This window comes from Peromyscus leucopus, chromosome X (genome assembly GCF_004664715.2).
Source record: "Peromyscus leucopus breed LL Stock chromosome X, UCI_PerLeu_2.1, whole genome shotgun sequence".
In the NCBI taxonomy this organism is placed as follows: Eukaryota; Metazoa; Chordata; class Mammalia; order Rodentia; family Cricetidae; genus Peromyscus; species Peromyscus leucopus.
This window is the reverse complement of record NC_051083.1, coordinates 135280208-135352033: the sequence shown is the minus strand read 5'-3', so window position 1 is coordinate 135352033 and position 71826 is coordinate 135280208. Positions and strand designations below refer to the sequence as shown.

General features: G+C 43.8%; 4 protein-coding genes, 1 long non-coding RNA gene and 1 other non-coding gene across 9 annotated transcripts in view; 3 read left to right on the top strand and 3 right to left on the bottom strand.

Moving 5' to 3' along the window:
• The window catches only part of LOC114687197 (X-linked lymphocyte-regulated protein 3A-like), a 7892-nt gene extending 5164 nt beyond the window's left edge, over window positions 1–2728 (bottom strand). For 2 of the 3 annotated variants that reach the window (XM_037199320.1, XM_037199321.1), the window contains exons 1-4: window positions 2611–2728; window positions 1963–2032; window positions 1284–1318; window positions 1–25 (exon numbers count right to left, since the gene is read on the bottom strand). The exon at window positions 1–25 is cut by the window's left edge and continues 93 nt beyond it. In XM_037199320.1, coding sequence (XP_037055215.1) covers window positions 1–25; window positions 1284–1318; window positions 1963–2032; window positions 2611–2716 — 236 coding nt within the window. In that variant the 5' untranslated portion in view covers window positions 2717–2728. Of the gene's footprint in view, window positions 26–1283; window positions 1319–1962; window positions 2177–2610 lie in introns of those variants that run through there. The other variant, XM_028861907.2, reaches the window with a different exon arrangement.
• Window positions 1–4203, top strand: part of LOC114687195 (40-kDa huntingtin-associated protein) — a 30343-nt gene extending 26140 nt beyond the window's left edge. For both annotated transcript variants that reach the window (XM_037199319.1, XM_037199318.1), the window contains one exon: window positions 1–4203. This exon is cut by the window's left edge and continues 1137 nt beyond it. The gene's annotated coding sequence lies outside the window, so the exon portion shown is untranslated.
• A 20351-nt stretch (window positions 4204–24554) lies between these two features.
• On the top strand, window positions 24555–24694 carry LOC114687210. Its single transcript, XR_003733663.1, has one exon. It is a non-coding gene; the product is annotated as a small nucleolar RNA SNORA70 (small nucleolar RNA).
• Window positions 24695–27381: 2687 nt separating this feature from the next.
• LOC114687196 (histone H2A-Bbd type 2/3-like) lies at window positions 27382–27974 on the top strand. Its single transcript, XM_028861906.2, has one exon. The coding sequence runs from the start codon at window positions 27400–27402 to the stop codon at window positions 27772–27774; it is 375 nt and encodes a 124-aa protein (XP_028717739.1). The 5' UTR covers window positions 27382–27399; the 3' UTR covers window positions 27775–27974.
• A 10941-nt stretch (window positions 27975–38915) lies between these two features.
• LOC114687202 lies at window positions 38916–65079 on the bottom strand. Its single transcript, XR_003733662.2, has 4 exons — window positions 63820–65079; window positions 62161–62353; window positions 47457–47540; window positions 38916–38930 (listed from the first exon to the last, which is right to left on the bottom strand). It is a non-coding gene; the product is annotated as an uncharacterized LOC114687202 (long non-coding RNA).
• A 2086-nt stretch (window positions 65080–67165) lies between these two features.
• On the bottom strand, window positions 67166–70391 carry LOC114687205 (paraneoplastic antigen-like protein 6B). The gene is given in 4 exon segments (XM_028861913.2): window positions 67166–68586; window positions 68589–69248; window positions 69251–69649; window positions 70087–70391. Coding segments are annotated over 3 exon segments (1287 nt in total). The 5' UTR covers window positions 69534–69649; window positions 70087–70391; the 3' UTR covers window positions 67166–68242.
• Between the last annotated feature and the right edge of the window lie 1435 nt (window positions 70392–71826).

Genomic DNA, 71826 nt, shown 5'->3' with positions numbered 1-71826 from the left:
CCTTGAAGAAAGTTCTTAATGGGCTCTGTATTGAAATACAATCTTCTAACAATTACTGTACAGTTCCCTCAACTTTAGTTTTCTACTTGGAAAGACACTTGTTATCAATAGATGGAAACAATCTGTCAATGATAAGATTATTTGCCTCCTTCCTTTCAGTCAAGAATTTGTGGTTATGACCTTGATGTGGAATTGGACAGCTGGGCTTCAGTGTCTATATATTACATACAAAACACAGTGGACCTTACAAAACTTACAAAAAGGGTTTCAAGTCAGTGTGCAATTTCTTTATGAGACGTCATTTATGAGGTATAAATTTAATCAATGTACTCCAGTTCAAGATGTGCTCCAGTTCAAGGACACATTCAGAGGGACTGTTGGGCCGCTTTGTGCAAAACACAAAAGTAGTCCAATTACAAAGCTCTCCAAAGACTCAGAGATTATTGCACAGCGAGATTAAAATACTGTAATTACTGCAGCCACTGTGAAGTTTTTAGACAAATTTGACAAGGTAGACACCCTGAATAATTTAAAGGCGGGGAACCACATTGATTTGTAGAAAAGTGTGTGGTACTGGGGATGGAACCCAGCACCTTAAGCACACTAGGCAAGTGCTCTCCCACTCAGCTACATCCCTATAACCTGATTCCTGAATAGTTTCTAGATATGACGCTCCATCAGAAAACTCTACAGAGCTCCCCGCCAGTTGTCAAGTTTGCAATGTTTTTGTGTTTTTTGGTTTTTTTTTTGTTTTGAACAGTTCATGTGACTAACATCTGACACAGCAATTTAAAGCAGGACTCAGTCTGATCATATAATGGTCACAGGCTACCAGTGCTGACTTCAGCTTTCCACTGCATTTTTTTTTTTTTTTTGCACATTAAACAGTGGGTATCTATTTAAGAGGGGTTGGCCCTCACCAACCTGCCCCCCACACACACAAAGAGCCAGACTAGAATACAAACAAGTGAAGTAAAAATGTGATACTTAAAACAGACATATCACTTGTGTGAATCAAAACCTGGGAGACAGATAATTTCATAGTTTTCAAATATCTCACAGTGAGTAAATAAAAGCATCCACACTGCCGGTGCCATGTTCTCCATATTGACAGTTAACATGAGGTAGAGAGTTGGTAATCTAATAAATACTATTTTGACACTGAGTGCTTGAGAACAAGGTAGTAAGCACACTTCTCTTGTCTGCCAAGTGACAACTCCCTCGCCTTGCACTTCTTTGGGTCAAACAGTTTTCTCAAATTCCTAATATCTCCTAGAACATACCTTCACATTCTTCAAATAAATCCTGTATTTCCTTCCTGCAAAGAAATCACATTTTTTACTTTAATGTATACAAAAGGCCGTTTTGTAGTGTGAGTGGAGGAAGTGGAGTGTGCCACACAGCCTACATACAATTCACATTTCAAGAGCAGGCACTGACTTTTCTAGATTTCTTTGTGTGCAGAGGAAGAGCATGTGTGCACCCATGCCAACCTCAGAGGTAGAAGTGTGGTGTCCTCCTCTCTCCATCTCCACCTTATTCCTGTCAGACAGATGCTATGACAGGACCTGTAGTCTGCTGGAGGCATGAGACTTTCATTTCTTACCACACTGAACATCTGACTGACTACGGGATGAATGCTTTGAGGCCTTTAAGCTCAATGCACCCAGTACATTCATGCGATGCATACACATTACAGGCTGCTGCATTTACTTACTTACTTATTTATTTAATCTCAGTTTATTTTGTTAGGCTGGCAGTCAGCAAGCATCCGCAATCCTCCTCCCTCTGCCACATCATACCCCTCAGTTCTGAGCTTAAAAAGTGTGTGTGGCCATGCATGGTTTTTTCTGTGGGTGGTACAGATCTGAACTCAGGTTCTTGTGTTTGTACATCAAGCACTCTTCCAGCCAGACTTTTCTAAATTTATTTTATGAGTGGGTAAACAATGAAACGTATCACCTGGCCTGTTGCCCTTCTTTTCCAGAGGAAGTAATGTCCTCACTACTGACATCAATGACTCCTTTGTCCACTGTATTAAAAAGGAAGAGGAAAAATAATTTGAAACAAAGTGTGCTGTTCTTATCATCCCCCATGGAAAACAGCTTCATTTTGGGGTTTCTAGATCCCATAGCAATGGTTACACTTTTTAAGGCAGTCATCTGTGCAGTCATGTATGTGCACACCTCTCTCTCTCTCTCTCTCTCTCTCTCTCTCTCTCTCTCTCACACACACACACACACACACACACACACACACACACACACACACACACGCACGCAAAACTCTTTGGGCTTGAGTCTGGGAACAGTTGGTGCAGGGGCCTGTACCGGTCTTCCAGAGAGTCACTGTGACCCATGTGTTCCCAGAGAGGCAGGCTGACTAGAAAGAACAGCCTTATGTGCCTTGCAGGCTTCCTGTGGGGTGGGAATTTAAGGTAGGGGAACCTAAAGCCACAAACAAGCTTGAGCAACAGTTATTAGCATCTGAAACCTCCTGTTGGTCCAAGAAAAATCCATGCACCTCATCCACTCAGCGCTCCATCTGCCAAGAGATTTTAGGATGTCCCCGGGGTGGACACAGCCCTACAGGAGCCCATCTGTTTTTCACCTGGGGTGATTGCATCTGGGTTCTGGGTGTCATCTGATGTGAGATTTGGATCCAGCCTTGGGCGCATGCCAGCACTGTCAGTGGCTTTCCTTTCCCTGCTTGACATGGCTAGAGTCTTCTTGGGCTAGATAGGACTCCTAGAACGACAGACACCAGGAGGAATTACAAGACAGCAATAGGAACAGGGACTGGGACTCCACAGGGTGAGGCCAGGTGTCCTGGCACTTGTGCTGCAGCAAAGAGAGGGCAAGAGGATGTCACCAATGTTCTGTTCTGTCCCATTTCTCTACCAGAACGTGGAGCTCCCCAACGCACTACTTCTCAAGATCGTTACTCTCTGCTGCTTTCCCAACCCTTGGTCAGGAAAATCCTGGGCACTGCCGCTCCCCTGTAAAACAAGACACCTAATGCTGGTGTCAGGTTGGGAATTCCAACTTGCTGAGGGCCTACTCAGTCACCAAGGCCATATCTCCCAGCTCGTACACTGTCCCACTCAGCCCTCCCAATCCCTGTAGCCCTCATGACCTCTCCCTAGCCTTGCCCTCTGGGGCCTTGTCCAGTCCCATTCGCAGGTGAAGCTCCTGATATCACCCCACAGGTTTGCCTTGGTCCTGCCTCTTTGTGACCCCACTGTCCTACCACATGAACTATGTAAGGCTCCTCTCTGATCCCTGTCACAACTGGGGAGACTCATAACAGAGTTCCCCAATAGCCAATCATCCACCCAGGGTACTCTCCCACCCTGGGAGCCTCCTTCTCCTCAGAGAGTGGTCATATCTATCTAGGCCCCACCTCCCAATGCACATCTCTCTGACGGTCTGGAAAGGCATACATGCCCAGGATTAAGTGGCTTAAACTGGCACTTGTAGGATTTGTATGCAGAAGCTGCTGGTTGGTGAAGGGGCCCAGTCCTGCCCCACCCCCTTCAGATAGGCATTTCTGTCCAGGCAAGGCCCATGGCCGCATGTAAGCGAGACCCAGACGTCCACTGAGGCCTCCAACTGGACACAAGGAGCAATACGTGGAAGGTCACTTCTTCTTCTACACCTCACTGTCACACCCGGCTCTCTTCAAACCCGAAACCCTCAGGAGCCCTTCCTCCACTGCTCTCGGTGTTCTATTTCACTACCAGGTGAAAGTGAGTCTTGCAAACTTCACATCACAGAGAAACCTTGACCCTTCTGCCTCAAGCTCCCACTCTCCTCCCCAAAGGGCTGTGGATCCAGGCTGACCCCGGGATCACGACTGAGTCTGCTAATTACCCTGTCACTCACCTAGGTGACCACACTTCACCACCTTCCTCTGAGAGGCCCCACCTCCTGGAATGGATCTCTGACTAGCTGAAACACCATTACGTGGGCACCAAGGCTGCCTACAGGCACTCCCAAAGCTGTGAGGCCTGCCCATCAATCACCCATTCCTGACTTGGGTCCTGCTGTTGTGCACATGCTTGCACAAAGTGGCCAGGGTTCCTCCTCCCCTTCAGACTACCCAGCCTGTCGAGGTATTGCCAGTGGAAGCATCACAGGCGGACCCAGTTGTCCAGTCTAGACCCAAAGGCGGCTAAAAAAAAAAAAAAAAAAAAAAAAAAAACCAACCAAAAATACCGGCAGATGTGGAAAGTCCCCACTCCCTCTCCCAGCCCACTAACTCTGCCCTGCCCACTGTTCTAGGGACCTGCTGCCCTCCTCATCACCCCTTTTCATTATTGGCTTTGGTGCCTCTTCCAGCCCAAAGTGGAAGTGAGGCTCCCGAAGTCATCTCACCGGCTACCCTGGACCCTCTCATTCTGTGATCCCACTGTCCTACGTCAAGAGCTTTCACCTTTCCTGATGCCCCTAAACCACCCCTGGAGCCACACCACAGCACCCAAAAAAGTCCCAGAAAACAAACAAAAATCCCGTCACCCATTTACGTGCCTTGGCTCCACCAGAGAGCCTCCTTCCACTCAGAGGTTGATCACGCTTAGTTTGGCCCCACCTCCCAATATAACGCTCTCTGATTGGCTGGCATAATAGCACTTGTGCATGCGCAGTGGGTACCAGCACTTTGCTCATGCGCCAAGGGGCCCAGCACGCCACGCCCACTCATGCTTGCCTTCCTGTTGAGGGATGTCCCCTGGCTTCATTTCATTGGGCCACAGCCACAGCCAGTTATGCCCGTCTTCCTATGTGTCTTATCTCTGATTGGCTGGAACAGGAAGGCGCATGGTTGTGTGACAGAGGCCAGCCGTCCAATGGGTCACTCACGTGAGGCAATAGTATACGCATGCGCAAAGAGAGCTCAGGTGAAACTCGAGGGATGGGCAATCCTATTAGTCAAACAGACATGTATTGTACACTTGGGCACAGCAGTTGCACATGCGTGAGGGCTCCGCGTTACTTTTCTCTCTAAATGGCGCTCCTGTCGCTCCATGGCCTGTGGCTCTATCTCAGAGGTCTCAGGTGTTCAGTCTGGCCTTGAATAGTACACGGTGCGCAGATGTTGGATATCATGAGTCCCTCCTCTACCACACTGTCCGGCTCAGACATCCCAGGCCTTCTCTTTCTCAAACCTCTTCTCTGAGCTTCCAGAGGTGCCTAGTCCAGTCCGAGGCTAAAGCCAGACTCAGGCACATTGCATCACAGGCCCTCTTGCGCAAGCCTCCTTGTGATCCCCACACACCTAAGGGCTGTGGTTCAAGCATTACTCTTCCTAACTCACTTTACCAGAGGATGCCTTTTCACCCAGTTACTCACCTAGGTGACCCTGACCCAACCACACCATTGAGAGCTTCCTTCCCTTCAGAGAGCAGTCACAGCTAGTTAGTCCCAGCCTTTCCAACGTACATGTCTCTTTTTTTTTGCTGGAAGGGCATGCGTGCTCACCTGCGAGGCAGGCCCGGCATGATCGAATGAGTGCAGTGGCTCATACACGCGTGCATGCATACCTGATGGGTGGCCATTAGGCATGTCTCACGATACACACTCTCCTCCCCAAGGGCTGTGGATAAAGGCAGTCTCTGCCACTGCTGAAGCCTCACCTTGGAGTTCCTTAATAGTCAGTCACACGCCTTCACCACCCCGATCCAACAGGGTACCCTCAGATACTTCTACTTTTAGAGTGATGAGGGGAGGGTCTCATCCAGTTAAAGGCCACCTCCCTGAGTATACAGTTAGGTTTGCTGAAATAGCACCCATGCGTGGGGCAGACCCTTCAGGTCTTGTATCAGTCTATCTTAGTTAGGGTTTCTATTGCTGTGATACAACACCATAACCAAGGCAACAACAGAGAAGAAAGAGTTTATTTGGGGCTTATGGTTCCAGAGGGCTAGGGTCCATAATGGCAGGGAAAGCAGGTGGCAGACATGGCAACTGCAGCCAGAAGTTGGAGCTGAGGACTCCCATCTCAAACTGCAAACAGGAAAGTCAAGCGAAAACACTCCAAATAGAGTGAGTCTTTTGAAACCTCAAGGCCACCCCTAGTGACATACTTCCTTCCTTCAGCAAGGCCTCATCTCCTTAGCCTCTCCAAACAGCCACTGTTCAATTTCAGAGTGGAAAGAAACCAAAGTCTGACCTCAACAGATAAGCCTGACTGTGATTATCAGCAAAGCCAGGGGCTGCAACTTTCTGGAATGGAAGTCGTGCCAAGGGGAGGGATCTGGTCAGGGCGCTTATAGGAGTGGGCAGGCGTGGGCAAGGGGCTTGGATAAGAGGAACTTGATGGAGCTCTGTGGGGTACATGCAGATTAAGATGCTCTCGAGAAATTTATGATCTCCTCTTCCTGAGATTGTGTTCCCAAACAAGGCATTCTATCTTGAGAAACTACCTGCCATAGCCTGGAGTTTTATGGATGTTATTGACCCATAGCAGTGGGGCAATGACAGCAAGACAGTCTCCAGAGACTTAATGCTTGTCTACAGCCAGGGCATTCTAGCATCCTTGGGACCAAGTATTCAAATGCCTGAGACTATGGGGCACATCTCCTACAAACCAGCACGCAGGTGATGCTCTGGTGGAAATCCACCCCCCCCCACAACTGCCACATGTAAAAAACAATGGAATTCCCCAGGGCTGAGATAGTTCCTCTGAACTGAACCCACCCCCAGAGAAACCCCAGGCCCTGAGGAGGTAGGGTAACTGAATTTCAACCCAGCAACCGCACTTTACTGCCGTGTACGCGCTTCTGTACTTCCTGTCTGCTTGCCTCTGCTCTCCCACCTAATAAGAGGCTACTGAACCTGGCTGAGGCCCAGGGCCAATGCCATTATGGAGTGATCCTGGGGTGCTGTTTCCTCTCCTCAACTGAAAATGGCTTGGTGACTCAGCTTCTCAGAAACTTCCACAATAAAGCAGGCAAAAATGTTTGAGATAGACCTGTCGTTTGTGTACGTGCATGGTGGGCCCTGTAGGCACATGTCTGGTCCATCAGGCCTGCATGCATGGTGTGAGAGATTCACTCATTTCTCTTCTGACAAACAGATTAAATGGCTGTGTGTCTGCTTCCTCCTGTCCCCTCCTTCCACAGGGTCCCTTTTGTTATTCCTTTGTTAGATAAGCATGCTTTCGGGTAAGCTTTCTGGGATCCTTGGAATGCATATACACCCAATCCTGGCTAATTCTGCATTCTCCCTCTGTTCTCCATTTTTTGTTTCACTTTTCTCAGTTAGGTAGGACCAGACTGGAAAGCTGAGCCTCAGCTAATGAGGAGCAGCCAACATCCTCCCTGGGTGAGGAATAAAAGAAGCCAAGTAGGCCATGTGTTCTGCTACTCCCCGGCCTGCCATGCATTTCCGATTTTTACAAAAAGAAATTGCTTGCCAAGTTACTTTCACGTTGCTCATCTGTTCCTTTATGAGAGACCAAGATCAGTCTAGTCCAACAGTGGGGCCCCAGCTGCTGTGATTATGCAATTCTGGCCTAGCCGGGCCTGCAAGGTGCCTGTGTGACGTGGCATGCATTCATTTTTGCATTAGGCAGGTCTCTCAGGCCAAGACCCCTTTAGATGGGCAATTTTTCTGAGGGCTGTGTCCTCAGGTTTACTGAGGCCTGCCAGGTACTTGATCACAATGCTTTCACGGTTCCTTGGCTGGGCAGGTAACTGAGGGATAGGAAGAATGTGGCTGGCCCTGGACCCCACACCTGATATGAGAACTGAGGTGGACAGCAGGAGAAATTGCCTCTGGCCTCTATCATCTACCATTCCAAGCCTGGTCCCTGACTCTTCTACATTTTCTTGCCCCAGTAAGCTGCAGATGGTGGCTGACTGAACATCCACACCATTGCAGCCTAGCACAGAGACACCTACCTATGTACAGTTACCCATCTAAGTGATCCTAGCATCACCTTAGTCCCCTCAGAGCCTCCTTTCTTCCCTTGGGGTGAGCAATCATACCTAGTTAAGCTCCACCTGCCTGGGTGTACATTTCTGATTACCTGGGAAAGTTCAACAGAGCAATCTTGGGGAGCTTGTGGGTGAGGCAGGCCCTGCAGGCATGCATTCCTGACATCGTCCCAGCATAAGCATGAGCATGAGGTGGCCCCAGCATGGGAGCCCATCAGATGTACTTGAGTGAGCAGGATCTAGAATAAGCATGGCCGAGCTTGTTCCAGCATGCCCACGTGGGAAGCTGGACCCAGAAGGCACACCTGAGTGAGGCCAGCCTAGTGAAGTACATGCATATGATGGCCCCAAGCATTCACACATGCCTGAGGCAGGCCTGTCAGGCCACGACCCCCTACCCCGAGATGGGCCTTCTTGCTAGAGTGTGTCCCATGCGTATAGCTTTAGCTGGGTGGGGCCAACCATGTCCTTTGTCTCAAAAGCTTTCACAATTTCTCAGTTTGGAAAGTGACCCACAGATAGGAATGATGGCACAAGCTCTGGGCACTTTGGGTGTCCAGCAGGAGTGATCTCTTCCAGTCTCCCTCACGTGCTCTTCCCAGCCTGTGCCCTACTTCTTTGAGATCTCCATTCTCCTCATGCAAGGACTGGGGATCCAGGCTCACCAAGCTTCCTCACCACTACAGCTAACGCTGCCTGTGGGGGAACCAGCCTCCAAGGCAGCTCAGGGCATGAAAGGCATCCACGGTGTCAAGGAAGATAGGACTTTTCTATCTGAGGGGTTTTAAGGAAAAAGGACACTCACACATTCTCTTGATGGTTTCATTTTTTTTATTCTTCTCATGTTGTTCTCATCATTGCTGTTCTCTCTCATGCTGTACTAGTCTCCTTGTTCCGTTGTTCCCTTTCCCTCCACTGCTTAAATACTCTAACGGAATCTCTCAGGCAATGCAAAGGTCATGAAAAGGGACATTCCATTTCTCAAGTAAATGATTATAGATAAAAACATGTCCCAGGCAGGGGGAAGGCAGTTCAAACTAACCCATGACTATGTAAGCATTGTGAACTAACACTCTGTAATTAGAAGTCATAAATTCTGAACTCTAAGTCTCGCAAGATGCCCGACTATCCAAGAAAACCCTCATCCCTCATTTGGGGCTACAACGTCAAATTATTTTCTGTTGCCTTGACTAGTCAGAAATTGTCTTCACAAAATTGAGGTCAGGAATGGGTGTAAGGTGCTGTGGGATGGTCTGTATGTCAAATTGCTCTGATTGGTCAATAAATAAAACACTGATTGGCCAGTGGCCAGGCAGGAAGTAGGTGGGACAAGGAGAGAGGAGAATTCTGGGAAGCAGAAGGCTGAGGCAGAGAGACACTGCCAGCTGCCGCCATGACCAGCAACATGTGAAGACACCGGTAAGCCACCAGCCATGTGGCAAGGTATAGATTTATGGAAATGAATTAATTTAAGCTATAAGAACAGTTAGCAGAAGCCTGCCACGGCCATACAGTTTGTAAGCAATATAAGTCTCTGTGTTTACTTGGTTGGGTCTGAGAGGCTGTGGGACTGGCAGGTGACAAAGATTTGTCCTGACTGTGGGCAAGGCAGAAAAACTCTAGCTACAGTAAGGAATTAATCATTTGCCAGCTGGCAATAACTGGGCTGTTTTTGTATTTATGACCTAGACAGACAGCTCAGTTGTGTCCTTACAGATTGCTTTTCTGGGAATGTTTATCTTAAAAGGCATTAGCAAGGCATCTGGTCTAATCTAAAGTTATTTTGAGGCCAAAACAACCTAATGGTACACGGGAAACCTGTAAACCGCAATCCCCAGCATTAAGAGTAAAGGAATTTGAGCCAGCCAGGCTCCTGGACTAAAATGTTTTCCTAAATCATAAATCTGAGCTGTGATCTAAAGCAGCTTCTAGGGGGAAATTATGGGCGTAGACTACGTAGCAAATCCTTGTATTCATTTTTATTCATAAGAACTATACAGCTAAGGAAGGATCATCTTCTAGACAGTCCAGGGGTATGAATGCCCAGTAGATCGGGATGTTATTATGAGATAAACACACTACAATACAGGTAGTGGGGGAGTCCCCACATCCAATATACACCATATCAGATACCAGAGAAAACATGTAGTAGCAAGCATGCAAAGGCACAGCAGAAGCAAAAGACATTCCGGAGTCTGTATTCTTAAAAGCCTTGCTTAAATGAGATATACCCATCGAAGCATTTTTTCTTCTGGTGGGCTGACACCTGAACTTCAATTGCCACCCACGGCCACTGGCCACCGACATACAGCCTCACCACAAGGAACCCAGATAATCAGTCACCTACGTAGGCAACCCTGCTCCACCACAATCCCTAGACAGCCTCCTTCCCCTCAGAGGACAACCACACCTAGCTAGGCCTAACTAACTCCCCAGGTACAGAGCTCCCTGATCAGCTGGAGCAGCAGGGATGAACGAGTGCAGTGTGCCAGTCATCCATGAACGTGTGAGGTGGACTCAGAGTGTCGTTTTTATGTAAATTTGTATCTTATGATTTTACCGCTAAAGACTCGGGAGTCCAAGGCTGGACTGAAAACCTGCTAGCTCAGAGAGATTGAGGAGCAGCTACTTCACCTTCCTCCTTAGCCAGCATCTCAGAAAGAGAGAGCTTTTCTGCCCTTCCAAGCCAAAGGAACCACCAAACTCTCCTTCCCGCCCTTCTACTTCCTGTGCCTTCCTCTACCCATCTTCCTGACTCCCTCTTTACTCTCTATGGCTACTTCCTGTCAATCAGCCACTGGCTCTGCCTCCTGACCTCAGGTTTTTATTTCATTAACACAATCTCCAGGCTCACGGTGTGATCAAATATTCCACAATGTCTCCCCCTTTTTGTCTAAATAACAAAAGAAAGTTTTTTTTTTTTTAACTCTAACACAGTAAAACTACATACAATAAGAACAATTATCAGGTAAGAATTACATTCACAATGTCCAGCCCATTTGTATTTGCTGAATTTGGTAACATGGAAAACTGAAAAACTATAACTATTTAGACTTCGCTCCCATCAGAGACCAAAGAAGGATAAAATATTACCTGAGCAAACAGGAAGTGCAGAACAAGCAACTTGTAAAACTATAGGAATGACAGAGACATCTGGCTGCCTGGGCAGTCCAGTCAGTCACCCAAGGTTCCTCTGCAACATTGGAAAATCCAGCTTTGACCTACAGGCACAGAATAGCCAACAGACATTTCTGTGAAGCAGAAATTTTCAAGGACTGGTCTACCTTGTCTTGGCAAAGAATGGCAGCTGACTTCCTTTGTGTCCTGCTTGTCCACTTTGGACAGCATACTGTCAGCAGTTGAGGCAAGGGCAGTTTCTTACCCAGCAGCTAGCTATGCCACATTTGAAGCAAACTCCATATGGAGGTTCTGCAATGCCCATTATCTTTTTTGAAGTAGATTGGTGCTGCCAGGAGCACACATGTCTCACCATCGTGGAAAACCCTATGGTATTAAAACATCTTAAGTGCCATATTCTGTAGATCTCTGAAGCGTTTGAAGACCATCTATCTGTCTTAAAATACACGAGGCAAAAATAAAACTTATTTCTGTCTACATCTAAACCCTTACTACAAGTTTGATTGTTATCTTAATTATCCATTTGTAATACTAGCCTTCAAGGACTAGAACTTTGTATTACAATTTTAAATGAGGTGCATGGGTATAATACCTTACAGTATGTTGTAACACAAATAACTTTAAATTTGTATCAATATACAAAAATCCAAACCAATGTAAAATATTTGAGACTAGTAGTTGCTTTTTAGTTTAAAAGTAGATTCAATAGTCTACCCTTTTATCCTATCATTCCTATACCCCTCCCCCTTTTTAGAAAAGAGAGGAAGATAGAGGAAAGGAAAAAGAAAGAAAGGAAGAAAAAAAAGAAAGAAGTCTCTTAATTTAACCTCCTTTGTTTAGTTTCCTCCCTAAGCATGACCAATAATAACTTGCAACCTATCACCCTAAAAAAATGACAAATATCCATAAACCTCTAGATGACTCAAAACCACCCACCCCACATCTTGGGAATATGGGCATCATGTTCTTTAAATTACTTCCTGCTGTCTGGGGGTGATGGCATCTTTAGGGTACCATGAGAAAACTGGGATAATGATCAACTAAGTCCTGGGAGAGCTAGCTCTATCATTTGCTGTCCAGTCTCTGTGTGGTGGGAAAGTGCGGGGCTTATCTTAAGTCCTGGCTGGAGTAGTTTATGAGGCTGGACCATCTTAGCTAACCACTTTGAAGCTGTCCTGACCAATTTGTAGTCCCAAGCTGATCTTGGGGTGGTGTTTGCCAGTTTCATGGCATTATTGCAATCTAGGCATAGTCATCATTGCAGGGGCCCATCATCTTCTTGGAGACCTCAAAGGTCACTGTTAGGAATGGTCATGGTTCACTGCAGAAAACTTAAACATTTTAAATGCCATGTGCAGCAGATCTCTGAGAGGTTAAAAGACCACAATCTATTAAGTACATCCAGGGTACAATAACATAGTTCCTAGTTACCTGCTTCAGACTCAAACCCCAAATCACATGTAGGAAGTTTATTTCTAGAATTAGTTACTACTCTATATGACCATTAATATCACAACAGAATGTTTCTATATGCATAATAATCTCATAGATTTGGAGATAATATTCATGCCTTAAGAACAGTTTTAAAGATTCAAATGAGAACCAAAGGATGATGAGATTAGGGGCAACAGAATAGTCCCCTAATTTTGGCTTTTTTTTTTTTTGGTCCCATACAAGGTGGCTATTCTGACATGAGACAGAGATTCTGGATTTTCCTTTAACAAACATGCTTGAGTTTACAGAACAAGAGAGCCATGCTCCAACTCCAAAGCCAGCTTTAATTTTTAATTGAATTGGGACCACAAAAAGACCATTTGTCATTTACGTCTGTAGAGAGCAGGAGAAACAAGCATTTGGGAAGATTTATGAAATTCTACCCTGTTGGAGGTGGGCTATAACATTATGACAATTTAACTCTTTTCCTTGGGACATTTTTCTTGTGATGATTTATCCTTATTCTTTAGATGTCTCATTTGTCCAGTGGTCTCCTGATTCTTAGGTTGGATGCTTTTATTCTACCAGAAACACATAAAGAAAAAAAAAAACCTGCCTCAACCCTGACTTTGGGGAGTTTCTTTTTTGGCAGGTTATATCTTTGTTAAGGGCAAAAAGTTTTTGGCAACAGAAGAAGTATTATCTTTTAATTTTAAAAAATTGAAAATTTGAAACTAAAGAGACCTTACTATGTGTGGACAAATATATCCATATTCCTCGTCCTTTTTCATATATCAATGTTTAATTGTATTCATTTTTAGATCACAAAGGACATTCATTTTTAATTTTAACCTGTCTTTCTAGTAACCCTGTAGAGGGTTTTCATAATAGTAAGTAAATATGGTATATGATTTCTCTACTATGAAATGTACCATTTAGGAACTATATCTGAATTTTGTCCTTAGGTGGTGGGATAAAAGGCATGTGCCACCACCAGCTTGTTCACTATAACTCTAGAATTTAGAATACAACTTAACTTATAAAGATCCTTCTGTCTCTGTTGGGATTAAACGTAAGGGCTATCACTGCCCTGATCAAATATTTTATCTCAGCTCCAAATCACTCCAACTCTTAAATAGTGAGAAAACAAGCTTTAACTGTAGTAACCCTTTGAATTTACTTAAAACATTTTAAATCTCTTAACTGGGTTTTAATACCAAACAACAAAAATACCCTTCCTGTTTAAGAAGAAAAATCAAAAGCTGATGTCCAAGATGGCATGGACCACATGGCAATCTACAGTCTAACATTCTGGCATGGAATTAAAACATGTGGTTTAAGAAAACCCATTTTTTTTCCATTTTGTGCCAGCAAGGCAAATGCGCCTTTGGCAAATTACCATTCAAAAATATTATTATATTTTATTTTTTCACACCTGATCAAATGAAAGGCATTTGTTAGTCTTTATAAGATCAGGAGTTCTCTCCTGTCAAACCTAATCTTTATTAATCTTGATGGTATCCATAGCTTTTCTTCTCCCATGGAAACAAAAGCAAAACCTCTTCCCCAATATAACACATATCCTGGTCTCCATTCTGAAGTCAACACATCTTTAAAATATACAGGCTGAGTTAATTCAGCACTTTTTTTCTACTATCCAATGCCTGTTTGCAGCTGTCAATCCTTTCTCATTAGCATTTAGAAAATTTAAAGTTAATAAGGCTCAGTATAATCTATCTCTGGAAGGGGAGATGACTTTATTATCCTTTTCTGTTTATTAAGTATATCTTTTTAAAGTGCAATCAGATCCTTCTATAACTGCTTGTCCTGTAGGACTGTGTGGTATACCTGTGGCATGCTTTATGTTGTGAGATACCAAAAACAAAACAAAAAAACAAAACAAAACCAAACCAAAACAAAACAAAAACAAAAACTGTTTCATTTTACTAGAGACATATGCTGGAGATTGTCACTCTTAATTTGTATGTGTATTCCCATAATGGCCATACCTTATAATAAATGTGTATTTACAGAGTCAGCCTTTTTGGAACTTAAAGCAGTTGCCCATTGAAATCCTGAATATGTAACTGTGATATGGTGCACATACTTTAATTTTCCAAATTCTGCAAAATGAAACTCATCCATTTGCCAAATTTCATTTCTTTGAGTACCTTTTGGGTTACTTGCTGCAGGTTATTTAGATTATGGTTATACAAAGAACAAGTATGACCTTTCCTTATACTTTTGTGGGTTTGTTGCCAAGTGATGGAAAAATCTTTCTTCAAACCTTTGCTATTATCATGATGTCTCTTATGAAATTCTGAGGCATTCTGGTACATTTCCTACCAATAGCTGATCAATTTCATCATTGCCTTGTGCTGAGGGCCTGGTAGACCCATATGGGATCTGGTATGTGTTATATACAACGAGTGCTTTCTATTTTTGACTATTTGTTGTAATTAAATAAATAACAAAGTTAATTCTGAATCATCTGGAATAAGTTCAGTGATTTCAATATGTAAAACAACTCTTTCTGCATATTGAGAGTCCATAACTATATTAAGAGTTCTGGAAAATCTAATAATTCCACGAGAATAGCATATAAGTCTGATTTTTTAACAGAATCATAAGGGCTTTGAGCAAATTTACTTATTTTTTCCTGACTTATAATCTGCCTTTCCTGATTTATTTGCATCAGAATAGAATGTAGGGGCTCCAGAAATTGGTGTCCCCTTCACTATATGAGGGAGAATCCGATTAGTTCTTTCTATAAACTGAAGTCTCTTGCTTTGGGGATGTTTGTTGCTAATCTCTCCCAAGAAATTATGGCAAGCTCTTTGCCTGTGTTCATTTTCTGCCTACAATGAGACAATCTCAACATCAGTAAAAGGAAACTACCATTTCTACAGGGTGTATTCCTTGCTAATTGAAAAAGTTTCATTTTTCTTTCAAAATCAATTTAGAAATAATTTTCTACATAGGTCTTTAATTTTTTTATTCTGTGTGCTAAAAATATCCATTCTAAGATACTATCTCCTATCTGCATAAGAATTCCTGAAGGAGAATGAGCAGAAGGTAAAATGACTAGAATACAATCAAGCTCTGGATCCAAGTGATCCACATGTACAACCTGTAATTTCTTTTCTACCAGAGCCAATTCTCTCTCTCTCAGCCTCAGCTAATAGGTTTTTTTTTTTTGGACTGATTTGTACTTTTTGTGGTTGAATTTTCTGTAAACCTATCTTATATCCTAGACAATTAATAGAATCTCTTCTTTGTATTTTTGCAGGAGCAATTTTTAATACCCAACATGGCAAAATTCTCTTTATTTGGTCAAACATAGAGTCAGCCAGTAAGATATCATATATATAATGGTAAATTATAGATTGAGGGAAACTGTTTACAAATCATTTATAACAGCTGTTGTACAAAATATTGACACAAGTGGGGCTGTTTAACATTCCTTGTGGCAAGACCCTCCAATGGTACCTTTTAACAGGTTGAGAATTATTTCAAGTGGTAACCGTGAAGGCAAATTTTTCTCTATCCTGTTCTTGTTAAGGTATAGTTTAAAAAAATCAGTCTTTTCAATCAGTCACTATAATAGACCATCCCTTTGGTAATGCAGAAGGCAATGGAATAACAGGCTGAAAAGAGCCCACTGGTGGGATCACCTTATATTTACAGCTCTCAGATCTGTTACCACTCTCCATTATCCAGATGTCTTTTTAATAGAAAATAAAGGCAATTTCTGAGGACTGGTCAATTCGTCAATATGTTGAGCATTTACCTGCTCCTGTACCAGCTATTCTTGTGCCTGTAATTTGTTTCTGATGTCAGAGGCCATTGTTCTACCCACACAGGTTTGTCAGTTTAGCATTTTAAAGCTAGAGCTGTTGGTACCTTTGAAAGACCAACAGCTGTTGTGCCCTGCTATAGTACAACCTGAATGGTCTGTGACTGTTCTTGATAATACCTTTTAATATTTCTCTCAGAAGCATTATTTATTTTTAAGGTTTGTTGAAAGATGAATTTCCAAACAGTCTTATTAATAAAAAAAAAACCCAGAGCCAGAGACTGGGGTGAAAACTGAGAGATCAGAGAAGCAGAACAAGCCACAGCCAACCTCACCTCACCAACGAATTCTCAGACTGAAAGCCTCTGAGTCCTCACCCCTGAGGGTCTCAGTTGAACTGCTTAAAATCCTCTAGTTCCTGGTCCTCACACCTTATATACCTTTCTGCTTCCTGACATCACTTCCTGGGATAAAAGGCGTGTGTCCTTCCCAAGCAAAGACATGAGGTCTAAAGTGCTGTGACTAAAGGTGTGTGCCACCACTGCCTGGCTCTGTTTCCAGTGTAGCCTTGAATTTACAGAGACCCAGGTGGATCTCTGCCTCCCGAGTGATAGGATTAAAGGTGTGTGTGCCACCACTGTCTGGCCTCTATGTCTAACCTAGTGGCTGTTCTGTTCTCTGACCCCTCAGATAAATTTATTGGGGTGCACAATATATGAACCACAGTTTGTTTCTGAGGTTGGAGGAATGTTAATCTGTGTTTTCCATTGCTACAACAAATCCTGTCCCCATAAATTCATGCTTATGTTAGCCACATATGGTTTTAATTTTCCTATCTGTCCTCTGGCCCTATACATTTGACCCATCTTGTGTTTTGTTTTACCTGAGATAAAGTTCCAGTCCCCAAAAGCTGAATATCTATCTCCTGAAGAGGCCAATCTGGATGCCAAGATTTGGGTGAAATCATTGTTATATCTGCAAATTTGTCCAGTAATCCTTCAACTACAATGCTGTTTATTCGTAATCTTAGCTTTGATCATTTATAGCAGTTTGCCAGAATACTTGTTTTATGGTCTCTCCTGAATTGTTTATCTACTGAAGCTGTTCTGTCCTTGATCACATGCAGAGCAGTGCTGTTCTTAACAACAGGGCATTAAATCTTTTAATTGCTCTGTGGATGTTTTATCTGAAAATTGCAATTTCAACATCTTGGGTATCTACCCAGAATCTCACATTTGATTTTTTTTTTTTTTTTTTGGTTTTTTGAGACAGGGTTTCTCTGTGTAGCGTTGCGCCTTTCCTGGAACTCACTTTGTAGCCCAGGCTGGCCTCGAACTCACAGAGATCTGCCTGGCTCTGCCTCCCGAGTGCTGGGATTAAAGGCGTGCGCCACCACCGCCTGGCTTTGATTTTTCTTAAAAGTTTTAGAAATCACTTTTCCTATCAAAGTAGCAGCCTCCTTACTGGTTCTGTCCCTCTCATTCACAACTTCATGCTCTCTAGTCTCTTTAACCTTTAAATCATAGCTCCTCCTTCACAACCAGCATTATTCACATCGTGGGTGCTTCCTCCACTACAAAGAGTCAACTAACTATACTTACTCCTTGCCTGCATTTCCTGACCTGCTGAGTGCTCTTCATCCCACAGCCAACCAATCCTGGCTCCAGGTCTCTCCCATGAGAGTTCTAACCTTGAAATCAGCCTTTAAAAGCCTTCATTGGCCGGTATGGCATGGCCATTCTTGGCCTTCACCTCATATGACATTTGGTGGCCATCAGCAGTGTTGTCTGTCTCCTTTTATGGATCACTTTCCTGTCTGGTCTTAGACTTTCTCTGCATAGCTTCTTATGTGTATGTTTGCTAGCTCCCCCTCCTTCAACGAGCCTGCTCATGAAATCAATTCCATGGCCTAGGTTTTCCCAGGACCCCTTGAGGTGAGTACTGCCATTTCATGCATGCCACCAGAGTTCCTCACAGTGTGCTTCCTGGAGCAGCTTGTGTGAGGACCACGAGAAGATGGCAAAATAAGAACATCTAGGCAAATCTCGAGGCCTGAGCAAGTCTGTCTGTGACTAGTGGGCATGGGATGTGCTCCTGGGAGGAAGGGTGTTTCCAGGATGGGCTAATGCCCACTAATTACAGAACCTGTCACCTAGTGGCTATCAGAACTTCCAGGATGACATTAGCAATAGCAGCTCAACATCTCCATCTGGTGGTCCCAAACACCTGTTGTCTCTTTTTCTAATGACAGACAGTACTTGCAGTCTAAGGCGGGTATTGATATCATAAAAGGCAAGGGAAAATTAAGGAAGAAAAGTTATGAATGAGTGTCAGCTCCATGGATGCTCAAGACTGAATCCCATCACTTTATGGCTTATGAAGTGGCAAAGGACAGCTGTTCTGTACTAAAGTATTTTGGGGATGGAATCAAATGGCCACTGTACTGGCTAATTTTATGGCCACTCGACACGAGCCAGAGCCAAAGATTGCTGCTGTAGGCAAGCCTACAGGGCTTTTTCTTAATGAGTGATTGATGTGGGAGTTCCCAGACCACTGTGGGTGACAGGTCCCCCCCCCCCGACGTGCATGGTGGTCCTGGTTTCTCTAAGAAAGCAGGCTGAGCAACACAGTAAGCAGCACTCCTCCATGGCCACTCCATCAGCTCCTGCCTCAGTTCCTTCCCTGATTTGAGTTCCTGCCCCAACTGACTTCCATGATTGACTTATGTAAGCGAAAGAACCCCCTTTCTCCTCAAGTTGCTTTTATTCGTGGTGTTTCATCACAGCAATAGAAATGCTAAGTTCAGGTACCTTTCATTTTTCACCCAAGGACAAGAAAACTCAGGACTTTGGTCTGGGCCACCTGAATTTGGGCTCTGCTCTTCTCTCCAATGCAAGTGATCTGTCCTCACACGGTCTATGCTATGAAAGATAAACATTTAGGAAGAATGGGAAATTTACAAAAAACGTGATTCTATAATATGCTTTAACATGACAGGTTTGTCTCTGTGTGGTATATGCATGTGTTTGTGCACATATGTGAATGTGTATACCTGTGGGTGCTCACGCAGGAGCCAGAAGTTGATGCTGGGCGTCTTGCTCTATCAGTCTCCACCTTCTGTTTCTGATACAGAATCAATGACAACCTGAAGTTCCCAGAGTGACAAGGGTGTTTGGCCAACAAGTCCCTGGAATCTTCCTCTTTCCACCTCTGAGCACTGGGCTTCCAGGCATATGGCACTAATCCTGTTTTAGTTGTTTGTTTTGTTTGTTTGTTTGTGTGTGTACTGACCTCCCATCCAGGTGTCCATGCTTGCCTTTCAAGCACTTTAACCACTGAGCCATCATCTCTGCAGCTACTAACACAAAATGGTGAAGAACACGTTTAATGTCTTCTCATTTAACAGACTTTAAAACCACATTTACAAAATTTGAGAAACCCACTTCTACACAAATACCCTGCACAATTACCCCACTCCTAATCATCTAATGGGAAAGTTTCCTACTTTGCAGCATTAGGTATGGGTATGGGTATAAGGTTTTTCATAAAGACTTGACAAGCCACTCATCGCTCCCCCAGATCTGATGGACTTTCTCTTCCTATAAGGGAGTATGTTGACAGGTTTTTATCATCTGCCTGTCCTATAATGAACACCATGGCTCTGGGACTGGGTTGTTCTGAACCCTCAACCCCTGAAAGCACACGCACGCACGCACACAGGCACGCACGCACGCATGCACACACACACACACACACACACACACACACACACACACACACACACTGCTTGCAATTTGTCAGCACAAGGATCATGAAGTGCCTCCTCTTGGGATATAATCCCATATGTTCTATCCCATCCTCCAGCCAGCACCTGCTCTGCCTACTGCCTCTACCAACATGCCAGCACCTAAACCATGACCTTAGCATCTCTCCCCGGAACAGAAGCAATCCAGAGAGAACGGCCACTTACACCATCCTGCTTGGCCCTCTAAGCTCATACCATCTACCTTCCCTCCTGAACCACTGCATAAAGCCCTGCCACTTCAGACTCTGACACAATGGATTCCTCAGAAGCTAAGCCTAATGCTAAGAGAGTTTTTCTGTCTGTCTCTTGATCTATGTCTTAGTTAGGTTTTATTGCTTCAAAGAGACACCATGACCATGGCAACTCTTATAAAGGAGAAAGCATTTAATTGGAGCTGGCTTAACGTTTCAGAGGTTCAGTCCATTATCATCATGGCAGGGGGCATGGTGGCATGCAGGCAGACACCATGCTGAGGAGGAGCAGAGTTCTACAGGCAGCAGGAAGAGAGTGACACCAGGCCTGGCTTGAGCATTTGAAACCGACAAAGCCCACCACCATTGATACACTTTCTCCAACAGGGCCATACCTACTCCAACAAGGCCACTCCCATTAATGCCACTCCCTAAGCATTCAAATATATGAGCCTATGACGGCCAATCTTATTCAAACCACCACAATCTGCATCCATCGTTAACTTCATATTCAAAATCATAATCTGAATAGTCTAAAGTTTCTGCCTGTGAATGATAGCAATGAATGCTGTGGTATTCCATCACAATATGAATAAAATGCTTTCAAAGCACAACAGACTTGCCTCCCTGCTAACACTATCGATGGAAGATGGGGAAATGGCAATTAAAATATTCTAAGGGGAAACAGAAAATGGAAGTAGACTATGTAGTCTTAACAGTATTTCTTCCTCCCATGCTGGGAGACAAGTCACTTCACAGATCTTACCTCTGCACAATTCAGGATGAATCATTGTCTGTTAAATTAAGTTTTTGGGTTTGTTTGTTTGTTTGTTTTTGTTTGTTTGACAATTTCTGACATGTTCTGATTACTCTCATCCAACCTGCTTTTATCTCCCTCTATCTTCTGTCAGCCCTGAAGCCCCCTAAAAATTCCATTCCCACTTTCATGACCGTTTGTGCTCTGACCCACTGAGTTTTCTTTTCTTGCATGTGTATGCAGTAGTATATTTATGCATACATGTCTGGTGTGCATGCAGAGGCTAGAGCAGGACATCGCATGGCTTTCTCCACAGCTTTGCCACTTACTGCCTTGAAAGGTCTTTCAAATGAAGCAAAAGCTAGATGTTTTGTTTAGGCTGCCTGGCCACTGCCCTATTGGGATTCAACTGTCTCCCACTCTGGAATTACAGGCACATGCAGCCATGTCTGTATTTCTACATGGGTGCTGGGGCTTTGAACTCAGGACCTCATACTCACAGAGCAAGTGCTCTTAACCACTGAGATATTCCACCAAAGCCCTGGCTGAGTTTAATCAGGCCGGTCCATGGGATCATGAGTTGGGGAGTATCCATTTGGAGTCCGTGGGGCTCGCCAACAGCTATGTAACTCAAGATGATGACTCTGCTCATTTTATAAATATTCCACAAGTGTTTGTGTTCCTGCCAAGAAGAGATTTCCCTTTGTTTTCTCTTTCTGAAGAATACATTCAATGAGGATGATATATATACACTACCATCAGAGAATTAAGTAGACGATATTTTGTTGTTCTCTACTTTGTCCCACCAATGATATCAGTACACAAGAATAGTGAACCCTATCCAGTAAATTCATACATTATCATCAATGTAAGATGGACTTTTTTTTTCCTATCACATTGAACACAGCTGTCTATTACAAGACCAATGCCTTGAGACATTTAAATTTAACACAGCCAGAACATTACTCGGTTGCAAGCACGTTTTATTCTGCTTAATAAAATCCAACTGTAATTTGGCACCCACATAAAAAGTCAAATTCATTCACCGCTAGGAAACACAGCTCAATTTAGTTACCCTATGAGGAGACATTACCAAAAGAAATACATTGCATAGAAAAATCAAGCAAGCAGAATACCGAAGAATGTTTTTAATCACCATCTCATTTTTGTACTTCTCATTTAAAATCTTATTAATACCATTTATAAGCAGTAATGCGCCATCTAAGGTGGTCCTGCCTTTGAGGTTGAAATGGACAGTGGAAACTGAAAGGCCACTTTCCATTTAGTCACTTCTCCTTGAAGTCTGCCTGAGGAGACAGGGCTGGGTTTTCCTAGCTGCTCCTCCATTCTGCCTCCTCTAATATGCTGTTTCCACCTAAGTTTGTGGAGCCACTAGCACCAGCTCATCCTGACATGGGAAGGGAAGAACTCACCACCCCCATCAACAGGGACCTCTAGGGAAAGAAAAAGGAGACTGATGGAGGGGGAGAGATGGGAAGGAAAGTAAAGGTACAAGCAAGCGTGAGTGAGCATGATCACAGCTTATCACAGTGAAATTCAATAATTGGTATATTTTATACGATTATTTTTGAAAGAGGTTTTTTGAAGAGGAAAGGAATGAGAAAAGGAAGATAAAGAAAAAAAAAAACCTCACCTATAAACTCTGGTTTGAAACAAAATATACAGTTCAGCCAGGGATGTAGTTCAGTGGTACAATGGCGGCCTAGCTATTCTGACACTCCGGGTTGATTCTTCAGCACTTCAGGAAAAGGGAGAAACACGAGTGAGTAACAGTTCCAAAAGGCCGGAGTAAGTCAAATTTTAAAATCTCATTGGAAAGCCCCAAGAACAGAATAGGAGAAGGGACATCAGAGCTTGTACACAAGTTCTTTGGAATATTACATTCAGACAGCAATAAAGGGAAACAAACAAATATGGAGGGCAGTGACAGGATCCCTGGAATACTAATAGGATCAAATGTCTCTCCATGGCAAACCAACCCAAACGAGAGAGCTGCTTGTTGAGGACGGAAAACCTACTCAATGAAAGGGTGACCGAGGGCTGGAGGTACAGGTTTGCAGTAGAGTGATTCTCTAGAATGAACACGACTATGGATACAGAAGAAAAAAACACCTGGCACATTGAAATCATAGCTGACAGTATCTGAAATCTTGGCAACTACATGCATAACTTTGTGTAAGTCAGGGTTCTCCATGTAGAGTCAATAGAAAAATGTATGCGCGCGCGCGCACACACACACACACACACACACACACACACACACACACACCACATGCAAGTACATGGGGTGGGTGGAATTCATTGAATGTCTTACCCAATTGGGGGCTGGGTTGTCTAAAAATGACTTTGTGCATGCTGGAGAGTGGGATAATTCAGTATCAACTAAATGGACAAGCTGAAAGCCTCAACTCAAGGAGGACAAATGATGCAGCCCCAATCCAGGCCTGGGAGCTCCCTGGAGCCTAGCTGCTGTGCATCTTCATTGGACAGCTGGAGGCTCTGGAATCTGGTGGCCATGGGCGATGGTGACAGTGCTACATGCACTAGCTCAGGAAGGATGGAGCTAGGCTGCCCTGGCAGGCTTTCTCTTAATTTTCTTTAATTCTGCCTGGGCTCCCAGACTACTGTATGGAGTATCCACATGCAGGATTACTGTGAATCAGTCTTCTCTGAAAATGATGCTTTAACAGGCACACCAGAAGTGAGCTTCCCTAATCTCACTCCAGGCATCTTGTCAATCCAGCCGAGTTGACAACCTAGACTAACCAAGACACGTGGCCTTCTAGTTAGAGGAGACATGTACAAGCTCAAGTAAGTATCCTGGGTGGCCATCAACACATGACAGCATGAAGAAAATGCTATATTATATACAGCATATATTATATAATACATACCTTCCATGGCACATTCACATGAGGGACAAGAAAAGGAAAGCCTGTTCTCCACAGGCAAATGAATGTAAGAGTTATTAACAGTAAGAGAAATACACCAAGTATCACATGTTCTCTTTTATTTCATACATGAAAACTGGAAAAAAAAATCAAACCCATGGACCAGAGTAGAACTATTATAGACTGTGAAAAGGTCTGTGAGATGCAGCATCTGAGAGTGTGGGAGAAGTTAGAAACATGGTGAGTCTGTGTATCATCTGTACACATATGTACATGGGAGGAAAGGGCACCATAAATGTCATTCATTTGTAACACTAACGTTACCAACCATAAAATTAAAGATGGGCAAGGATGATGGCTCAGTGGGTAAAGTATTTGCCTTGCAAACACGAGGACATGAGTTTAGACCACGAGCACCCATGGAAAATGCAAGCACAGTAATACTCTTTAAGCCCAGAGCCAGCATGTCTGGGGTGGAGGACAGAGACTGGTGGATCCATCTCCAAAGCTCCTGGCCACTCAGCCTGACCAAATCAGTGAGTTCCATGTTCACTGAGAGGCTGTGCCTTAAAAGATGAGGTAAATCCACAGCCCAACTAAGCTGACCAGGTAGGTCCCTTTCCTCATGGGGGCCTAGTGTGCAATGGTTGTTAACGGCACACTCTTTTGGAGTGAATTCACCCTATTGCTTACATGAGCTACCCTAAGGGACCTGGGAGACAATTTTCTGATGGCTTTTCAAGGCTCTGTTCTCAATGTTGTGCTCAGTCTAGGCTCCAGACAGGTATTTGTGGTGCCTCAGCTTACCATGGCCAGGGTTCTCATTGTCCAGGCCATCATGTCCACTTAAATCACGCTTCAGAATAAGGAACATTTAATGGAGGCCCTATGTTGAAAGTTGAAAGCCAACTTCAAGCTCTCTGACTGCCAGAGGGCAAGTGATGTTATTAAGCCCCTTCCTCCCACTTTCTTGCCCTGATCATTTTCACTGAGTTTTTTTTTTTTTTTCATCTGTCTCTCTCCAGACCCACAAGTTCAAAGAGGTGGGTCTTTGCTAAGTTGAATGCAGATTGATCTGAAGACATGGACACTGAGAAGCGAAGCATCCCTGATGGCTGAGGGGTTAAATACACCACCAATCATGGTCTGCTGGGCATTGGCGGGCCCTGCACTCCTGAGGTTGTCTACTGTGGTGCCCTCCTCTACCTTACTAAATCATGTTCAGTAATAAATTTCACATCCTGTGTGGAAAAAAAAAGGGGGGGTGACAGAAGATACCAAGTGTGTCACCCTCCCCCCTTTCTCTCTCTCTCTCTCTCTCTCTCTCTCTCTCTCTCTCTCTCTCTCTCTCTCTCTCACACACACACACACACACACACACACACACGTAATGTTTTTGTAAATCCATCAGGCTCATCTTCAAAGAACAATTAAAACTGAAACCACCAGGAAAATTTGAAACAAAAGTGTGGTAGATCATTGAATATACTCTGAGAAAAAAGATAAAGAAATAATAGGATGAATCGGTAGATCGTTGAATCTACTCTAAAAAGAAAAAGGGGAAGATATTTAAATGACAAAAAGTAGAAGACTATTGAATGTATTATGAAAAGAAGAGAGAGAATATGGATATGATAAGATAAAAAGGGCAATTATTAAATCTACTTTTAAAAAGGAACTACCGGTGGTGGCGCACGCCTTTAATCCCAGCACTCGGGAGGCAGAGCCAGGCGGATCTCTGTGAGTTCGAGGCCAGCCTGGGCTACCAAGTGAGTTCCAGGAGAGGCGCAAAGCTACACAGAGAAACCCTGTCTCGGAAAAAAAAATTAAAAAAAAAAAATAAAATAAAAAGGAACTACTTGTTTTAAATAGGATAAGTAATGAATTTTTTTTGTCTGAGTTTATCAAATGCAAATGGACTGGACGTTGTTATATATTAATGGAGTTATTGGTCTGAGTCTTTGAAATGTTAATGGACTAGACATCGTCAATGTAATTCTTGACTTTATATATTGTATATGCTTATTGGATGTAGTTTTCCTTGCATTAGTTATAAGCTTTTTAAAATTTTATACAACAAAAGGGGGGGGAGATGTGGTGGTATTGTGTTCCCCAAAATATTGTGTGACCGTAATAAACTTATCTGGGGTCAGGGAACAGAACAGCCACTAGCTACAGAGGCTAGAAAGTGGTGGCACTCACACCTTTAATTCTAGCCTTCTGGAGGCATGGATCTCTGGGAGTTCAAGGCCACACTGGAAATAGCCAGGCATAATAATCACAGGAAGTGATGGCAGAAAGCAGAAAGATATATAAGGCGTGAAGACGAGAAACTAGAAGCATTTGGCTGGTTAAGCTTTAGGCTTTTGAGCAGCAATTCGGCTGAGATTCATTTGGATGAGGACTCAGAGGCTTCCAGTCCGAGGAAACAGGATGAGCTGAGAAACTGGCAAGGTGACGTGGCTGTGGCTGTGGCTTGTTCTGTTTCTCTGATCATTCAGTGTTCACCCCAATACCTGGCCCTGGGTTGGTTTTATTAATAAGACTCTTTAGGATCCATGCGACACAAACAAGAGTAACACAGCTTAAAATAATATTCTACAAAAGACTTGTTAGCATACAGTGGACTATTATTCGGGTGTGGAAAGGAATGGAGGAGCACTGGTTCAAGCCGCTACATAGGCGAGGTGAGACACAAGGAACTGTGTACTGTGGGTGAAACATCATGAATCCAGGATGCTAAGTGAAACGGACAGACACAGGTACACTCAAGAGGACAGTTTGCCGAATGATTCCACCTACAAGAGCTGTCCAACTCAGAGATGAGCTGACGCGGCAGAAAGCAGAGTAGTGGCTAAGGGGCCCCAGGGCCCAGGAAAGCCTGTAGCTCTGGATTTGCTCGGGATGCTTGGAGCTCCGAGTTTAAGTCTCCGGCAGGAAAAGGGAAAAACCCCTCAGGTTTACAGCGGTGACTGGGATCCTGGGTGGGGCGTGGGGTGGGTGGTGGGCGGTGGTGGGGAAGGCAGGGACAACGAGCTCACGCTTAACGGGTAGGCACGGTGAAAGTACCTTAGAAGCCGAGGGTTGTGAAGGGCTTGGTTCGCAATGGCACCACTGAGTTGCTCCCCCCTCCCCCCCGACGTCTTTGTCTTTCCTAGAAGGCTCCTTGAGCAGCCCAAGGTGTCAAGGTGGCGACAGCGCCCCTAGCGAGGGCTGGCTGGGAGCCGTCACACACCACACGTCATCAGTGGGAGCTGGAGTGGGAGCACAGAAGAGTGAACTTCGACCGTGAGGGGTCGCTAGGATACGCAGCCAGACGCAGAGGGGGCCCTTGGGATCAGCCTGGAGGCCCAGAGCCCAGCCGGCCAGCAGAGAGCAGCCAGGTGGAGCGGAACCAGCCTGTGAGGTGAGGTCGCGCTCCGAGGCCAACATGCCCAGGACCAGACAGGGCAGCCGTCGAGGGTCGTCGTCGTCGTCGTCTCGCCGCTCCCGCACCTCCAGAGCCGAGCTGACCTTCTCTGTGAGCCTGGTGGAACACCATCTTCGGGAGAGCGGCCATGCCCGGCGGCTGAGCGAAACGGTGCCCATCTTGCTGACCGCCATCCTGGAGTTCCTGACCCGCAGGCTGCTGGAGCTGGCAGGCAATGAGGCCCAACGCCGAGGCGCACAGAGGCTCATCACCCCGGAGCTGCTGGACGTGACTGTCTACAATAACACGCAGCTCAGCCAACTGTTCCAGTTCGCCACCATCTCCCAGGTGGCCCCGGGTGGCGGCCCTCATCGTGGGCGTCGACGTCGACGCTAGCTACTACCTGCTGCTGTTGCTGCTGCTGGCTGGCTCCGGGTTGCTGACCTGCCCATCCGCCCCAGTCCATCCACCGAGCATCGGTTCATCCCGGTTCATCCCGCCCAAACTTTCCCACAGACAGCCCGGCGAGGCTGGTCAGCCTCGTCCCTTCCTTCTCCCTGTTGTGCTCTTATTAAAGCTTTGGTTCGAGAAGCCCATAGGTTTGCTTCCCTGGCTTTTCCTTTGGCACGGGGTGGGGCTGGGGGTGGGGGTGAGGGCGGCGGTGGGGGCAGAGGGTGAGGTGGGCCTAGTTGGAGGAACACAGCGGGTGGGAGTGGTGCTGGGGTGCGGGTGACCTACAGGCTGGTTTCCCTACTTTTTCCTTTGGGCATGAGGTGGGAGTGAGTGGAAGGTAGGGGAAGAAGGTCAGGGTGGCCTAGTGCGGCAACACAGTGGCGTTCGGGGTGCAGGTGTGGAAGGCAGGCAGGGGTGGTGGAGGAACAGACAGGGGGGACCTGGATGGGGGTACCCACGATGCACCTCTTGGCCCTGAACACGCATGCAGGGCCAGCCTGGCCAGCTGCATCAGAAAGATGGCCTTCTCATAGGAGACCACAGAGCAGAGACGACCCACGTGCAAAGGCGGCCTTCTGGCTGGGGACGCAGACGTGAACAGAACAGAACAGTGGCATGTGGGGCCTAGGGTCATGGAGGATTATGACTCATTATTAACCTTTATTAATCATTATTCATCAGCAAGATCTGCCAGGAGGTTTGCCTGGCACTGGATGTGAATAAGATATAACCTGTGTGCCAGTGCCTGGAATGCTCCAACATCTATGGCTTTGCCTGCCCTGGGATTGAGGTTTTGTACATGAGGCCCTATCCCTAAAGCTAAACTCTACCCTACAGACTGTTACTTGCCGAATGGTCTGACACTCTGCTTGCCCTTCCTTCAATTTTTGGCTATCCAAGTCCCACCCTCAGCATATTTGTTTGGCAACTGGTTTCCTCCCACAGGCTATCATTTGCATATAGGTATGATGGCCGGACAGAATCTGAAACATCGTTCCTGTGACCTGTGACTGGAGTTGGAAACCTCTCTGTATGCTCTGGGCAAGAATGCCATAGCTGCCTTCCACTTCTTACTTCAAACGGCTGCAGTTGCCCATTCATTTGCAATGTTTGGCCACCCCTCCCAAATTCAGTTGAGGCCATAACTTGGAGCAGCTCAGGCCTGTACCCATCAGTCTAAGCACTGACACCATCGCTTCTATCTGCCCAGTTCCCTGCAAACTCACCATACTCTGTCTTTCCCTCCCCTGCCACAAAGGAAACTAACAACTTCATAGGACCATTCAAGTAGAGGAGACATAGAAAAGCAAAAACAGACAACATAAGTGGACAACTCATGAAGGCAAAAAAAAAAAATTACATAAATGCATACATATTTGAAGCCTCCCCCAGCTTATGAAGAAAATGAAATTCTGCCATTTGTAAGCAAATGGATGGAACTGTAGGATACTAAGAGGGAAAAAAAGCCAGACGTAGAAACACAAGTACAATATATTATCATTCATATGTGGAGAAAAAAAGTAATAATTTACAGGACCTGAAAACAGAAGAGAAGACTGTTGGAAAGAGGTGATTTTGGAAGATGGCATATTTGGAAGAATGAAAAGGGTTGAAGCCTGGTGGCTTGGTATATATATACAGTATGCAGATATGCAGATATACATATGTGGTAATGAAATCATGAAGAACATTCAATTGTAAAACTAAGGATAATTTCACATATATAAATCAATTTTAAAAATATACAAAAGAAGAGAAGAATGGATAATACAGACACATGAAATGAGGAATATGGGGGAAATATGGAAATCAGTTTTGGGAGATGGGTTTTCTTTTTAATAGTAAGCTACACAAAGAGTATGAATAAAGGATATATTAAAGACAACTTCAAATGGATTCAGAAAAAAAGGTTTTCAAGACTTTATAAAACAGCACAGGGAAAAAAATAAGGGAAAAAATAGGAAATCTTTAATTTTTAGAGTTAGAGGCCTATGTGTACAATTCCACATCCAAGCTGAGTAAATAATATGAATAATAGAAGCACTATAAAAATTGCTCCTGGAAACACCCATCTAAAATTCTGAAACTGTAAATGCTCATGCAGATATTCATCGATGATAAAATGTTTGTGACCAAAGATAAGGGCAGGTGTCTTCCAACCAGTGTTGAATACAGCCTAGAAACGAGTCTTTGGGAAATGCCACAGCCCCACTGCAAGCTCACACCCAACACGGTAAGATCTGGCTCTGCTGTGGGAACGCTGTCAACAGTTTAGCACATCTGGGCAGGAAAACATGAGTTGTGCTCAGTTTTAAGTCTGAGTGAACATGTTGGGTTGGCTTTCCTGTAAAGGCCCGTTTGCAATGGAATTGGCTCTGTGACCTCCTGAATAAATGAAAGCACGCACAGAAAAATGGATCCCACCGTTATTTATTTCTTCCTGAAATAAGAAAGGTAACATTCACTTTGGGCAAGTGACAGGGAACCAAAGAAGCCAATCGTAAAATCAAATGACATTTTCTTGCAAAATGAGAGTGCCACTGCTGGGGAGAATGCATCTCCCTTGCTGTCAGGGGCTAGAGGATCCACACTGAACTGTTGCTACTCACAGAACTGTTGGGGGTTCACTTAATGGTTAACAGAGTCTCAGTCATATTTCTAACAAGCAAAGTAAAGAGAAAGGAGCTGCACTGACTGCTACTAACGTCCTCTTAGCACGGCTAATGCTCCCTGTGCGTCCTCTACGTGAGCTTCAGATGGTTTCTTCAGAGTGGTCAAGGACCAGGGATTGAAGGTATGTTTCAACAACAGACACATCTTGCTCTTGCTGTTTGGAAATGGAGAATTAGGGAATTGTTATTCCATCTCTGCCCGTAGGAAGCCATCCCGAGGCACACGGCATTACAGACACAGGACTTACAGTTTCCATGATAACTCTGTCCTGCGCCTTGGAGATTTCTTTCTTCACTTCACTTTCTTCACCACCAATAAAAGCTTTGCGATGTTCACTCAAGTCCTTGGCTTTCTGAAACAAACAAACAAACAAACAAACAAACAAACAAAACTCTGCTTGAGCACAAAGCCCTGGCTTGGCTTGACACCTCACCTCATTTAATTTTAAAAGAACCGACTTTGCATATCCAAAGGAGGCTTGTTATGAATTCAAAGTAAGAACAGTGGCTACTTCACACACACACCTAATTAGCCACTCCAAAAAAAGCTCCAGTGCCACATTTTAAGGTGGTGCCCTTGTGGGACAACAACAGCTAAGGCACTTATCTCGGAAAATGGGTGGAGGATCAGTTAAAAGGTCCCACGGAGCAGACATGGAAAACGAGGCACAGGCCCACGTTGGAGACCCCCAAGGTTTTCCCAGAGGAAGGAGCCATTCACTATGTCCATGGAATGTGATTTTTCAGAGGAAGACACAGTGTACAATCCCATGACCCTTCAATCTAAGAAAAGCTCAAGCGGGGACTCAAACCCCTCTGATCTCTCAAAGAACACTGCAGTGGTGGACACAGAGGAGAAAGAACTGTGTCACCCTCTGTCCAGGAATTGCAAAATGCCTGTTCGGTCTCTGCCCTATTCTCAGGGCCCAGAGCAGCTTGGGAACAGATGACATGCACACTAGCTGAAAACAGGTATGGAAGGGGAGCTTGCTGGGCTCCCGGCTGAAAAGGACACAAATGGTGACTTCAAGCCGCAAAAACATAGGATTTCCTGAGGGAAGACAAGGCGCGGGGAGCTTTCTGGGCAAAGAGCAGAAGCAAAGCATGGACACGGAATAGGAGCCACTTCAGGGGAAGCTGGTGCACTGGGAGGAGGGAAGACAAAATGGACAGAGGGAAGCAGGCAGCCAGTGAAGCTGTCAAGAGGCTGGGGGTGGTGGTGGAGCGGGCATGTTGTGCAGAGGACACAGGAAGCAGAGAGAATTAAGAAGGAAGGCCACTGGGAAATCTGGAAGAGGGAAAGACCATGTTTCCGAGCAACAGTCCCTCAGAGCCAGAGCCAAGGACTAGGAAAGGAAGGAAGCCTGAGTGGAGAAGCAGAGGGAGATCAAGAGAGTGAGAGAGGCAGCAGAGCACAGGGCAGAAGGGCAGGGACCACCTGGGAAGCCAGAGAGGCCCAGTCACAAGGCTCCCTCTGTGGTGCTACTCACATTGAGCACTCACAGTTAGAAGCAAGCCTTTCTGGTCAGTTCTTCCAACCAGTTCCCAAGCAGTATTCAGCTGCACTAGAGCTGCATGTTCCCTTTCCTTAAGCTCTTCCTAAAGGACTGGATGTATGTAGATGGCCCCCAAGGTCTTGAAAATTCAGTTTTACTTTTCTGTGTGCATGGGTGTGTGCCAGAGGGTGTCCATGTATGTGTGCTTGGGTGTGGAGACCAGAGGTGATAAAAAAAAAAAAAAAAACACTCAAAGTGATTTCCTTCACATGTACATGTTTGCACGCATACGTGTGTGCTCCCGTGTGCCTGCGCCTTCCTGAACCGCTCACCACATGACTTTTTGAGGCAGGGTCTCTCACTAAACACAGGGTTTTCCAATTTGGCTGTACTGGTGGTCCCACAAGCCCCAGGGCTCCTTGTGTCTCTCTCCACCCTCACCACTCTGGGGTTATAGGCACCTGTTGCCGTGCCTGGAGGACACGTGGCTGCTGGGGATATACACTAGGGTACTAACTGGGGTACTCATGCTTGCTCAGCAAAGACAGACCCTAGCTTCTCGATAGCATCTTGAAAAACATTTACTTTACCTTGGCACACTGAGCACTTTAGTTAAGGCATCTGAATCAGATATGAGGAGAGATTATTTCATAGCCTATTTAAATGAGAGCATCAAAAAGAATTCCCATTGAAGGGCTGCTTCAACTCCTGGATATATAGAGGTCACTCAGGACCTAGAGCTTCAGCAAGGGTACCATTGCCAGCTCGCAGCTCTCAGTTCAAAGAGGGTTAATCCTCTGCCAGCTTTGTCATTCCCCACATCTCTTGGGGAGCTCTTGAAATACACGACCACCAATACTCAAGAACAAGGCTGATGTCGGAAGACTGCAAAACACTCAGCATGAAAGAAAATAAAACCTACCCTTGCCCATTGCTTGTTTTACCGACCTGTCCAATCCAAACGAGTCAAAGAAAACCAGAAGGATCCCCAGACTTGCCAATTTCCATCGAAATGTCACGGGAGGTCAATAGTAGCTCATCACTGTGATGCAGTATGCTCCTTTCTAAGCAAATTTCCAGTCACCAGCTCCCGTGCTAGAACACTGCCCCCAACACTGTCATCAGTTTCCCAGCTTAAACAAACCTTAGCATTCCTCCTATGTGTGGGGAAAATAATCCAAAGAGAATGTGATCCCGGATTTCAAAACTAATTACTTCTCCCACAAACTGAGAAAGGGCCAACCTGTCTTCTGCCTTTATAGACACCTGGTGTGACATAAAATGGGAGTGTTCTGTTAACAAGTGCAATCCACCAGACCTTCAAAACTGTGTCACATAAATCTTTAGCGTTTTCAATCCTGGTTTCATGATCCTCTAGAGCTTTCTGTAAAATCTTCATCTGCTGCTGAGCTATAAGCTGCAATAGAGGAAATCAATGACAAAATGTCAGTAAAACTGAGCATCCAACCCTGCTGCTTACAGGAATTGCTTCCCGTGATGTTTTGTGTTCTGACATTCATGAACAAGTTTGAAGACATGCCCTTCACTGCCAAAAGCAACATAACACGGTCTGACCAGTCACAGAGTGAGATAGTCTGTCAAGCCTCTGCAAAAATTCTATGAAATAATTATTCATTTTGAAATTAACACAAGACCCACCTAATCTGTGGATTCTCACCTCACCAAAATTAAGTACAAAGCATTCCTTTGTTTTCATAAAGTATTTATTTTAATACAACGAGGACACAGAATAGCTTCTAAGGAAACCCTTCCTTTCAAAAAAAAAAAAAAAAAAAAAAGTTTTGACCTAAGCCTTCCTCATCAACCAGTCATTCCCCGGCTTGTAACACACCATCAACTACATTATCAACCAAATAAGAAGGGCAGGGAAGACGAATAGCAAACAGGCATCAGCTCCCAGTCAAACGTTCCATAGCAACATGCCACAAAATGAAACCACTGAATACACAAAGTCTAGGAAGGTAGGGATTCTTCACAGGCCTGCTTTCAGTCCTAGGAAACTGAGGCAGGGAGGTTAATTATTTTCCTGAGCTTTCACAATGAGCAAGTGTCAGGACTATGGTTGCATCCCAAGCAATGGGGTCCAGAGAACATGCTCCTCACCACCAGACTGGAATCTGTCTCCATCTCCCTCAGATTCTAAGTTCTGCTTCCCCACCTTTGGAAGTCAGCGCCTCTGGGAGTACAGCTCTATCCTCCATCAGGATGAAAGATTCCTCAAAGACCGCACTACTCGGTGTCGATACTGACCGTTCTCACTCTGCCTCCCTGATCACTGTGTCAGAAGGGTACTTGGGACCACCACCACCACCACCACCCCCCCGCCCCGTCCAGCACTATTTGGCATCTGCACTGTGTGGCTCACAAAGGGTCCCCTCCCTCTGAGCATACAAGCCCATACCTTCTCTTGCACTCTCCAGGCAGTGCCTGCTCAGCCTCCCCAGCCCCCATGCTGGCTCCTAACCCATGACCACATCACCCCTCCACAGAAAAAGAAGCAAGCCAGAGAGGAGGGCCAGTCTCTCCAGGCCACATTCACCACCCTCCTTGTCTCCGTATGCTCACGTCCTGTCCTGTCCCTTTCCCTCTCGACTTGATGCACTGAAGCCCTGACACTCACAGTAAGGTGTTCTTCTTGCTCCCTTGCTCTCCCCACCTCGTCCAGCCACTTGTGATACAGAGACTCAAACATCTGGGAGTGCATGGAGTGAAGCTCCTGCCTGTAAAACACAGTAACGATTACTGAGCATTGTCACACTGCGTGTGGGTAAGGCAATGGCACACGCACTCAACATTTTGAAACAAGAGCGGGGAGCAAAAGAGAAAGCGGACATGAATGAAATTGGCTCTTGAGAGGCAGCAATGTGACTCTCGTCCCAGAAGAATGTTGTCCTAATCTGCTGCCAGTGACGCGCCATTTCACGTGTCTTCCTTCTCGAACACCTAGGATGCTCTGATGCATACATTTCCCAAGATTGCATTTCTGGCTTAAAATTAGACTCATCTTCCCTTTCCCTTAGGGAGTAACCTGGAGAGTCTTCTGAGAGCCCAAGTCTGTGTTGTGAAGGCAACATACCCTTCATCCTCTGGGACTTAGATACACGAAGAGGGCACAGAACCTCCGCCCCCCACATGGCCACAACGATCTACCAAAAAGAGTGCTGATGGTACCTCCTAATAGGTATAGTTTTGTAGACCATAGAAGACTGGCCTTCCTGTGTATGTGTGTGTGTCTGTGTGTGTAATCTGACTAGGACTGCAAGAGTATAAGGCAGACCAAGCACATGAGCAAGTGCAGGAATGGTGGAGACAGTTACATGCAACGAGAGCAAGATACAATATCATAAACATATGAAAATGCACAAAAAGTGGTTATAATGAAATATATCATTTTATAAACTAAAATAATTAATTAAAAACAGAAGTAAAGAGCAATACAAGGAAAAATTTCCCTATGGAACTGTGAACCAAACATACTGTTTTCTATGTTTCTTCCTTCCTCTATGCCTCCCTTTCTCCAATCCTATTCATTTATATTGAATTACAAGCTTCCTTCTGTTCAGTGAGCTAAAATTGAAAAAAAAAAAAAAAACAAATGTGTGTTGCAAGTCCAAAGCACTTAAGAGGGGGTATGTCTTGTTCCTGAGATCTAAGGGGTCCTATGTTCCAAATAAATATATAGCCACAAGCTGGAGCTTCCATCAGCCTGGGAACGAAGATGAATGTGTTGGACAGAGGTCTGTGTTGATCAGGGATGAACATAATTAAAGGGCAAAACTAATAATTCATGTGACAATAAAGTTCTGAGATGAAAGACTATTCCTATACCCTGAAACATGGGCATCAGTTCTCATAAGCTTGTGGTTTTTGTTTTCACCATACCTTTGACTGTCTCTAGATTAGTCTCTAGGTAAGTGTGGTTAATAAAAGCCATAATAGAAATTTGATTTTAGTTTAGGATTAATTTGTTTCTTATCCTTTGAGAGGCATGGCATGTGGTGCTCAAAACTCCAGTCTCTGACAATACATGGCCTGGGATTCTGTTCTAATATCTCTACTTGTTACTCTCTGGGACTTCTTAACATTCTTTGTAAGATGAGAATGGTGCTGGAATATTGTAACTTGAAAACTCAAAGGACATGAAGGAAAATGTCCTCATGGGACCCATAGTCATTCTCATTCTGCTCCCTCCTCCAAAAATCATCAGTGTTTTCTTGTAGAATGTTTGAGATGTGTTACATTTGTTTGTGCTGTGGAACATTTGTTTAATGATACAAAGATGTGTTTCATTCTTTTATGTTACATTTGTTTAACTCTGTGAAGCTGTGTTACTTTGCCTGTCTAAAACACCTCATGGTCTAATAAAGAACTGAATGACCAATAGTGAGGCAAGAGACAGGAGAGGCAGGGCAGGCAGGCAGGCAGGCAGAGAGAATAAAAAGAATGAGAAATCTCAGAGGAAAAAAAGGAGCAGCAAGAACAAGAAGAGGGGGATGCTAGGGGCAGCCACCCATCTACACAGCAATCCACAGAGTAAGAGTGAAAGTAAGATATACAGAAGTAAGAAAAGGAAAAAAGCCCAGAGTTAAATGGTAAAGGGGATAATTCAAGTTAGAAAAGCTGGCAAGAAACAAGCCAAGCTAAGGCTGGGCGTTTATAAGTAAGAATAAGCTTCCATATGTGATTTATTTGGGAGCTAGGTGGCAGGCCCCCCAAAAGAGTAAAAAAAAACAACAAACAACATTTTGGCATTCCAACATGGGGCTAGAGTAAAAGAAATCCCAAAAACATTTTGGTGCCCAGCATGGGGCTCAAATATCTCTAGGGCCTGAGAAAGCTGAAAAGAAAAAGAAAAAGGACACAGCTCCTTAAAGAAGAGCTGTTGTTCAGCCACCAGTGGCTAAATAAAATGGTAAGTAAAAACCACTTGTGGCAGCACAGGCACAGGCTTCCGCAGCTAGGAAGGTTGAATGCAGTTTTCAGTAACAAACCTCTGATCAGGCTGTAAGATTTAGGCCTGGCTGTCAGGAACCTAGAAGCAGGCAGAGCCAGCCAAGAGAGCCATGTGGAAGATTCAGTTGTAGCTTAGCAGTTTAAAGTTTGCTTGTGTGGTCAAAAAAGTTCAAAAAAGATATGCAGTAAAAGAGGTCCAGATGGAAAAAAAAACCAAAAACAAAAAACCTCTAAACAGGTTCAAGTGTGTTTTACAATGTGCATAGGCATAAGAAAGAAAAGAAAAAGGGTATAGTCCAAGAAAAAAATATAGTTAAAAATAAAGTCTTTAGAGCCAGGCGGTGATGGCGCATGCCTTTAATCCCAGCACTCGGGAGGCAGAACCAGGTGGATCTCTGTGAGTTTGAGGCCAGCCTGGGCTACAAAGTGAGTTCCAGGAAAGGCGCAAAGCTACACAGAGAAACCCTGTCTCAAAAAACCAAAACCAAAAACAAAAAAAAAATATAAAATCTTTAAAGAGAGAAGTAAAATAATGAAAAAGAATAAGCTACCACATAGAAATGGGAAATACACAGGGAGTCTGGATCCTGTATGTTATTGTGTTGATTTTAAATTTTCCGATTGTTGAGAAGCAAACAGCAGCTGCTGAGAGACATGGGATTGAAAGGACTGCTGAAATAATTCAGCCTAGATATTTTAAGAATGCCTTAACTTTAAAATGGAACTCAAAAAATAATATTTGTTAAATGGAAATCAAAAATTCTTTGGAGTTTTGTTCCCATAGGAGACAAGAGGCTGTGGATTCCTTCAAGAATGGTATTGATCAGGTTTGATCAAGACAGACCTCCTTAACATTGACAGGCGATATCTATCAACAAAGGTTATAGCTAGTCTTTCCAGGACTTGGCCATTATCTCAAAATTTTCTCAGGTATCCCTAAAGATGCTTCTCCCACAGACAATCAGGAAGCAGTTCAGAGAACATATCACCCACATTCCCAAGAGCTGGCTTGTGGGAGGCTTTTGGTTATTTGGTGGGCTATGGATGATTGTTATCATTTAGGTTAACATAGGAATGATAAGATAGAACAGTAGATTATTGAATCTACTTTAAATAATAGGGTCAATTATTGAATCTACTATAAACTAAAATAAAAACTGTTTATTTCAAATATTTTGTATTTGTAAGGACTTTTGTATACTGATACAAATTTAAGGTAATTTTTGTTGCAACACACTGTATATATGTTTCTATTCTTGCTTAAAGGATTTTTGTGTAGTGATGTAAGTTTAAGGTTACTTTTGTTACAACATACTGTATTTATGTTTCTACTCTTGCTTAAGGTATTATACCCATGCAGTTCATTTAAAAATGTAAAGTAAAGTTATAGCTTTTGAAAGCTATTATTATGAACTATTTAGGATAATCAAGAAACACAGGTCAGTAGTTAGTCATCTATAATAATCAAATTTGTAGATGTGTTAGGTATATTTTCAAGATCACATATAGATATATTTTAGATAGACAAATAGTTTTCAAACACTTTAAAAACCTATAGAATATGACAATTAAAATGTTTTGTTAACTTAGGGCTTTTCATGACAATGAGACGCATCTGCTTCTGGCAGCACCAATTTACTTCAGAGATGATAGGCACTGAAGAAACTCCTTATGAAGTTTGCTTTCACTGTGCCAAAGTTAACCACTGGACAACAAAACTGTTCTTGCCTTTGACTGATGACAATGTGCTGTGCAGACTGGACATGCAGGATCCACAGGAAAGTGACCGCTGAGTTTTGCCAAAACAAGGCAAGACAGTCCTTCAAGATTCCTGCTTCACAGAAGAGTCTGCCAGATATTCTGCAGGACACAGAGAAAAGTGACTGATGAACTTTGCCAATACAAGGCAGGACAGACCTTCAAATTTCCTGCTTCACTATCAAGTCTGCCAGATATTCTGGGCCTGTAGGCTGAATATGGATGTCCCAAAGTTGCAGAGGCACTTTGGGTGACTGTCTAGGCAGTGAAATGTCTCTGTTGTTAGGTAATATTACATCCTTCTGGGTATTTGATGGAGTCGAAGACTAGATAGTTATAGTTGCAGTTTTCCTTAGTTATGATAGAAAGCAGATTAGGTGTAAAACTCTGGATTCACTAAGATAGGTTAGATAATGTATTATGTTCTCTTAATATGCTAACTACACATGGACAGAATATTGTAAATGTAACTCTTACTTGATAACTGTTTTTGTTGTGTACAGTTTTACTACATTAAAGTTAAAACTTTTTATTTAGACAAAAAGGGGGAATGATGTAGAATATTATTTTAAGGTGTGTTATATTTGTTCATGCTGTGAAACATTTGTTTAATGATGCAAAGATGTGCTGCATTCATTTATTTTGTATTTGTTTAACTCTGTGAAGCTGTGTTACTGTGCCTGTCTAAAACAACTGATGGTCTAATAAAGAGCTGAACAGCCAATAGCAAGGCAAGAGAAAGGATAGGTGGGACTGGCAAGCAGAGAGAATAAATAGGAGAAATCTTGGAGGAAAAAAAAGGGCAACAAGAGAAGGAGAGGAAAACACCACGGACCAGCCGCCCAGCCACACAGCCAGCCATGGAGTAAGAGTGAAAGTAAGATATACGGGAGCATGAAAAGGAAAAAGCCCAGAGGCAAAAGGTAGATGGGATAATTTAAAGTAAAAAAAAAAATGCTGGCAAGAAACAAGCTAAGCTAAGGTCAGGCATTTATAATTAACAGTGAGCCTCCATGTGATTTATTTGGGAGCTGGGTGGTGGGCACCCCAAAAGAGTAAAAAACAACTAATAACATTTTGGTGTTTCAACATGGGTCTAGACTAAAAGAAAACTCAACAACAGAGTTTGAATGTCCTTTCATCACACTCTGCCATCCTTCCTCCTCCTGTCCTGTAGCTATCCAGAAAGCTGTAGAAATCCCAGGAAGAACCTCACTTTTCCTGTAACCTGCGGCTAGCGGATGATTCTACCCACTTCTCCAAGGCCAGGAAGATAGTTCTCTCCTCCTATTTACCTGCTTTTGTTTCCATCTCCCCTGCTTGTCCCCTTTCTATCCACAGTTCTAGGGTTTTGTCCCATCATCCTATTTGCCTCATTCTATACGTTCCCTAAATTATCTCATCTTGTTCTCACTATGACCTCTACCTTGGTTTAAAAGTCTCCACTGTGCATGTCTACTTTTCTCTCAATCATTGGACCCCAGTTTTTAAGTCCACTGGAAATTATGTGGACTTAAATTATCTGCATTCTTCAGTGTAGCAAAAGGCAAACACCACCTCTGTCACTATTTTTGACATCTCTTTCTAAAAGTAAATATCACACTGAGCATGCCAACAGTCTTATCATTTCAACTGTAATCTCATCCAGCATCTTAGTAATGAGCATCTACTGTGACATCACACTTCATCTAAGATAGCCCCATATATCTAGCTGCCTTTAATACCTCTGAACCTGGAAAAACAAATAACCTTGCTCCATGTACTAGGTGTTTTGTGAACAAGAAGGACAATATATAGCTAAGTATTTAGTACAGTGGTGAGTAGCATCCTCAGGTTCAAACCAAACTAGTTTCAAGATATTTGTGGAAAGCACATTGCTCTGGGATGTTCTGTATGTCCTGTGGGAGCCCGTTCTTGGGTTCCTCATGGCTTTACCCAGCAGGTCCGCATAGAGGATGATTAGGACCATGTGCCTGAGTGCAGGTGTCTGAGATGGTCTGCACTTGGCTGTGCTGGGGGATGGACTGTATGTCAAGTTGCTCTGATTGGTCAATAAATAAAACCTGATTGGCCGTGGCTAGGCAGGAAGTATAGGTGGGACTAACAGAGAGGAGAAATAAAAGAACAGAAAGGCAGGAGTCACTGCCTGCAGCAGCTGCCAGGACAGGGAAGATGTAAAGTACCTGTAATCCACGAGCTACGTGACAAGGTATAGATTTGTGGTAATGGGTTAATTTAAGATATAAGAACAGTTAGCAAGAAGCCTGCCACGGCCATACAGTTTGAAAGCAATATAAGTCTCCATGTTTACCTGGTTGGGTCTGAGCGGCCGTGGGACTGGTGGGTGACAAAGATTTGTCCTGACTGTGGGCAAGGCAGGAAAACTCTAGCTACAGCACATCTAAACTGAAGAGGTGCATGTGCTTTTCATGTCCTTATTCTCCAAATAATACAGTGTCACAACTGTGGTGGTATTGTGTTCCCCCAAATTATTGTGTGACTCTAATAAACTTACCTGGGGTCAGGGAACAGAACAGCCACTAGATACAGAGGCTAGAAAATGGTGGCACTCACACCTTTAATCCTAGCCTTCTGGAGGCATGGATCTCTGAGTTCAAGGCCACATTGGAAACATCCAGGCATGGTGACTCACGTCTTTAATCCCAGAAAGTGAGCCTTTAATCCCAGGGAGTGATGGCAGAAAGCAGAAAGATATTAAGGCATGAAGACCAGAAACTAGAAGCTTTTAGCTGGTTAAGCATTCAGGCTTTCGAGAAGCAGTTCATCTGAGATCCATTTGGATGAGGACACAGAGGCTTCCAGTCTGAGACAAACAGGATCAGCTGAGGAATTGGCAAGGCAAGGTGGCTGTGGCCTGTTCTGCTTCTCTGATCTTCCAGCATTCACCCCAATACCTGGTTCTGGGTTTGATTTTATTAATAAGACCTTTTAAGATTCATTCTACACACAACTGCATTGCATTGGGATGGTTTTAAATATACGGGAGGATGTGCACAGGTTCTATGTGAACACTATATTATTTTATATAAGGGACTTAGGTGTGTGTGTATTATGGAATCCAAAGAACCTGAGGAGCTACTACACTCTGAATAATGGGATGGTAGAAGTGGAAAATGCACAATGTGAGAGATCAGTAAATCAGAGAAAACTTCACAGAAGGCATAAGTGTTGTGAGAAACTTGATCACACTATGAACCCTGAGATTGCATTAATTAAATAAAATCAACCATGGGTCAAGAGGTGGATCCAGAAACTAGTTGAAGAAAGTAGGCATAGAGAGTAAGAGGGAGTTAGAAAAACAGAGAAACTTTTTTTTTTTTTTTTTTTTTTTTTGGTTTGGGATGGTGGAAGTGAAAGGTTCTCTTTTCTGGAATGTTGGCTTAGGAGGAAGGTCAGCTGGTTACTCCTTGGCCTCTCTGAGCTAACATGTTTTTACCCCAGCATCCTTCCTCCAGAGTCTTTATTGGTAAAATCATAAGCTTGAGATTTAGTTTAAAAATAACACATAAGTATTTAATCTGTCTGGCCACAATGTACAAAGGAAGGTATCAGTAAAAGTGTGTGTGTATGTGTGTGTAAAATAATTGCTTGTGAGTTTTTGTGAAGGAACTGTATGTATGCATGTGTGAGATAATACATGGAAGTAAGTAGAGTATGGACATATGCACTGTTTGAGCACATGTGTGTTAGTGCATGAATGGGTATACATACACATGCATGAATATGAGTGCACATGTATATGTGTAAAAGTGCATGAGGGAGTACACAGTGTGTGAGATGTATATATGAGAGTGGATTCATGTATGGGACAGGTTTGTATGGCAGGAATTTTATGTCAAACATATATGCATGTGAGCATGTGTGTTTGAAAGAGAGACTATATATAAATATAAGCTAATGTGTACATAACTATGTGATAAATGATAGGCAGATGTTTGTGCATATATGTAGAAGTAGTTGTGAGTTCCCCAAAGCTGGGAGTTTAGAGTGGGTCAGGAGAACAATTTCAGGCCAACATATGTAACTTCAGGCTCCCTCTTTCTTTCTTTCTTTCTTTCTTTCTTTCTTTCTTTCTTTCTTTCTTTCTTTCTTTCTTTCTTTCTTTCTTTCTTTCTTTCTTTCCTTCCTTCCTTCCTTCCTTCCTTCCTTCCTTCCTTCCTTCCTTCCTCCCCCCCTCTCTCTTCTTCCTTTTTTCTTTTTGATACAAGGTTTCTCTTTGTAGTCCTGACTGTCCTGCCTCTACCTCCTGGTTGCTGGGATTAAAGGCATGTGCCACCACCTCCCGGCTATGAGGTACCTTCTATTGGTGTTGTTGAACAACTTATCTTTCTCTGCCACCACTAGCTTCATGCCAGTATCATGGGTCTCATTGTACGTTCCCACTGCCACATGTCAAGCCTTGCTCATTTTTCACTACCAAACAAAGGTCTGATCAACTGGATCGCTGTAGTCAGAAGTTTTCCTGTGTCCTGGCCAGCCAGTGGTCAGGACAAATCTCTCCTACTCACATCCCACAAGTAAACACACAGAGGCTTATATTAATTATAACTGTTTGGCCTATTGCTCAGGCTCATTACTGACTAGCTCTTACACTTAAATTAACCCATAATCCTTATCTATGTTTAGCCATGTGACTTGGTACCTTTTCTCAGTTCTGCCTTATCATCTTGTATCCTCTGTGTCTGGCTGGCAACTCGCAGTCTCCTCTCTCTGCCTTTCTCTCTCTGGTGCCCAACATGGGGCTAGAGTTTCCACCTAAAACCTGACAAATCTTAAGAAAAAAACTTAAAATGGAGCTAAAAACAGCTTCCCAGTTGTGTCTCTCAGGCAAGCCATGAGCTACAGTATGGCGAGTTTGCAGCAGCGCCTGGGCTTGACCTGCAGCATGGCGGGTTCCTGCTGAGGTAGGTACACAGAGGTGTCTCCAAGCCACACAGTATGCTGTGTTGTGGATTTAGCTTTTGCTAGTACAAAAAAAGGGGGAGGTTGTTCTGGGCTACACGCTGCTTTAATGGAGGCATAGACCCAATGCTTCTGAGAGTTGATGGTACACATGGCCCAGAGCTAGAGGTAAATTACCTCTGCCATGTTGAAAAGCTGAAATGGGTGGAGTCAGCAGCCAAAGCTGCTGCTCTTTGTACTAGCCAGGCAGTTCAGCAGTTTAAAGTCTCTCCTGGTCAGAGAAGGATTATAGATTCACAATAAGGCAGATTCAGATGGAAAAAGACTTTAAACAGATTACAATGTGTGTAAAAATGTATGTAGACTTGGAAGAGAGAAGAAAAGGAATATAGACAGTTATATAAAGAAATAGAAAGTTTTAAAAAATAAAGTCTTTAAAGAGAAAGTAAAAGTAATATAAAAATAAGCCACGTAAAGATGGAAATCACACAGAGAGTCTGGATTATATTGTCTTTGGGATTTTTAACTGCAGAAAGACATCTGATTGTAAAGGATGCTCAGTTAAACCAATATGTATATTTTAAAGGTATCTTGACTTCAAAATTTGGATCTAAGGTTATGTTGCTTTGGAAAGGAGGCTCTGCTTTTGTTTCCACAGGAAACAAGAGGCTATGGATTTGTTCCAGGTTAAGATGGATCAGATTTGATCAACCTAGACGTCCTGAAACTTAACAGATGGTACCTATCAACAAAGGTTATAGCTGGTCTTCCCAGGACTTGACCATTATCTCAAATTTTCTCTGGATCCCCATAAGACTACCAGCACCACCTATCAGCAGGAAGTAGCCTAGAACACTATGCCCACATTCTCAAAGAATGGATTATGGATATTTGTCTTTGTTTAGAGACTGGTTACAAATTGTTATTCGTCATAGTCAATATCTTTCTAAAGAAAAAGGGGGATAGGATATAGATATGATAGGATGAAAGGATAGATCATTGAATCTACTTTTAAAGAGCAACAACTTGTGTAAAATGTTTTACATTGCTATAGATTTTAGTTTACTGATACAAATTTAAAGTTAATTTTGTTATACTGTATGTATATTTCTACTCTTGTTTAGAATATTTTGTTTGTGCAACTCATTTGAAACTGTAGTGTATAGTTGAGAAATACAGATTAATAATTAGTCATCTATGATAATCAAACTTATAGTCATGTTAGCTAAGTTTTCTAGGTATACATAGACATAGTTCAATTAGGTAGGTAATCTTCAAACACTTCAAAGACCTACAGAATATGGCATTTAAAATGTTTTAAGAATTTTGACTTTCTGGACATTGAGGCATGTCTGCTCCTGGCAGCACCAATCTACTTCAGAGAAGATAATGGGCATTGAAGAAACTCATTATGGAGTTGGCTGTCTTTGTGGCAAAATTAGCCACTGGGCAAAAAAGTGCCCTTGTGTCGACTGGTGACAATATGTTGTATAAACCGGATGTGCAAGACCCATAGGAAGATGGCCACTGAACTTTGCAAAATGAGATGGTCCTTCAGGTTCCTGCTTTGCAGAGGAGACTGCCGAAAATTCTACAGGACACAGGAAAAAGTGACTGAGAGACTAGACCTATGGGCTAAAGATGGATGCCCCAATGTTGCAGAGGAACTTTGGATGACTGTCCAGGCAGGCAGCTATCTCTGTCATTTCCAGAATTTTAGAAGTTGCTCACAATGCATTTCCTATTTAATTAGGTAAATATTATATCCTTCTGAGGTCTTTGATGTAGTTGAAGACTAGATAGTTATAATTTTCCTTGGTTATGATAAAAGATAAATTAGATATGAAACTTTAGACTCACAAATATAGGATAGATAGAATATTTTCTTTAATTTTGCCAAATACATATAGACTAGATTGTGTAACTGTAATTCTTGCTTGATAACTGTTCTATTATATGTAATTTTACTATGTTAAAGTTAAAACCGTCCTTTTTTGATTAGACAGAAAAGGGGAAGTGCTGTGGAATGTCATCCTGTGTGCTGTGAATGTGTGTTGCTCTGATTGGTTGATAAATAAAATGCTGATTGGCCAGTAGCCAGGCAGGAAGTATAGGTAGTATAAGCAGAAGAGGAGAATTCTGGGAAGAGGAAGGGCAGAGTCAGGGGTCGCCAGCCAGACACAGAGGAAGCAAGATGACAAGGCAGAACTGAGAAAAGGTACCAAGCCACGTGGCTAAACATAGATCAGAATTATGGGTTAATTCAAGTGTAAGAGCTAGTCAGTAATAAGCCTGAGCTGATGACTGAGCAGTTATAATTAATATAAGCCTCTGTGTGTTTACTTGGGGGATGCCAGTGGGAGAGATTTGTCCTGACCACTGGCTGGCCGGGACACAGGAAAACTTCCACCTACAGATCCTTGCTTCTCCTGTTTCTTTTGTCTGCCAAGCTTCTAAGGAACTTGCCTTCTAATCTCTGGGGAACATTTTGTAAAACATAAAGCAGATGATGCAGTAGTGTCGAGTTACCATAAATGTTCTCGAATGCTTCTTCTATATTTCTGGCCTTGTAACTGACAATTAGTAGACTGTAGACAACCAGACTGAACTTAGCAAAGGTTGTCTGCTCAGTTACAATAAAGAAGAAAATGGAACACGAAGGGACCACATCACTAAAAACATTGCGAGTGTGGGATTTTAACTGCTCACCAGCTAATAGGGCACAGACAGTGTCTCTCTTTTAGAAAGACAGAACATCTGGGAGGTGGAGATGCTCAGTCACAGCATTTATTTTTTAAAGATTCATTCTGTCTTTGTTTTCTTTAGAACTGTGCACTTCATTGAAAAATTCAAAGTAAGTTTAGAGGAAGCTGAGCAAAGATTGATCAGGGAGTACCCTGTACTATCTTTGCAAAGTTCTAGAAATCCATTGTTTGAAAAACAAAACTTTTTTGAGGAAACTTTTTGCTACTAAAAGTGAATACATATATGCAATTAGTACAATGATATTTTTCTGAATTTCATCAATCGCCATGCTTAATGCTATGTATAAAAATTCTTTCACTTTGTATCCTGTAGTTTTTTTTTTTTGGCTTTTTGGGGTATTTTTTGTTGTTGTTGTTTTACTCTTTGGGGGCCTGCCACCCAGCTACCAAATAAATACACAGACACTTGTTCTTACTTACAAATGCCTGGCCTTAGCTTGGCTTGTTTCTAGCTAGCTTTTCTAACTTAAATTATCCTGTTTCTCTTCTTCTACATTTTGCCTTGGACTTTTTATCTTTTTTACTCTATATAACTTTCTTTCTTTCTTATGCCATGGCTGGCTGAGTGGCTGGGTGTCTAGCCCCTGGCATCCTCCTCTCCTCTTTTTCTCACTCCTTGCTCCTAGCTCTTCTCTTCTAGATTTCTCCTTCTATTTATTCTCTCTGCCAGACAGCCCTGCCTATCCTCTCCCCTGCCTAGCTATTGGCCACTCAGCTCTTTATTAGACCATTGGGTGTTTTAGGCAGGCAAAATAGAATTAAACACAGCGTCACAGAGTTAAACACATGCAACATAAAGGAATGAAACACATCTTTGCATCGTTAAACAAATGTTCCACAGCATAAATGAATATTAACACATCTTAAACTAATATTCCACAACAGTATCCTGCTCATGCAATAGGTCAGTGGTGTGTATGTGTGTGTGTGTCTGTGTGTGTGTGTGTGTGTGTGTGTGTGTGTGTGTTAATTATACTGTTCTCACTGAAAAATTGGCTGAAGAGAAGTCACACATGCAGTCATTTGTCAATACTCACCATAGTTTGCCTGGGACAGTAATGGTTTCTTCTGGTTGTCCTTGAGTCCCATCTGACTTTGCCTTTTAGACTCTCCCAAGTGTCCTGGTTGGGTCAATACGCAGTCTGGTTACAACTAGGAGAACTGTGTTATCGAAGGTAATCAGCACGTGTTTGGAAAAACAGAAAAACTCCCTCATAAAAGGGATGCAAATAAGGTAGGCTTGGGAAAAGTTAGTTAGCAGACAAAGTATTCTGTGTGTTTTGTTTTGTTTTTACATTCCAACCAAAGTGTCCCCTCCCTCCCCTCTTCCAAGTTCCTCCCCCACACCCCCATCCCACCCCTGTCCTGTCCACTCAGCCTCCACTGTTTCTCTTCAGATACAGGCGGGCCTCCCATGGACATCAACCAGCCATGGTATACCAAGTTGCACTGAGACTAGGCCCCTCCTCGATTAAGGTTGGATGAGGCAATCTGGTAGGAGGAAAGGGTCCCAAAAGCAGGGAACACAGAGTCAGAGACATCCCCTACTCCCATTGTTAGGAATCTCACATGAAGACCAATATACACAACTGTCACATATTTGCAGAGGGCCTAGGTCAGTCCCATGCAGGCTCCCTAGTTGTTGGTTCAGTCACTGTGAGCCCTATGAGCCCAGGTTAGTTAGTACTGTGGGTTTTCTTGTGGTGCCCTTGACACCACTAGCTCCTACAATCCTTCCTCCCCGCTCTTCAGCAGGATTCCCTGAGCTCTGCCTAATGTTTGGCTGTGGGTCTGCATTTGTTCCCATCAGTTGCTGGATGAAGCCTCTCTGATGACAGGTGAGTTGGGCACCAATCTATGAGTACAGCAGAATATCATTAGGAATCATTTAATTGACTTTTTTTGCCATTCGTGTTTGGTTCTATCCTAGGTCTTTGGGGTATCCCGCCTCTGGGTCCTGGCCCTCAGGGGTAAGCTCCCTCTCAGGGTATGTGTCTCCAGCTGTCCCAGTCATTATTTGGTCACTGCCACAATTTCTGCATCATCTTTATCCCAACACATCTTGTAGGCAGGACAGATTGTAGGTTGAAGGGCTTGTGGCTGAATTGGTGTCCCAGTCCCTCCCATGGAAGTCTTACCTTGTTATAGGAGATGGCCAGTTCAGGCCCTATATTCCTTATTATTAGGAGTCTTAGCTAGGGAGTCACCCTCATTGATTCCTTGGAGTTGCTATTGCTCTAGGTTCCTAGTTCATCCCAGAGATGCCCCCACAGACCTCAATTTAAAACCAGATACACTGAACTTGATAGAAGAGAAAGTGGAGAATAGCCTTGAGTGCATTGGCACGAGACAACTTCCTGAACAGAACACCAGCAGCACAGGCTAATATCAACAATTAATAAATGGGACCTCATGAAACTGAAAAGCTTCTATATAGCAAAGGACACCGTCAATAGGACAAACTGTCAGCCCACAGAGCAGGAAAAGATTTTCACCAACTCCACATCTGACAGAGGGCTGATATCCAAAATATATAAAGAACTCAAGAAACCAGACAAAGCATTCTTATCTCCAGAGTCCACATCATATTGGGCAACAAGCTTGAAGTAGCAATGCCACAAGTGTCCACATTCCCACTATGACCAGCATTCACTGTGGCTATTGGCAGGTCTACATTGATCCGACCTCCATTTCCACCATTCATACCACTTAGCACGTGCATTTACATGACCAAACAGAAATACACACACGCACACACGCATGCATGCACCACACTTGTTTATTCTTTCCTATATATTCACCCCATGCTCCCATTTTTCTGTTTGCCTAGTTCTGTGAAGCCTTCATATATACATATACAAATAAATATATGTATTTACCAACACCCTTAGTTGTTTGCTTCTCTTTCTCTCTGGTGGTATTGCTTGTCCTGCATCATTGAACTATAGTCCAACCTACTTCCCAGTTGCTTTTCAAGAGGAATATCATTTGGAGTTATTGCTCTATAGAACAGGCTGGTGTTATATTCCTAACACTAAGAACCTCTGGTGAATTGCTGCAATCACACTCTTTCACACCTTATCCTCCCTTCAAACTTCAAATATCATGGCTGATAACTTTGCCTCACCAAGGAAACAGGTATGATCAACTGAGAAACACATCATCCTCCACTATCAAATCTACTCACTGCCCGTGTATGTCTCTACTACCTGCTCTAGCACAGAGACAATGGATAAACTTTCTCAGACCCTACTGAAGATTAGCACATGCTGTTGCTCCATTGCCCATCCTCTCTCATCTCCTATAGGTAGAGATCATGTACTTTCTGTTCCCATCCCTTTGTCAGCTGAAGCATCTCCTCTACATTTGATCTAGTCTCTCATCAACATACTCATGTGCTTTTATCTCACAACCTTAGACGTCCTTCTTTTACCCTCATACTCTAAAAGCAGTCCTGGGTCCATGATCCTGTACTAAGTTTATGTATATCACAATACCATGTTGTATACCAAAATTTATATGATAGAAAAATCAGTGACTAAATTGATCACTGAAACATCTGAATGAACACCCCCACACCGCACTGCTGTGGGATGGTCTGTATGTCAAATGCTCTGATTGGTCAATAAATAAAACACTGATTGGCCAGTGGCCAGGCAGGAAGTATAGGCAGGATTAACAGAGAGGAGAAAAGAAAGAACAGGAAGGTGGAAGGAGTCACTGCAGCCACCGCCATGACAAGCAGCATGTGAAGATGTCGGTAAGCCACGAACCACCTGGCAAGGTATAGATTTATGGAAATGGATTAATTTAAGCTATAAGAACAGTTAGCAAGAAGCCTCCCATGGCCATACAGTTTGTAAGCAATATAAGTCTCTGTGTTTACTTGGTTGGGTCTGAGCGGCTGTGGGACTGGTGGGTGACAAATATTTGTCCTGACTGTGGGCCAGGCAGGAAAACTCTAGCAACACCGCACTCATGCCTCCTCCCCATAATCCATAGCATCCAGCTGAGCTCCCAAGAGTGTTAAAGGGGATTCACGAAGACAGATTAGGTACACAGAATCCTATGCCTCTGGAGTGGGTAGGACATACCAGGTTTTCCACATTGTATAACTGGAAAATCCAAGGACATAGGAGTAAAGGAGCTTGCCCACATTCCACAGTGATGAGGTGGCACAGCCAGGAGTATGATATATTCAATGTCCTATTCCTTAAATATCCCTCTCTGCCTTAAATTGTCATAGTGACTTCTTATCTGGTACTTGTGCTGTCTGTCCTCTGAACAGTAGTAACTTGTAAGATTCAATGTAAAAGATTGAGCAGTCTGGGTTATGATACCTAAGGAAAACCTAACCAAACCTTCTGACCATTGAGTCACATGTGACAGAGTCCATGTTTTCCATATAATTTACTTCCTATTCATCCAGATTGCTTCAAATTTTCTATACATGCTTCCTGCTATTATTTGTGAAAGAAAAACAAGCCTCCTGGTCTAAAGGATTTATCCTGCCTCCTGCCAGTGTAACCCAAGGGATAGGCACAGAAGGATGATAGATAGAATGGTGTCCTAGCATCCCCATAGTGTCAGCTCTACAGAGAGAGATTCTCTCATGGATCACATGGCTAGCAGCCTTTCGTGTATAAGGATTTATTTTTTAACAAGTTATGACACTTTCATTGCTCCCAGAATCAGGGACGCCATGACTCAACAGCGGCAAATGTCTCGGTTTAGAAGTGGCACTTGCTCCAGGGCCTGTGGTCCCTCTATATAAATTATACCATATCCCTACAGATTTCAAGCCAGGACCCAAAGACTACTTGCTCACACCACCTTCTCTCATTCATCATATTTATCTCACTAAAATTCTGTCTTGTAATCTTTGAGCAATCTTTCAAGTCCCCTCTTTGCTCTTTTGGTATGACCACACTCCAAGTTCACACAACCATCATCTCTGGCCTAAACTACGGGTTGTATTATATGCCTAATTCATGTTCCTGTGCCATTCTCTCTTCCTTAAAGTACTCAGATGTGCTGGCTAGTTTTTGTTTTGTTTTAGGTGTTTTTCTGGTCATCTTGACACAAGCTAGAATCATCTAGGAAGAGGGAACCTCAACTGAGAAAATTTCTCCATCAGACTGGCCTATAGGCAAGCCTGTGGGGCATTTTCTTGTTTTATGATTAATTCAGGGAGGACCCAGCCCACTGGGGCCAGTGCCATCTCTGGGCTGGTAGTCCTGGATGGTATAAGAAGACAAGAGGAGCAAGCCATGAGAAGGAAAGCAGTAAGCAGCACCCTTCCATGACCTCTGTCCCAGTTCCTGCCTCCAGGTTCCTGCTTTGAATTCCTGCCCTGACTTCCCTCAGTGACGGACAATGTGCTTCCCCACCCAAGTACAATACCTTTCTGGGCCTCCTTCATCTTTCTTCTCCTTGGTTTCCACCAGGGAGCTGAGTTTATGGATGACTCCAGCATGACATAGAACATAGATTAAGGAGGGCATAGGCATCTCAAAGTCAGACATGGCAAGGTTGCCTGTATTGGCAGAAACTCTGAATGGGTGGACTTTTGAGAACAGAAGCCAGGATATCTGATATGCACAGGTCTGCTCAAATTCTGTCTTAGTCCTCTACCCCTCTCTTCCTCTATTTTCAGCAGAAGCTGGCCATCTTGACTATTATCCAGTGTTGAAGGATGTGCCATATATGAGACAAGCCTCCTGCCTGACAGCAGATCATTGTGATCATGGGAGTATATGGAGTATGACCACTTAGGGGATGCTACAAAAGCATGGCAATATTACCTAGCATAGCACTGGCTACCCAACTGGACTTCATTGGAGCATGTGTTATATGAAACAGAACGCTGTATAAAAGTCTTCTTGCTTCATACTTACCCTTCTATGTAATTAGCATGTTGAGGATGGATGGCCAAACCCAGTTCATTGGGGCTGCTCAAGCCCAGGCTTTTACTACAAAAATTATGGAAATTAACTCTGGATAATAATAATAATAATAATAATAATAATAATAATAATAATACAGTAGAAAGCATAATGGACAAATAAGACCAAGCCGGAGAATAAATTTCAGGGATGGAAGCAATAATACATTGAGACATATATAAAAGAAAAAAAAGACATGACCAATATTTCTAAGAATTCTGGGATATGTGCAATAACACCAAACCTAAGAATCCATAGGATAGAAGAAGAGGTGAACTGAGGCAAAGTCTAAAGGCATAGACAGTTTATTCAATAAAAGTATAGCCAAAAATTTCCCAGAATTAGAGAATCAAAGGTGCAGACAACTACAAGAGGCACATAGAACCCATACTAGACATGATCAGAGAGCATCTCCATGATATGTAATGGTCCAGATGTCAAATTACAAAGCAACGAAGCAATATTTAAAAACCAGAAGGGGAAAACAACTCACGTATAGAGGCCAATATATCAAAATACCAAAGATCTCACATCAGCAACCTTAACAGCCAGGAAATTACAGAATAATATAGTTCAAGCCCTGGAACCAAAAAACTGCCCACTAAGATTTCTATACCCTGCAGAGTGATTTCTAAAACTGATGGAGAAATAAGAACATTTCAAGGCAAACACAGGTTAAAGTAATTAATTTCAACCAAGCCAGCACCATAGAAAATAGTACAGAGGAACAAGACCATCTCATTCATCACAGCACAGAGGAATATATTTCATCTGAGGAGTAGATGAACAGAGGAAACTCTGAGAACAATCTGTGGTGCCAAACACACACCCAAACACCTAAGAGTGGCTGAAGAGGAAGAAGAGAACTACCAATAATCCAGCCAACCAGAACAACAACCAACAAAACTATAAGCAAGAGCAAGCCCACCTAGATAACAATCTTAAATGGAAATGGCCTCAACTCACCATTTAAAAAATGAGTACTAACTGGCCAGATTTAAACAAACAAAACCAAACCAAGATGCAACCTTTTGTTGTCTAGAAGAAACATAATCTATTACCCCTGAAGGTGAAAGTCCAAAATTTTATAGTCAAAGGACAGAAATGATCCTACCAAGGGAAGGTAGACTATAAACAAACCTATTCTCATACCTGAAAAAGTAGACTTCAAACCAAAACCAGTCAGAAGAGATAGAGAAAGGCACTACAGATTAACGAAGGGAACAATTCATCAAAAAGATACAATAACTGTCAATGATATATACTAGATATTTGGTATTGTAATTTCATGAAAACAACAACATTAAAGGCACAATATACCACTCTCATCCTTAGACACATCTTTCAAACTAAAAATTAATGAAGAAACTTCAGAGTTAGATTACACCATATACCAACTGGATTTGATAGGTGCTGTGGGTATCGCTCTATATAAATAAAACACTGATGGCCAGTGACCAGACAGGAAGTATAGGCGGGACAAGGAGAGAGGAGAATTGGGGAAACAGGAAGAAGGGGGAGACACTGCAGCCACTGCCAGGACAAGCAGCATGTAAAGACGCGGGGAAGCCACAAGCAATGTGGCAAGGTATAGATTTATAGAAATGGGTTAATTTAAGATATAAGAACAGTTAGCAAGAAGCCTGCCACGGCCATACAGTTTATAAGTAATATAAGCGTCTGAGTGATTATTTTATACGTGGATTGTGGGAATGCGGGGCTTGGTGGAACCTGGAGAGAAGCCCTCCAGCAACAGATAGGTAGTTACAGAATATTCCATCAAATACAAATAGGGGATACACAAAGCCAGACATGGCTGGATATGCCTATAAGCCTAGAACTTGGAGAAAGGGAACAGGAGGATTGATGGCCTTCAGCCTAGCTGAAAAGAAGAACAAGCTCTAGGTTCAATGTGACGCACTATCTCAATAGAAACTATTAATGGTATAATTGCTTATGCTAAAAAAAAAACTCAAAAATTCTCAAATAAATAAGCTCATGATGAACATAAAGGTTCTAGAAAATACAAAACAAAATGCAGTAGACAGCAAGAAGCAATAAAGATCAGGGCAGAGGTAAATGAACTAGAGAGTTAAATGAACTAGGGAGGAAAAGATTAATTAACAGAATCGATGAAAGCATTGATCCTTCAGAACAATAAACACAATTTCAAACTAACCAAAAGAAAGTGATAACCAGAGTTCATAAAATTAGAGATGGATTAGGAATTGTAACAACAGAGTCCAAGGGATACCCCCAAAGAGTCTAAGTCCTACCTCAGAGATTCTCATACAGTCATGCTTACTACTACCCACCACCTAAGGAAACCCAGTACCAGTTGAGTGGATAAAGAAAATATGAAGAGGCACAACAAATTTATTCAGCTGAAATGAAAAATAAAGTAATGACATTTTCAGGAAAATTAATGGAACAGAAACTTACTATATTAAGCAAAACATCTCAGAAAGACAAATAATTCATGTTTTCTCCCCTATGGACATCCCAGAACTTACTTTTTCATGTGGGTGAGTACAGGAAGCAAAAAGTATGAAGCAAGAAATGAGATAGTGAGTTGTTTGGCTTTTTTTTTCTTCTTGCTTAATTCATAGGAAAAAGTATGCATTATCAATGTAATAAAGTAAGTTCAGCTAAAAATCTATTTGGCAAACTAATGAGTAAATGTCTTTAAAACACAAGTAGTTTCCCATTTACTGAGCTTCCTCAGGGAGGCCTGGAGTGAACAGCATTATGGGATGAAGTAAAAATGGACAAAGTGGTTGGAATGTATTCAAGGGTCCTCTGCACTAAGTCCTATGTCTACTGAGCATCTAGTGTGTGCCTAGATGAGTACTTTAGTGGAGGCATCTCTACTCCTTGGATGAAAGTCATTTGATTAGGAAAAAAAATTAGTTCAAATAGATTCCAAAAAGAGCACCTACATGCTGAACATAGCAGGGTGGGCCAATCTCTCAGTGGCAAAGAACTGGTTTAGTTGCCAGTCACTGCCTACCAGAGGGCTCCCATCCCCAATCCTTGCCAACTCCTGCTCCCTGTCTGTTGGAGCCCACCAAGGTTTCCTAGTGGCTTTACCCAGCAGGACTGCATAAGAGGATGATTGGACCACAGGCCTGGGTTCCAAGTGTTTGGAAGGGTCTACACTTGGCTGTATCTAGCAAGGGGGAGGTCTATTGCTCCTCCCCTTGGCATTGTTATAAAAAGTCCTTTTGAATAAAGTTCTGGGCTGGGAGATAAGGATCCAGGCCCACCTGAGGCTATCCTGTGTTTCTATGTGTTCCTCTCCCCCTCTATATTTCTATTTATGTTTCTTATCCCTCACTCCTCAAGAGTCCCTGGGGTAAATAAATGTGGGAGCTGGTCTCCCACACCTGTCTGTTCAGCAAATATTTTCAAGGAAATTACTACAATAATTTGAAAATTGGAGCCCCAAGTACACAGTCAAGTGGTCATATGTTTTGATTTTGGTTGTGGGAATTGAACTCAGGGCTTACATGTGCTAGGCATGTACTCAACCACTGACCTATATCTCCAGGTCAAATCACTGTTTAAGTAGAAGCCACATGGCCTGCCAAAGTCATCAAAGGGATAGGTCCTGAGCATGGGTGCTTATGCTGAATGAGTAAGAGGTGCATTATAGTTCAGGCAGTCTTTAAAAGAGGGTGACACTTTCACAGGATGCTTCACACCTTTGGCCCATGACACTACATGCCCTACAACAGCAGAGAAAGACCCTGGTGTAGCTGAAGTTTTCCTGTGTCCGCCCAGCTCCTGCAGCCACTCAGACCCAAGTAAACACACAGAGACTTATGTTGCTTACAAACTGTATGGCCGTGGCAGGCTTCTTGCTATCTAGTTCTTATATCTTAAGTTAACCCATTTCTATTAATCTATACATTGACATGTGGCTTGTGGCTTACCTGGCTTACCGGTACTTTACTCTTGCTTCCTAGGGCGGTGGCTAGCAGCGTCTCCTGACTCAGCCTTCCTGTTCCCAGAAATCTCCTCTCTGCTTATTTCTCCTATACTCTACTTCCTGCCTGGCTACTGGCCAATAAGCATTTTATTTATCAACCAAATCAGAGCAACACATTCACAGCATACAGAGCGATCGATATCCACAGCATCGTGGAGTTATATTGCTGTGTGCTGAGGGGTCTCCACTCCCATGGCTTTCACACACCTTTCGCCTATATTACTGCATATGTCTTATACCTGGTCTTTCTGCTTCCTCAGAACTCACATGCTACTATTCCTCTATTCCACTGACATCAGAGTGACCATTCTGGAAACTAGACATAATAGGTGTCTATTTATAGCCCTCTGCAGACAGTCTTTCTAGGGTGCAGTTAAGTTTCTTAACTGGTATTCTAGATCTTTCCTGACCAGGGCCATACTTACTTAATGGTCTAGCCTCATCTTTCATCCTGTCCCATAGATCCCATTCTCCTGGAAATCTGTTTCACTATTCCTTGAGTGAATGGTGCTATTGTATCCCTATATTACTTACCCCAAAAATATTCAACGTCTGAGCACCTACTCTTTCTTTTTCATTTAAAAACAATTACTTAATATATTCCAGAGAACCAGCTCAGAGGATAGATACAATTTAAGTTATTTAAATTGATTGCTGGATAATATACAATGGGAAACTAAAAAGTATACTTAGCAAGTGGAAAACTGGATAGTGTATCTAATTCTAGCAATTCAAAGGAAACTCTCCAACCTGTAGCCATCCCACTGGGCCAGCAGGGAAGCACTTTGTGGTAAGAAGCACCTAGTCTTATAAACAAACTCCCCAGGAATTGTATAATGTCTAGACCCTCAAAATTACATGTATGCACGAAAAAATTGATAACAATGACAAAAATGCATAAACAAATAGATGAACTGTGGAAATAAACACAAAAACATGAACTCAGCCATATTATGTAAAAGATATACAGTTTTTCTTTGCATAAATTGCTAATATGGCTATAACACAATTTTTATATAAATACAAGAGACAAAAAGCAATAATGTTAAAAAAAAAAAAACTAATAGCAACTGGGGCTAGGTTCAGTAGGTGCAAGTGCTTGGTGTGCAAGTGTAAGGATCTGAGCTCTGATCCCCAGCACCCACAAAAAAACCTGAACTTGGCTGTTGTCCTTGCAATTCCAGCATGGGGAAAGGGCAGGAGCCCCAGGAGTACCAGAAGCAGGAAGATTTCAGGTGCTTCTTGGCCAGCTGCCTCCCTAAAAAACAGTGAGCTCCAAGTTCAGTGAGAAACACTGTATTAAATGAATAAGGTACAACCAAAGCCCTCCTCTGACCTATGTGTGTGTACAGATACATGCATACACTACACATGTGAATATAGTACACATAAATAATAATAATAATAATAATAATAATTATAATAATAATTATAATTATAATTATAATAACCTAGCAAGGGACAATCTGGGCAATCTTGGTACTTGGAATTGCCACCTGTTCTACTGTCAACCCAGAAAATACATCTTAGATAACGGAGCTTCTGAGAGCTTCTAGTGTACTAGCTTTGTTTGAGGCTGACTCTTGAGTCCCAAGCATTGCTACAGGGCCAAAGGGAAGAAAAGTATGCTAGAGTTGAACAAGCCTAGTAACCCACAAGCAGACAGCTGTTCTGAGTTCCTATCTTTCCAAAAGACAATATAAGGAAAAGCAAACAAACCTGTCCATGGGTGAGTAGAAGACTGAACTTGGTGTCACAGACTAGATAGAGCAGCTAATGTGGTATTACATAGTCAATTTTTTACACTGGATTTCAAATTCAAATGAAAACACTGTTTCATAGAACGGTTAGTAAACACTGAATAGATGTGTGCACTGGCTAGTGCAGATTATGCCTTGGAAACCTAGTTACTTTCATATCTACAAAAGAACTGATTCGTTTAATCCCTTATTCTCTCAAACTCTGTGTCTTCAGTGCATGAGTTTGTTATGCTAAGAGAATTATGTTAAGAGAAACAAGACTGCATTATAGAAAACAAGCCTCATTTAGACCTCAAGGTCTCTTAAATCCTTGTAACAATTGGTACCTCCAACACAGGCAATCAACATTGAGGAAATCTTTCCAGAAGGTGTCAATGACATACAGGAAGTCACCTGTGTCTCCAAAAACCAGGAACAGTTGAAGAGCAGTGACCATAAAAATTTGGTGTTGGCAGAGAATCTGTAGTTTTGGTAACAAAATAAAATAGGAAACTATCAGAGCAACACAGGGGAGAGTACAAAGTCCACCCTGTAGTAATCTGCCCTGCCTGTGCAACTGCAACTGCAGAAGGCTGTAACCACCACTTGAGACAGAGAGCCTCAGAAAACCCATCAAGTGTTCTCAGTGAGAGCCATTTTAAAGAAAGCGGGGGATTAATTTAAAAAGCTCAGTGGGACAGTGTCAAGGCACTGGCAGAGTGAACTCAGGCCCCAGAAAAACTCTCTCCTCATCACTGTCAGAGTAGCTGCAAGAAGCTATTTCTTTTTATTTTTAAAGTTTTATGTGTATGGATGTTCTACCTGCATGTATGCCTGTGTATTAAATGTGTGCAGTGCCCTAGGAGACCAGAAGAAGGCATTGGATCCCCTGGGACTGAAGTTACATGTGGGTGTGAGCTGCTATGTGGCTGCTGAGAACTGAACCTGGCTCCTCTGTGAGAGCAGCCAGGCCTCCTAACCACTGAGCCATCTCTGCACTCCCAAGAGGCTAATTTGAAAAGACCCCTGATGAGTTAGTTGGTGGCTTCAAGACATAGAGGAAAAAGATCCTTACTACAGCACACACTCTTGGAACCCACAGGTACTGTCACAGTACTAAATGCTCTATCCTAGCCTCCAGAGCACCTCCAGACTGGGAGTGGGAAGTGTATTTGAGTTGGAACCACATGGTATTCAGGAAAGTACAAATGTGGTCTGAACAGAAGCATGAAGTGAAATCCACACACAGGCTGCAAGCATGTGCCCCTAAACTTTGGAAGGATTGCCTAGTAGTGTGAGCAGCATTCATAGCCCAAGCTATGAAGTATTCCCAGAGATGTGATCCAAATCTTTCTAGGCTTCACAAAGGACCTCCCTGCAACATGACCAACCCTATTCATGAAAGAACCAGCATCTGCCACCAGACCTGCAAAAAAAGCCATCCAGTAGCCTGAATGACACCTGCCATCCAGGAAAGGACCTCCTAGAAACCCTGTCTCATTTTTTAATCCTAGAATTCCCTATACTTAAGTCCAGAGGGGCAACAACTATGCAATGGAAGTTTTGCTGGGTCTGTTTGCGTGTATGTGTGTGTGTGTGTGTGTGTGTGTGTGTGTGTGTGTGTGTGTGTGTGTGTTTGCATGGTGCATGCATGTGGGCTCTCCTGTGTCATGTTCACTTTTATGTAGGGGTGACAGCACGTGTTTGTGAAGAGTTGAGTGGAGGCCAAAGGTCAGCCTCAGGTATCATTCCTCAGGAGCTTTCTACATCATTTTCTCAAACAGTATCTCTCATTGGCCCTAAAATTCAATGAGAACACAAGGCTAGCTGGCCAGGGAGATCCAGGAACCCACTTGTCTTTGCTTTTTCAAAGCTGGAATCAAAAGTGAAAGCCACCCTGTCTAGCTTTTCACATGGGTGCTGGAGATCAAACTCAAATCCTTATGCCTTCAGGCCAAGCGCTTTACACACTGAGGTAAGCACCTCACCCTGGCAATGTGAATTACTAATAAACCTTTGCTGGTTGAAGACTGATTTATATTTCTTAATCTGAAAGTTAGCATAAAACCACTGGAACTAGACATTTCTTGTCCTGAGACAACGTTAAAAGACTAAACAGTGTTGTCGAGTATTATTTTAAGATGTGTTACATTTTTTTATGCCATGGAACATTTGTTTAATGATGCAAAGATGTGTTGCATTCCTTTATGTTGCATTTGCTTAACTCTGTGAGGCTGTGTTACTGTGCCTGTCTAAAACACCTGATGGTCTAATAAGGAGCTGAACAGCCGCCAATAGCGAGGCAGGAGAAAGGATAGGCAGGGCTGCCAGGCAGAGAGAATATACAGAAGGAGAAATCTGGGAAGAGAAGATCAAGGGATGAGAAAAGGAGGAGAGGAGGACATCAGGGGCCAGGCACCCAGCTACACAGCAAGCCGCAGACTATGAAGTAAAGAAAGGTATAGAGAAATAGAGAAAGTAAAAGCCCAGAGGCAAAAGATAGATGGGATAATTTAAGAAAAGCTAGCTAGAAACAAGCCACGCTGAGGCCAGGAATTTATAAGTAATAATAAGACTTCGTGTGATTTATTATTTAGGACCTAGGTGGCGGGCTCCCCAAGAATTAAGAGTAAAAAAACAACCAACTACGAAACAGTCTTCTTCCTGGTTTCCTTTTACCCACTGAAAGGATTAACAAGGACCAAAGAGCCACCAAGTATTTCCTTGTGGTATCTGTACATGTCTGAACAGTCTGCACCCCATGACCACACCATGGGAAACAAGCTCTTGAGGAATCTGTTAGCTATATTTGAGCTAACTGATTAGGAAATAGTGGGGCTTCCCATCCCCTCAATTTTATGCATTGGCATGGCTCAGCAAGTTAGATCTTTAAAACCTTTCCAGTGTCAAGCAATGGAATTTTGGAGGAATTCCTGAGGTTCACAAATGGCTGTTCACTTAAGGAATGTGGGAACTGGCATTCTGCTAGACTTCTAAATTAAAGAACAACAAAAGCCAAGTCAGTGAATGTCCTGTTTCCTCTACAACCTTTAGGCTTACTCTAATTACCATTTCCAAAGGAGCAGCCCTCATCGTAAAATTTGCTCTGCTTCTCAACATCTACAATAAGTTCCAGTAAGGCTGACAGCTAAAAGTGTAGACACCAACTTGGAGGCCACTATGTTCAATGAAAGGGGCAAGACATGAAAGAACAAATAATTGAAGATGCAACCCAGAGGTCCTATGGTACAACCTGCCCCCCCCCAGCCCCCCGGCCATGGAGACAGAAAATAGATAGATGACTACTGGGAGGTTCATGTCTAGAGGAGAAAGAGCTCCAGTCTGGGGAAAAGAAGGAAAAAAAATTCCATAGATGAAGGATGATATTGTTTGCAATGACATTGTGAATGCCCTAGGTGCTGATGAACTATACATTTAACTTGCTAAGAAAGTACAACTTTGTTTATATAATTCATTACAACAAAATCCTTTCAGGGGCTGGAGAGATGGCTCAGTACTTAAGAGGACTGGTTACTGTTTCAGAGGACTGACAGTACCCACATGGAGGCTCACAATCTTCTGTAACTCCAGTTCCAGTGGATCAGACACCACTTCCTTTCTGTTCCTGATCCTTTACTCTTTCTTGCCTCTAACATGGAATGCTCCTGCCCATCATCTCCAAATCTACACATGCAGCCTACATTTCTCCTTCTTTTTCCCTATGCCACTTTCTGCTCAAAATTCTTGGGGGTGAATGGAAAGCATCTCACAGTTTCCTATTATTTCACAAATTCATGCTCACAGTTTTTTCTCTTTCTCTTCCCTCACAATGAACACACACACACACACACACACACACACACACAGAGAGAGAGAGAGAGAGAGAGAGAGAGAGAGAGAGAGAGAGAGAGAGAGAGAGAGAGAGAGAAAACCTCTGATGCCTGGGGCTGGGTCAGGATCTCACCTTTAGTCTATCAGAAAAGATTTGGGCACAGTATGTCTCAAAAATATGAAACATGATCAAATGGTAGCAGACAATCCAGGTCAGAAGAAGGCAACATCTTACCTCTCTAAGTAAGAATTTCTTACTCTTTTTCTCTGAGTAAGGAAAGAATTCCAGCTGACCTCCGAACAGACTGTCAGGAGCCCATCAGTCTTGTCCTCTTCCTCTGGGTCATCCATTGAGAAGTTCAGAGTCTTTGAAGGAATTTCTGAGTGGGGGCCAGGAAAGCAGAGACCCTGAGTGACTCTGGCTCTTCCTGCAGCAAGCATACAAGCACATACAACAAAAAATGCCCACACTGATTGGGTAGTCCCATTAGGTGAAGCAGCACCATCATCTGAGTATCCTCTTCAAGGGCACCAGAATCCAAAATGAGACTAAAGACTCAGCAGTGCATTGGGTAAATGTAAGCCAAAATCAAAGGAGTAATCGAGAGGAAAGGAGGCAGAAACCCTGGCCCAAGGTTACATCTGAACTACTCCATACCAAGCTCTACACTAGAAGTGCTCCACAGAACACTGTGGAGCTATGCAGCACAGTGAGGCTACCAGTAAGCCAAGCATGGCTCTAAGGTACTGGACACTCGGCCAGTCTGTGTTGAGATGTGCTATTCAGGCCAGATACATACCAACTTCAAAGAGGTAGTGCGAAAACTTGAACAAAAAACTGTTCTTGATAACATTTTGTATTGATCACATGTTGAAATAAAACATTTGGATTTCTTAGGTAAAATAAAACACATTTTTAATTCGTTTCATCAGTTTGTTTTGACGTGATAGAAAATCTGTTAGATTTCAAAAGCTAATTCCCTCCTGGTCGACCCCAACCTGAGAGCTGATTAGCTTTTGTGTGTTATCTTAAAGTTTCCCTACCTTCCCATCTGAGGAGTGGTCTCGCATCAAACCCTTGGTCCAGTAATGCTCCTGCACAGAGCTCTTTAGGATCAAAGGATTGGGAATTGCGTCGGGGATTTAGCTCAATGGCAAAATACTTGCCAAGCAACTGAGAAGACCTGAGTTCAAATCCCCAGAACTGACAGAAAGCCAGATGCTTAGAAGCATCACTGTTCTCCTCAGGCAAGATGGAAAAGAATCCTTAGAAACTGGTTCAGCAGGGAGAACAAGGAACAGATCCTGTCTCAGACAAGGAGGAAGGTGACTGCCACAGGAACTACACACACACACACACACACACACACACACACACACACGCACGCACGCACGCACGCACGCACGCACGCACGCACGCACGCACGCACGCACGCACACACAGCACGCACGCAAGCACGCACGCACGCACGCATGCACGTACACAATCTGCATGCGCGGATTGGGCCAACAGGCACTGGCTACAATCCTGGGATGCAGTCTGTGAGTCTCGGGGCCACACTCTGGCCTTCTTTATGCCATTCTTGGGCACCTAGGTCTGGTAGTCAGTCACTACGACAACCCAGACAAACAGCTCACCACTGTTTACACATCCTGCCTTGAGATCTGAGTTCTGAAGTTGTCCTGAACTCTGAGGGGTGATCCCCAAGGTACAGACCCCTACCGCGTGAATGCTCCCCACACAATCCCCCTCCTCTCCCATCCATGACCAGAACACCAGCCACTTCCTCCATTGCCACCTTAGAGGGAGCCTTCCCTTGGACCCAGGAGTCGTATTTCCTAGCCTAGCCAGTGGCTTAGTTTCCTGCACAGCGGAAAAAGAACTGTTACTCACCCCTTTAAGGCCCATTAGGTGCTCCGGAGCGTTCTGGGAGCTGTAGTCCGCTGTCCAGGCGCAGGCCCAGATCTACCCATGATCCTCCCCCTTAGGGGCGTGGAGTTGCGCACTCTGGAGACAGTCTCCTTAACCAGAGATACTGCCAAGCTATTTTCGGCTGCTTGAGGAGCGACAGGAAGCCCACGGTATGAATGCTGGCTTTTTTTTTTTTAACTCACCACCTCTGTCCCCTACAAGTGATGTGTTCATGGATAGTAGAGGACAGAGTGAGGATACAGGATGTTAACTCCTGATTCAGCTCTGAGTTGGGTCAGGTACTCCCTGGTCCCAGAGTGGATCATCGGATCCAAATGGAAATAGTACCTGTCCTTGTAGAGTTTGACGATTACAAACCGATTACAAACCGAGTGAGGCCACTGGCTAGGATGAGAGTAACCTTTGATGCAGCAATATCTGGATTAAGCAGGTCTCGCCTCCACGGAACCTGACTCTCAGTTTCTGGGATAGGGACCAGCTGCACAGAACTCTACATTGCTTTAAGGACCATCATTAATAACACCAGTGGCCCACTATCCATGTCCCCAACCTCCTGAGTAATGCAACACAAACTCAAAGATGGGTAGCTTCTACTTTCCAGGTTGTTTTCAAACTGTGAAAGTCTCTCCACATTCATCACTGCCCCCATGCTGTACGTCCAGGGATCTATAAATGGGGTTCAGGAGCCTGCTGTGCAGACCAGTGGTACAATTTTTGCCAAGCATGTGAGAGAACCTGGATTCCAGCCCCACCACTATCAAAAGTGAGGGGCATGTGCCTCATGTGCAAATATGTTCTCAAATTTAGGGTTTCCAGTGAATGTAACTTTCCTGGAGTTTAATATTCTGATTCTACATGCTTGAAACCTGGCGGCTTCATCCTGTTGACTCCCAGTTCCTTCCACAGCTCCTGTTTCTCATCTTTCCAAAAGAAAAGCATACTCCTCACACACTGTGTAATATGTATCTTGAAGTACTTAAATGCATCAGCTCAGGACTTCAAAATCAAAAAGGCCTACCAGCAATGGGTTCTAGAGTCTTTCAAGATAAAACAAAGCATTTTTTAGAAGAAAATACATGTGAGGAAAGAAGGATAGAAATATAAATACACTGAAGCAAAATGTGGATGTGAAATTTCCAAAATAAGAAAGAGCTTAGTTCTGTGTTTTAAACAAGAGTATCAAGTTTCCTCTCTCTCTCTCTCTCTCTCTCTCTCTCTCTCTCTCTCTCTCTCTCTCTCTCTCTCTCAGACACACACACACACACACACACACACACACACACACACACACGACACACCACCCATCACATCACATTACTCATTGATGGACTCTTGGATTGATTCCGTGGCTTGGTTATTGTGAATACTAGACAAGTGCACATGGGAACATGGCAATTTCAACATGGTGCTGATTGTATATGCTTTGCACATAGACTCAACAGAAGATTGCTGGGTCATATGATAGTTCTAGTTTTAACTATCTGAGGGATGTTTATACTAATTTTTCTGTAACATATGACATCCCCATAAGCAGTGAAAAATACCTTGGTTTTCTTCACAGCCTCTCCAGCACTTGCTATTTGCTGTGATTTATTTTATTTTATTTTTTAAATTTTCATATATTTTGATCATATTCTTCCCGTCCCCCCAACTCTTCCCAGATCCCTGCTTTCAAACTGTGAAAGTCTCTCCACATTCATCACTGCCCCCGTGGTGTACGCCCTTAAAAAGCAAAACAAAATCCAAACCCAAACAAAACAAAACAAGCATAAACAAAAACCAAGAAGTCTGTTTTGTTTTGGCCATTTACTCTTGAGCCTGGGGCCTGCCCTGCAGTGTGATTGATATACCCACTGTCATTCCATTAATGAAAACTGATTTTCTTCTCCCAGCAATTATCAATTGCAAATAGCTTCTTGGTTAGGGGGTAAGACTTTGTGTACTCTTCACCATCTCCTAGGATTTTGTCTGGCTTGAATTTGTGCAGGTCTTTTGTATGCTGTCACAGTCCCTGTGAGTTCATATGTTCATCAGCTCTGCTCTGTTGTGTTTTTAATAGTAGTCATCCAACCCACCTAGGGTAGTCTCACATTGTGGTTTTGGTTTGCATTTCCTTAATGACTGGTGATGTTGAGCACATTTTCATACACTTGCTGGCTACACCATCTACTGAGTTCCTTTGCCCATTTTTAAATCAGAGGATTTGGGCGTTCTTGTTTGCTTCCTTGCTTTTTGCTACTGAGTTGTGTTAATTCATTGATATTTGAGATATTAAACCCCCACCCCCATGAGGTTTATAATTCACAAATGATTTTCTCCAATCCAAAGATGGTGGTTTGTTTGGTTGAATATTTCCTTTTGCTATACGTAACACATAGATTGAGGGAACCTTTTATGCTTTTGCTGCCTAACATTTTGATGTGATAACTAAAAAAATGCTCCAAGAACAATGTCAAGGTCAAAATTCTTTCTTCTACACATAGATGCATAGTTTCCTGAGTGCTGTTTGCTGAAAAGACTATACTTTCCCCAATTGTGGTATTTTGGGGCACCTTTCCCTGAAAATCACTTTTCTGTGGGTGTGTGGACTAGTTCCTTGTCTCCTTTTCCCATCCCATTGATACCCACCTTGATACCAATGCCATACTTTGTTTGTTTGTTTGTTTGTTTGTTTGAGATAGAGTCTCTCTGTGTAGCCCTGGCTGTCCTAGAACTCACCATGTAGACCAGCCTTGCCTTGAACTCAGAGATCCTCCTGCCTCTGCCTCCCAATGCTGCAATTAAAAGCATGCACCGCCATTCCTGGTCACTGCACTCTTTTGATCATTATATCTATGTAATATATTATGAAATCAGGAAGGCTGATGTCTCCAATTTTGGTTTTCTCTCTCAGGAGGGCTTTGGCTATTTAGGGCTTTTTTGTGACTCCACGGATTTTTTTTTTTTTTTTAGTTTTCTTTTTTCTATATTTTAGTGGGGAAAAAAATGGCATTTGAGTTCTATGAGAATGCTTTCCTAACTGAAACACCTGACAGCCAGGAATATTGGGGCCAAGGGCCTTGATTGCTGCCCTATAGCCTCACTTGAGCACATAACTGACTTATCCCGATCTCTTGTCATCTTGGAGTGCCTTTCCCCTGAAAGCAGGATAGCCACTGCCCCCACACACCCACCAGTGACTGGTCAGCCTATTCTTATTAACCCATGCACCCTGCCCACCTCCACACACACACAGCCCTTCATGTCCCTGCCCTGCACGTACACCAATCTTGCTCCAGCCCAGCCCAAGCCCAGCAAAAGCAGGATGTAACTGTAACATCCATTAAATTTATTGAACAGATACATTTACTGAAGCCATTGAGGTCAAGGGGATGACAGCACAGAAATTGCCCACAGCTGCTAGAGGCCACAGGTCCCATCTTGTCCCACTCTGCAATTCATGAGGAAGGACCTCATCTGCTTGCTACACTAAGGCTTACTTGCCTCAGCTTCTTCCTTTCCAGGGACCCCTGATATGCCTCTTTCCTGGATGATGGCATCTGGAAATGTTCTCTCTTTTGGGGGAACTCTCTAGAAGAATCTCCCATTGTGGAGTGATCCTGAATTATTCTGGCATAAGACAGTCACTGGACACTGGAAAGCACAGAAAGGAACATCTCACGAAACTGAAGAACTGGTGTCACAAGTAGCAGCAAGAGTAGAACATTAAATCTTGGTTGTCAGATCACACCCATCCTTAGTCCAGGTCTTCGTGCCCACCCCAGGTTGAAATCAGTCACAAGATGAGCATCAGCCAGTCCCTGATTGTCATCACCCATCCTTTTTGCTGGTTCCAAGGCCTTGGCTTGGGATCTCTGCGGAGGACCTTCTCAGGTAAGAACACACACATCTGTAGGGAACAAGCAGCAAGTGGCTGGCCTGCAAATATATCAAGAAAACTGACCAGGAATACACAACACGAGGCATAAGCAGAGCAAACGGGGCCTTGGCTCGCATGGAAATTCACAGCACAAGCTGGGACTATGGTGGTGGCTAGCTGGGTGGGTCAGGGCTTCCACCAATCTGGGATTGATACACTTTGCCTAGGATGTGATGGATGGGAGAGCTAGTATGAAAATGCATACTCACTGAATAGCTAGTCACTGTGAGTAAAACAGTTAAGGATGAGATTCCAAAGGCAGTGTCATAAGCTTGCCTGGGGATGCTGACTGGGTAGAAAAGCCAGGCTGTCAGGATCCTTTTAATAGACTCTTTCTCTCTAATATCTCCCAGGCCAGGGGGTATAGCAGCTATCTGCAGGCCCTCTCCTCTACTCTGGGGCTGACCCTTCAGTAGTACTTCTAAGCTGGTACAGGATGGGATCCTCTGCTTTATGTTCTCCTGCCTAGGCAAGGCTGCTGGGTACCCAGCCAGGCCCTCCTGGGCACTCTCTAGGAGTACTGCCCATCTGGGCTGGAGTGGGAGCCCCAGGGGGCTCATCGGGTCCTGCCTGGCTTGGGTCCACAGGGCCATGGTCTGGGTCATGGTCTTCTATCTCCTCCTCAACCTCGTCCTCTGCCTGCTCCTCCACCTCATCTTCCTCTTTCTCCACATTCTCATCTTCTGCCTTTGCATTGACTCTGCCATCAGCCCAGGCAGGAGCCAGATCACCAGCTTCATTCTCCACCTGGGCTTCCAGGTTGCTGACTAGTCTTGCCTCCCATTCCTCAGACTCCCTTATGAGCCCAACAACTCCAGGAAAGTTGGAGATCTCCCGATCATTCTCAGCCTCCTCAGAGCTTCATCCAGAGGCTCATTCAGGTTAGCCCTGGTGAGCACCTGCCTCAGGCGGACATCATCAGTGGAGGTTCTCTCTAGAGCCCCCTTCTGGATGGCTTTCTGCAGCAGGACTTCTAGCCTCAACACAAAGGCAGAGAGCTGCTCATCTGACTGCTGTTGAGCAGTCAGACACTTCATTCGGATGGTGGCCTGAGATTCATTGTCTCCAAACACCCGGGTCAGGGCCTCTAGGCAGTCCTCTGCAGTCCTTGCTGGATTCTCTGCTAACAGCCCATGTACAAGGTAGAGGGCAGTCCCCCGCAAGCCCTCCAGCAGTCGTCTCCTCTTCTCCCTTTCTGGGACCCTTTGCCACACCTGAAACATGTCAGTGGTGTGGTCTAGCCAGGCCTCAAAGTATTCCTCCCCAGGGGCTGGCTGAACGCTCCCAGAAAACACACCCAACCTCTGGTACTGCAAGGTCTCCACCCAGGGCTGGATTGCCTGACTAACTGACTGGAGCCTGCATACTCTGTCCAGCTCCAGGCCCAGGGCTCCAGGTACACTATCCACCGTCTGCCCCTGTTGCTCCAAGAAGTGAAAAAAACGACCGAGAAGCTCTTCGGTGGAGCTACGGGCACAAAGACCACGTTCCAGGGCCCCCGAGTGCCTAGGATTTCCCTTGGGACCAAAGCATAGTTGACTTCCCGGTCAAGCTCAACCAGGGCTGCAGTGGCATTATCCTCCTCACGAAATACTTTGCCCAGCACAGTAAAGTGGCCCATGGGCCACAGGGCAGCCTCCAGGGACTCTTGGAATTCAGCTTCACTGCAGTCCTCCGGGATGCCTAGGATAAGCAGGCCCCTACGAGCGCTGACACCCATCCACCTGCACCAGTCCTGTAGCATCTCCACCGCCATAACCTGAAATTTTGGCAAGGCTCACACTAGGAGCAGGAGACCGTTTCCCCAGAAGCAGGTCAGGTTGGGACAGGAGCCTAGGCTAGGACTCAGAGACCAGCCTAGGTCTCCACAGCCTGTAAACAAACACAGGGAGAGAGGAGGTTAATGTCCACTCCTCCCCCCCCCTTCCCATCCACTAGCCTAGAGAAGAGGTTCTCAACCTGTGGGCGCAACCCTTCAGGTGGAAAGACCTTTTCACGGAGGTCTCCCAAGACCACTGGCAAACACAGATATCTACATTACTATTCATAACAGTAGCAAAATTACAGGTGTGAAGTGGCAACGAAAATAATTTTATGGTTGAGGGTCACCACAACATGAGGAATTGTGTTAAAGGGCCATAGCATTAGGAATGCTGAGAACCACTGCCTTAGACAATGCTTCTGCATCCCACCCCATGCCTCAGGCACAGGCCTTCCCCAGCCCAGTATCCCTGCAGTCCAACTCCCACAGGCCTGCGGGTTGGGGCGGGGTTTGTCAGGGCCAGTAGTACCCTCCCAGGATTTGGTACCTCCTAGGAGCAGGATCCTTCCTCCTGCGGTCTCACAGCAAGGATTCCCGGGCTGCTCTCCAGGTTCTCTCGCCAGCCAGCTCCCTTGCTCTCTTTAGCCTTATAGTTGCGCACTCACGCAGAACAGTGTGGGCGCAAGCTTAACACTGCTCTCTGCAGTGCGGACTTGGGGCGGGGGTATGGTGGCGCTGGAGCACAGATCCCCCTACGTGCTCCGGGAGCAAGCCAGCCAGGCCATTGGCGCAGGAAAATCACAAGACAAGGCTGTCACCTAGCCCTTGGCAACCTGGGACCTCCGGTGATGTCAATGGGCCGGCCACTGGTGACGTCACCTGCTACTGACCCCTCCCCCGTCGTACATCTATGCCACTGGCACAGGGAACACAGAGTGCTCAGGGTCTCTCCACAGAAGGGCATCAGAAAGCTGCCGCGCCCCCTCCAGCTTTGTCTCCTGATCAAGGCCAGGGAGCAGGGACTCTGAGGCTCCCCCCCCCCCCCCCCCCCCCCGGTGAGTCCCTATCTGGACCTAGTCCAGTGACAGAGCTGGGCAAGCAACACCTGGTCTAGGTAGAGTCCCTGAAATAGATAGATACCACATGAGCGCACACACCCCATCCCACCACTCCCCACGGAGCATGCACCATCTGGGTGATGCCCATCCAGTGGAAGGGGCTGTAGGCATGCTCACTACCGTGGGGCATGCATGCTTTGCTGTCCTTGGTGCCTGTGACCAGCTCACAGGAGGGTGGTCCAGCATCAGGCAGGCCTTTCCTGCTCTGCCTGCTGTATATCCAGGTTCTTGAAAAGCTGCTTTTGAGATCTGAAGCCCAAGGGGTTTGCGATCCACAGGCTGAGAATCACTGCTGCAGAAGTAGTGAATCTCCTTTCATAACATATGGAATGGCCCCTTGTCACACATGCTTTGAAGGTTAAGCATGTATGTAACATCAAACAGGTTGTTCCTAATTAATGTCTCTCGCAAAACAATATGCAGGTTTCCAAACTGAAGTAGGAAGGTTGCCTTCAGGTCATATACTGATCTCAGCTTTGCTGCTCTGAAGGTTCAACTTGCTCCAAACCACATCTTTTTCTGCTCAACCTACATTGACATAAATGCTAGCTTAAGGGGCTAGAGACATGGTTCAGCAGTTAAGAGCACTAACTGCTCTTCAGAGGAACCAGGTTTTATTCCTAGCACTCACATGCTGGCTTACAACTATGTAACTCCAGTTTCAGGGGATCTGATGTCCTCTTCTGGCCTCTGTGAGCACCAGGTATGAGGTGTACAGACATACATACAAGCAAAACACTCACACACATAAAATAGTCTTGTCAAAGCAGAGAGGCTTGTCAGAGAGTTCTCTAGAAAAGAATCAGTTATATGTGAATGTTCTGAACATTAGGCAGAGGATTGGGTAACAGCAAAATTGGGGCAATAGGTTTGAATTTGTTCAAATTGAAAAGTTGTTTCTTAACACATTTAAAGTTAATCATTGGCCTTGAAGCTAATAGAAATGTGTTATTTGCTTTTGTGTTCCCATCATCTTATATGGTAACTACCACAAAGGTACTATATATAGAAAAGTGATGAATAAACATTACTTACATTGTAGTAGTATAGTAGACTGTGGAGGAGGTAACTGCAATTCATTTGACCTTGCCTGGTCCACTCAGAAGCCACTCAGAAGGACACTCAGAAGCCAACTAGGATTACCACTTGCTGAACTATGAGATACTGTT

Excerpts from the sequence above, each read along its gene's own strand:
- LOC114687196 (XM_028861906.2), top strand. The coding sequence starts at position 27,400 with ATGCCCAGGACCAGACAGGGCAGCCGTCGAGGGTCGTCGTCGTCGTCG.